We start from the raw sequence: 72,089 nt of genomic DNA on the forward strand, positions 1-72,089 counted from the left end.
AAGATTTATGAGAATTAGATACTAGTTATGAAACTTGAATTGGCCAATGTGATTTTCAGTTTAGAGCTTTGCTGTCAACCCATTAGGATCATTGATCCCTTAGGATTCACAAGTAAACAGAGCTGTACCTGATTTAAATTAGCTTTCTCTTTTATTTGAGAATAACAAAAACACGAATTCAGTGCTCAAATAAAATTGACCCCATGGAACTCTCATAACGTTTATCAGGAAATATTTTTAGCCACTTTCAACAGTTGAATACTGCCCCTTTTACAGGTCCTTTTATATAATAATCAATATATGCATAGAGAATTGATACCAATTCACTTATTTCAAACCAGCCAGAAAAACAGATCAATAAATTATGAACTTTTCTTTGCCTCTTCTCTCAACTTTAACAAAACAATTATTCTAACAACTAAGTCAGCAGCCAATACTGTGATAAAGCTGTGTCTGAGGTCAGAATGTTCTGAAATTGAGAGAGACCCCAGACTCCATGTATTTATTTCCAAGTACGAAGTGAGGAAAATATTATAACTGATATTTTAACACTCTCTCCTAACAATGAATATCAGGAGATGATGCATTTTTCCATCAAGAAACATTATGGTAATTAGCAGGGGAAAATAAGGTATTTGTATCGCTCATTTCTTCTTTCAAAGAGACTATGATAGCAATAGAATTCTTATTAGCTCTATGGGTCTGAAGATGAATACTAATAGAATCTGAAATAATAAAAATAAAATTGCCGTTCATATGAGTATTGTGTAGTGCAAAACATTCATTTTTTATGTAGTATCCAGGCCACTTGGGGACATGGCCTGAGTTAGAACACAACACACTTATTGAACTCATACTAATAAAGGACCTGCTTTTTCAACTCCCCTCTACACGTTTCATGGAACACATTTAACTGAAGTGAGAATAACTTTACTTCTCTAATTTATTTTTCAAAAATATTATTCTTTTATTGTTCCAGTGTAGTTACCTGGTGTCATTAGAGAAGAAAAAAGAAAGGAAGGTTCTATTATTCTCCAAGTCAATATATCATCCCAGTACTTTCCCTGACTCAAAGTAATATAATGGGATTTCTCTGGTGGCGCAGTGGTTGAGAGTCCGCCTGCCGATGCAGGGAACACGAGTTCGTGCCCCGATCCGGGAAGATCCCACATGCCGCGGAGCGGCTGGGCCGGTGAGCCATGGCCGCTGAGCCTGCGCGTCCAGAGCCTGTGCTCCGCAACGGGAGAGGCCACAACAGTGAGAGGCCCGCGTATCGCAAAAAAAAAAAAAAAAAAAAAAGGTAATATAATGACCCCAAGCACCTAGTAGGCAATATTGAGAAGATTTTTACTTAAATACTCATAGAAAAGCTTTGGGTGATATTTCCATTTTAGGATTGGAATTCCAGAGGATATTTATTTCTCTCTGCTTCTGCTTCAATATTTTCCTTGTGATAAAAATATGCCAAATTATTTGCTTAAGTTCCCAATTGTGAGAAAAAGTTATGTATATGAATATGTGACCTATTTATAGTTGGAAGTAGTCTCTTACGGTTTAGTCTCTCTTACAATCACTGACATAATGAAACAAGTCCTTACAGGAAATGTTGTGATGCTGACCCACCTTTCAAAAATAATCTATCAAATAACAGCCCTGGTTTTTTTGTATGGCAATCATGTTGATAAAATCTATTTTGGTCAAAAGATGTAAGTCAGTTTTTGTGTGTCTGTGTGCATTTATTTAATTATTTTTGATGTTTTGCATATGAAAACAGCCATGGTAGTTTTTATTTCTCTGATTTTAGTTTTCTTGCTAACTTCACATTAAGCAAATAAATTAGTTAAGTTTAAAGTAATATTATTAGAGGAACTGTTCCAAAAATGTCTGTGAAATTGCATTTCAATACCCATTAGACATGGTTCTTTTCACTAAAAACCTCTCGCCATCATTGAAAATGCTATTCTGTAGCGTTAAACAAAAGGCATAATCATTAGGTCCCATTTGTTTATTTTTGTTTTTATTTCCATTTCTCTAGGAGGTGGGTCAGAAAGGATCTTGCTGTGATTTATGTCATAGAGTGTTTGCATATGTTTTCCTCTAAGAGTTTGATAGTTTCTGGCCTTACATTTAGATCTTTAATGCATTTTGAGCTTATTTTTGTGTATGGTGTTAGGTAGAGTTCTAATCTCATACTTTTACATGTACCTGTCCGGTTTTCCCAGCACCACTTACTGAAGAGGCTGTCTTTTCTCCATTGTATATTCTTGCCTCCTTTATCAAAGATAAGGTGACCATAACTTAAAACCTTTTGCATAGCAAAGGAAACCATAAACAAGACCAAAAGACAACCCTCAGAATGGGAGAAAATATTTGCAAATGCAACTGACAAAGGATTAATCTCCAAAATTTACAAGCAGCTCATGCAGCTCAATAACAAATAACCAAAGAAGCCAATCCAAAAATGGGCAGAAGACCTAAATAGACATTTCTCCAAAGAAGATATATAGGTTGCCAAGAAACACATGTAAGAATGCTCAACATCATTAATCATTAGAGAAATGTAAATCAAAACTACAATGAGATATCATCTCACACTAGTCAGAATGACCATCATCAAAAAATCTAGAAACAATAAATGCTGGAGAGGGTGTGGAGAAAAGGGAACACTCTTGCTCTGTTGGAGGGAATGTAAATTGATACAGCCACTATGGAGAACAGTATGGAGGTTCCTTAAAAAACTACAAATAGAACTACCATATGACCCAGCAATCCCACTACTGGGCATATACCCTGAGAAAACCATAATTCAGAAAGAGTCATGTACCACAATGTTCATTGCAGCTCTATTTACAATAGCCAGGAGATGGAAGCAACCTAAGTGTCCATCATTGGATGAATGGATAAAGAAGATGTGGCACATATATACAATGGAATATTACTCAGCCATAAAAAGAAATGAAACTGAGTTATTTGTAGTGAGGTGGATGAACCTAGATTATGTCATACAGAGTGAAGTAAGTCAGAAAGAGAAAGACAAATACCATATGCTAACACATATATTTGGAATCTAAGAGAAAAAAAAATGTCATGAAGAACCTAGGAGTAAGAAGGGAATAAAGACACAGACCTACTAGAGAATGGACTTGAGGATACGGGGAGGGGGGAATGGTAAGCTGTGACAAAGTGAGAGAGTGGCATGGACATATACACACTACCAAACGTAAAATAAATAGCTAGTGGGAAGCAGCCACATAGCACAGGGAGATCAGGTCGGTGCTTTGTGACCACCTAGAGGGGTGGGATAGGGAGGGTGTGAGGGAGGGAGATGCAAGAGGGAAGAGATATGGGAACATATGTATATGTATAACTGATTCACTTTGTTATGCAGCAGAAACTAACACACCATTGTAAAGCAATTATACTCCAATAAAGATGTTAAAAAAAAAGGCATAATCAAAATAAAGCTTGGTTTTCAATCACTGAGTTACAGCTACCTCAAATAAACATCAGAACACAGTTAAAAAGAATTGAATTCTTCAGCTTGACCCACTGACGATTTCAGTTCTTTTCTTCGCATTTCAAAAGTTTCATTAGGGAACACAAGACTTAAGTTGACTCTGATTTCAGGAATCTGTATGGAAGTGGCTTACTAGAAAATGTTAGGGAGATGAGAAGGATTGACCTCTGGGAGATAGAAGGGGTGGAGAGAATGGTTACTAGGGAAATCGTTTCCTGATGTCCACATCTGTGGAACAGAAGTAAAAATGGGGAAGGCTATGGAAGGTAGCCTGGTACAGAGTCATCACCCCAACAGCCCAGTAGGGAGGTACCTTGCCTCAGAGACCCTGGTATGGGCCCAGCTCCAAAGGCTCTACTATTCACAGAAAGAGCTCTGATGCTGTTAAGGAAGCATAATTTTTCTGGAAGCAGATAGCTCCAAAGAGGTTCCAGGAAGGACTTACTGCCTAAATCCTTTTAGCTGTTTTATTTGAATGAGTATACTCAGAAGCAGGTGGTGCAACCCGCTGCAATCCAGACCTAAGAATATATGGGTTTTTATCTCCAGGAAATAATGAGTTTTTCATTATCTGCTACTATAGTTGTATATGCAGGCTACATATTTATATAGGCAGAGCAGAGGAGAGAACCCTTATATTCTATAATTATAAACATTCATGCTTATTAGGATGGTCTTCCCATGGCTCAGTTCTCTCTGCTCCAAAAGAGGACCCTTCCTATGACAGTCAATTTGCCAGCTGAATTGAGAAGTGTGAGATAAAGTCAGACAAAATTTATCAAAAATATATTCCTAGTGGCATAGAAGTTCTGGAGGGGAGAAATATTCTATATAGCACCCAGGGATTGAGACTCACCAATTTTATATGATATGTCTACAACTGGATAAGTTGTAATAATTTCTTTGGGAAATGTTCTTTGGCATTAAACATGGAGTTAGTACCTACTTACAGAAAGCAGCTTATAAATAAATAAATTTTAAAAATTCACAAGAACAGAAACAAAAACCTTGGGCCTGGAGAGGTCTTTCTCAGATTTGAAGGGACACCTATGACAGACTTGGTTTGGTAGTTAAAATGTTTTATCCATGAGCCCAGATCTCTACATGAAATACCCAAAAGTAACAGTAAATTTTTCAGGAGAGACAATTGTATAATTTCTAAAGCTCATGCTAGATATGATGTAGTATCAAAAACTACAAATATTTTCAGAAGTTTAGGTGCCCATCTAAGGACTTTAAAATGGGATTGAACAAAATTATAGGATTCTTTTAGAATAGTCCATCTCCATGAGAGAGTTTAAGGAGAACATTGAAAACACTGCCTGCAAGGGTATACAAGGCTTGTATCAATATCTCAGTGTGTGACTATGTGTTTACAAGCAATTTGGCAAACATTTGGTAACATAGATCTGCATATTAAATTACTGAACATCCACCAGGAAGCAGGAGAAACATTCAAGATGTGCATGTTGTTGCTGGAAATGTTACTGAGTCCAAGCTCGTACTGCTGGCAGCATGACAGGTCATTAATTGAGAGATGAGTTGTTGGGGCAAAGGATAGGGACTTTATTTGGAAAGCCAGCAGACTGAGAAGATGGTGGAATAATATCCCAAAGAACTATCTTCTCCACGTTATAATTCAGGCTTCTTTAACACTGAAAGGGAAGAGGGTAAAGTCCTGGTTCTGGTCAGACTCTGGAAAGGATGTGTTAATTTCTTCCTTCCTGCTGTTATTCACAGGTGGGTTTGATCATGATGTTTCATGTGAGCTAAAGAAAGGTATTTTAGCTTAGCTCATTACATAGGAGGCAGGGTTCCCAGAGATGGGCCATTATGTATAATTTAAACTTACAGGCAACAACTCTTTAGTGACTAACTTGTAGCAAAAGCAATAGAATACAAAGGTTAAAGTAAAATAAAAAAGATCAATATGGAGTCAGAGTTGTTCTTCCCTATTACAGAAACATTGAAACTGCAAGTAGGAGAGAGAACGGGACTACCACCAAGACCAGCATATCAGATCCCCGCCTCCCTCCTACCCCACTCCTGGGGAAAATGTCAACAGGAGTTGTCTCTTGCTTGATGCAATGGGAAAAGTGTGGGCTTCCAATGATAATAGTCCTGGGCACCAATCCTATGAGAGGGTGGGCAGAAGGTAGGAGCTCCATTCTTAGGCTACACTTCTCCAATAGACAGTTACATGAGGAGGGGTCGACAAAAGCCAATGGATACTATTGCTCTACTTTGGGAGGAGTAAGTGAGTCAGATGAGGATCTTTAAACCGAAGGGAGACAGAGCTAGAAAAAAGTTAACTGGGCAAGGAAAACAACCTAGAATGTCCGCTCCTATGTGTGACTTGGTTTTATGATCTGCCTGGTTGTGATTCACAGATAAGTGGGTTCTTTGTCAGGATTTTAAGGTCCAGGGCCAGAAGGACAATTTTCAACCTGAAAATTCTTTGATCCTAACCCCAAATTTTAATATTACTGAAATTTTCAATGATCACATCAAAGTGCATTGTTCAATTTAATAATACATCTATTTATAACATGAATAATTCAGGGACATATATATGGTATACATACCAGCAGTCTCACCTGCTTTCTAGTTGCTCTGAAGTTATTCTAGCTGCCCTTGATTTAGGTAGATGCCTAGTATGCAAATAATTTAAGCATTATGGTCCTGTTGCCTTATGATAATAAAAAACCTTATAAAGTCTGTACTTCTGATTGTTGGCTTTACTACTAGAGTTGGATTTTGACAATCATACTTCTACCTTCAAAACACACAGCCTATTGTCTCAGGTGACACAGTTCCTACTGGAGCCCAGGGAAACACCACCCACCAGACAAGATCCTTGGATCTCAGAAAGTATAAGCATTGTTAAGGGACTCCTTATCACCCAGAGGAGCAGTGAATAATTTGAAGGCATATGCCATTTCTGAATAAAGAATATAGCCCTGCACATTAGTTAGATCAGTGCTATTTGTGGTCACAAACAAAGCCCCAAATGTCAATAGTGTAAAACAAATGAAACTCATTTATTTTCTTAAGAAGTCCAAAATTGATAGTTATGTATCTAGTAACAGTTCATACCAGATCACAAGAGTCAACTAGTAAATTTTCTGAAATTGTATGAGCCAATTTTTAATCAGCCACTATTAAATAATAGATTATACACTTACAATTAAATAAACAAGTATATTAAAAACAAAGGTAATTAATAATCAAACTCATCTCATACTAATCATTTTACTACATTTTACTCCTATCTATGTTCTGAAGGTTATTAACTTCTGTTATATCAATATGGTATAAATTCTATCAAATGGTTGGGTACACACATTTCAGCCTGACTCTTCCTAACTCTTCATTCAGTGCTGAGACCTACAGGTTCAACCTGCATGTGGTCTGATGTAAAAGTTATTGAAGGACACACATTTACCAAATATTTTGCCACCACATAATATGATCCTTAATCTTTCCATCCTCCAACTCCTATATAATCTGCACCCCAACGATTAGGTCAATATTATAATTTAGTTTTCTGTTAGCAATACCACATTCTTTCTGATCTCCATATTAATTAGAATAACACCAGCTATAGTAATAGTAAACCCTGAAACATCAGTGACTTAATAAATTAGAACTTTAGTTCTTGCTCACATAAATTCATAAGTGAGTATTGATAATAAACAAGGTGTTCACTTCCAAATGACTCCTTTCATCTTGGGGCTCAACCATTTTTGATACTTGGTTTCCATATTTTCCCCAGGGATCATTTTCCATTATATTCATCCAGAGTGGAAAAAAACAAAGGGGATTACATGCAAAGGATCTATGGTCCTGGCCTAATATCCTGGCATGCATCACTTTTGCTATCTTTCTGTTGACTAGAACTCAGTTACATATCAGATCTGCTTCAAGGGATGCTGGGAAATAGAGATTATTCCTGTGTATAGTTGGAATAGAATACAGTTCTGATGAAGAACTAGAAAATTCTTACATCTTTAGGTGTGTTAAGTGTAGAGTCACACATGTTTAGTCTGTTAGCTTCAATCTTTTGACCAATATCTCATCTGATACCCAGCAAGCCAACTCAGATAGACGTGGCATAAAAACTGAAGAAATGGATCCTAGAGAGGTGAAGCGACTAGCAACAATCAAAGTTTAACTAACAGAAGCATAAGTGCCTTGACTGTGTTCAAGAACATATTTGGTTGAAGCATTATCTACTCTGTCTCAGTTTAGCCCCTCCCTCCTCACCTAAAGTGATAGGGTTAATCTTAGCCTAACCCTAGACTTTAACAGCTATGCTGGAATAATGGTCATTCTGTATTGTCTCAGGTTAAGTAAGTGTAACTCTTCTTCCAAGTCATAAATTTTAAAAGTTTTGAAAATGGTTATCTTTTTGTAATCTATATTTTACACTAAGCCATTATAGCCCTTTACCTGTCCCTTATGACATCAGTTCCAAAGCCTTTACTTTCCTCAATACCTTCTGAAAATATGGTATTTAGAAGGTAATTTAATTTCCCAAGCTTGCTCTGAATAATAGATTAAGAATGCTCTCCATCCTGAGATATGAAAGCTCCTTTATTTCTTTTTTTTTCCACTGTGGTTGCCTATGAAAAGCCATTGCTCTTTTTCTTCATGTGATTATTATTACTATTTCAACATTAAACCTCCTTTCCCATTATATATTTTGCCACTAAAATTTTCTCCTTAACACTATCTCTGCACCATCATTCACAGTAATGAGTTCTTTTCTAACTCACATAGGTAAGTCAGCTTCTGCTCTCTCTAGGTTTGTATTTGAATCACTGATTCTCTATCATAATTATTTCAAGTAAGTAACCCTAGTTGCCCACAGAAATGAATATACATTTAATATTTCATTAGTTTTTACCACTATTAGTTAACCCTAATTTTAACTAACCAGTACCCCCTTACTTATAAAACGCAAGAAAAGAATTTTTTCTTAATCTTTAGTAATATCAACATAAGCATATTTGATTATGAATAACAATATATTTAAAGATAGAGATGACTTCCTGATTTAATGCTTGATTCAATTTCCTCTCTAGACCCAGGAGGGAGTTATTTAAGAGATCCCAATTAGGAATGATTTGAATTAATTGGAGCAACATAATGTACACACTGCAATGCATTCCCAATTAAGTTGGAAAGAGATAGAAGATATTCTGCTGACAGCATGTCTTTATTGGGCTAATAGTCATTATTTACGTATCATCAATTCTTTATCTAATATCAAGTATTTTGCTGCTTCTGAACACAAACATGCATTATTAAGAAACAAAAATACCAATGAATAATAGATTGGTTTAGTAAATAGGAATAAGATTTGAACATATAGCATGAATTGATGAATTCACAAATACCCAGAGTTTCACCCCGTATGTGTATATGAATTGAATGTCAGCACTGTGTATGAATTGGATGACCCTCTGGAGACCACTCTGACCTAGGATAAAACCAAATATTATTTTATCTTAATTGCTCTCTGTTTGACACTGAAGTTAAAATGTACCACGGAGCATGTAGAGATTCTCACTGTGTTTAGAATATTCATAAAATACAATTATGCTCAAGGGTAAAATGCTTTAATACTGACATTTTAGAATGGTGAGTATTCTGTTAGCAATATTATCACTTATTGTTCTGAATTTTAGAAGTATTTGCTTCAAACTTATAATATTTTAATAAGATTTTTTATTGTGTTTAGGATCATGTTTGCTATATAATTATTTTTTTCTGATATTTTATGTCCTACAAACAAATAAACATATGATTTGAGTTCACAACACCCAGACCTAATTGTTTTGAACCCCAGACCTGCTAACTATACCTGTGTGACAGTGCATAGGTTATTTAGCATGTGTGATTCTCATTTTACTTATGTAAAGTTAATATCTCTCTCTTCAAGTGGTAGTTGAATGAGAGAGCCAGAGACAGAGGGAGAAAGAGAGAAGGGTTATTGTTTTATTTTAGATCAAAATAAGTATATCCATGGGATGTTCTTTGGACAAAAGCAAATCCCCATATGTAAGTTGTAGAACAATTTAAAAAGATACTGTGGTTCTATGGGACAATTTTAATCAAATAATTTAATTTTGGTAATATGTACATAGAATTAGACTAATCCCTCTTCCACATGACCTCTCTGATTGAACTCAATTCCAAATTCTAGCTGATAACCTACAAAATGTTAATTCAATGAATTGAAAAACTCATTTTAAAAGAAATCAATTAATGTTTTTTTCAAAAATATATCTTGAGAGCCAAATTATTGATACCCCACATCAGTTCACCAGTTGACCAGTTGTGTGTCAGTTATGCAGACCCAGACTTAATTGAAGCTGAGTACAAAGTCTTATTTTCTAAGAGGAGATGAAGCCTTCCTGTAACCCAGAAGCTATTATAGTTTCATTACAAGTAGTTTTGTGAGGCAAGTACCCAGACTAATGAAGTCTAATTTCTTATGGATTTAAAAAAAAAAAAAAAAAAGAAGAAGAGGCAATAAAATATCGCTGATGTTAGGTAAATAAATTCTGAATATAGCACATTTATTCTGTTAACTTACTCGTGAACACATGAGGACATGGTTGGGGGCCATAAGAGCCAATGGCATTTTCCTATGGGAGCTGTGAGGTGTAGGGATTCAAGAGCCCATTCTATATAGCCTTAAAGCCTTTTCAGTAAAAACTCTGTGGGTGATCTTATTTCAAGATAAAGTTAAACTAATATCACAGGTCAAAACTTGCCAGCCAAGACATCTAAGAAAAGTATATAATTATGACTAATAGAAATCCACACAATATTTTTAACCAGGAAAGGAGAATGCTATTTATAGCTTTGTCAACATTGCCTCCACTTTGAACAATGAACAATATATGTGTATAATATAGTTGCGTATATTCTAAACCAAAAAAATATCACATCTGCAAATTTATAGCTTCAGGAAGTATCAGAAGAAAATCAATTGTCGATTTACTAGAAATATCAGTTGTTTCAGAGACTGTCCTATGTTATAATCAGTTTTAAAAAGCACATTATTTCTATCATAAACCATTAAAGGTGGTTTATAACCAGGGGAAAAAAAGTCCTTTAAAATCCCTCACTGCTACATTTCACAAGCCATTGCTACAATTCACAACTCGATTGTTAGAGTCTTAACGGCCCTCGGCTTTGCCTTGGGCCATTAACTAACAAACCAATCATTAACTGTTAGTAATGACCATTTTTCCCAGGGATTATTGCTTAATTGAACTCTTGTGCGGGACCCATTATTTTCTGAGATGTCAAAATAACTATGCATTACTACATATTTCTGTAATATAAGCATCTCCCAAAATAAACAATAGGAGAGTCAGAGAATTAAATTGTTCAATGTACACACTATTTAAAATACATTACTTTAATGAACGATTTTAATGTTTCAGAGGAACTTTCTCAGTTTTTCATCCTCCTGTGCATATCCATCATGTAACTTAGATGTAGAATTAATGTGTATTTCTCTTCAGTAATATACACAATGTTGAGACATTTATATTAGTAAACTGTTATATATTCATCTGGGTAAAGCACATTTGGTTATTAGCATTCTGCTCCTGAGAAACAAGGCACAGTTGCTTGTCTGTTGCCATGGAAATAAATTAGGAAGGATAACCTGCCTACTTATCAATTTTTATTAATGCAATCAGCCCACCTGCTTAACCCATAAGTAACAACAGCACATTTAAACTAAGCCAATAAAGCAGTAACTCTAGGGGTGCCAGTTAAAGTAAATAGAATAGAAAATTGCTGAAATAAAAAGTCTGAGTTATGTGTCATAGTTCTGATGTGCCCCATTAATATTACAGGATAAAGAATGTTGCCATTTGAGAGGTCTTTAATGATGGAATTACCATCATCTAATATTTACTGAGAGAAGGAGAGGCATCTAAGACAAGAAGTCAAGAGGGATATTATAAAACACAATTGCCCTCCTACTGTGTTGAAACAGTTTATAGACATGTGTTAAAATTTGAACTAAGGAATTCCAATCCAGTGCTAGCCAAACAAAGGTGAACAATACAAAGTATAATTGATTGAGGACTAATATGTAAATTCCAGAAATTCAGAAATTGTGATTATTTAACCTGTGCTGGAATGTTCACCTTTCTATGAACTAAGAAGAAAAAAATAAAAGTTTAACTAAGCCAATCGATAACAACTTACAAGGTCAAAAAGATAGTTAACCTGAAATATATGACACTAACTTTTAAGGACTCCAGACCCATGTCTACTCATTTCAGTGGTTCCGACTAGGCTTAGAAATAATTGGTATTTTCTCTCTGTAATTCAGACTGACTTAATCCTCAATGCCTATAAATTACTGATATTTTACAAAATGCATTGTTATCGAGGCAATCAATAGCAAATGTACATACATTTATCTTCCATAAGGAAAAAAAATCACTTAAGTCTGTGTGTCTAGTATCTTTAGAGGTTAAGGAAACATTTTCCTCATAACAGAAACAAAATCTGATATTTGAAAAATAATGTTTAAACTTTAGGTGATAAGTATATAATAAGAAAAAATTAACACTTAGCCTTAATTGTTTTAAAATTTTATTTTATTGTGGTAAGAACAATTAACATGAAATCGACCCTCTTAAATTTTTAAGTGTACCCCACATTATGGTTGACTATAGATATAATGTGGTGCAGCAGATCTCTCCAACTTCCTCATCTTGTTTAACTGAAACTTTATGCTCACTGATTTGTAACTCCCCATGACCACCTCCCCTCAGCCCTTGGTAACCACCACATTTTTAACTTTTTATCTTCAAATATATTTAGTTGCTCAGAGTTTGATATTCAGAAAAAGCTAAATGTAATGACTAACTATTATGGTGTTCATATTAGCTACAGATTAATACTAAAAAGTTAGAATTAAACAGTCACTTATTCTTTTTTTATAAATGAAATTGATTTTAGTAATATAAATAATATGTTTTTTTGGCCATGCCCTGTGACATGTGGTATCTTAGTTCCCCAACCAGGGTTCGAACCCGTGCCCCCTGCAGTGGAAGTTGGAAGTGCAGAGTCTTAACCACTGGACCACCAGGGAAGTCGCAGGTCATTTATTCTAACTTGGCAAAAAAAAAAAAAACCCTCAAGTTTCTGTTATAGTTCATAGTTAATTGCATTATAACATCTCATGGATGATTGATAAAGAATAAAAAGAAAGAAGTCATCTTGTCTTTACACTGGAAAGGAGGTTATCAAATACAGGATCATCCCTTCTATCTATCCATATCTACCCAGTCAGATCTGTGCATAAAGATGGCTGCAACATCCCTGATATTGAAAGGATTACATGGGTAGACAGTTACTAAGTGTTTATAATGTGCCAAGTCCAAGATGAAGCCTTAGACATATATTATTTCATTCATCACCACAATAAAACAATGAAGTAAGATATTTATATTAATTTTGTAGATAGGAAACCATGTCTTAGAAAAGATAAATGACATATCAAAGTCAAAATATAGTAAATGGCAAAAATAGAACTAAAATCCAAGCTGGAATTACTATGTTGGATATTTGAAGATGTATATCCCTTTTCCTAAGTACTTTCCTAAAAATATGCAATAATACTGGTGCCAGATATTTGTTGAAGAAATTTATGCAGAGATTATGCTTGACAGAGTATAAGAGCTGGGGATAGAAAATATATCATAAACAGGGTTTCTATCATAAGAAAAATAATAAAGGTATAATGCAAAAACATATAACTGTGGTTATAGCCCTGTAAATGAGTCTACCAAGAAAGTTAATATAGTTTTTGCTTTGTTTTCTAAAAAGTATATTGAGATACAATTCACATGCCATGAAATTTATCCTTTTAAAGTAGAGCACAATTCAATGTTTTTTTAGTATTTCACAGATATGTGCAACCATCACCACAGTCAGTTATTGAACATTTTCATCACCTCAGAAAAAAGTCTCAAACCTTTAGTGTCATTGGCCTATCCCTCCAAACCTAAGCAACCACTAGTATGAAGTATGTCTCTATAGCTTTGCATATTGTGGATGTTTCATATGAATGGACTCACATAATGTAGAATCACACATGATATGATTCATATATATCATATATGACGTGGAATCATATAAATGGAATCTCTTTCGAGACTGGCTTCTTTCAGTTGGTATAATATTTTTATTACGTAACATGTATCATTACACTCTTTTCTATGGATGAATATTATTCCATCATATAGATATACCACTTTTTGTTAATTCATTAGTTAATGGATATTTGAGTTGTTTCCTTCTTTTGGCTATTATGAATAATGCTGCTCTAAACAATCATGTACAATTTTTTGTGTGGACATGTGTTTTCACTTCCTCTGTATTGATACAACCCTAGTGGATGGACAGTGCCATCCCATTATAGTTTTGATTTGCATTTCCCTGTTTACTAATGATATCAAGATTCCTTCATGAACTCATTGGCCTTTTGTAAATCTTCCCTGAGTAATGCCTATTCCAAATAATTTCTCATATTTTTGGATTGTTGGACTTCATATTATTGAGTTATAAGTGCTTAAGGTATTCCAGATAAATTCTGTTATCAGATATGTGATTTGAAAATATTTCATCCCTTTCTGTTGGTTGTCTTTCAAGTGTCTGTTGAAGTGCAAAATAATTTTTTTAAAATTTGAAGTCTGCTTTATCTATTTTTTTCCTTTGGTTGCTCATCTAAGAATCCACTACCAAATCCAAGGTCATAAAGACTCTCCGTTTAGTATTCTTCTAAGAATTTTATGTTTTTTGCTATTGTATTTAGGTCATAGACCCATTTGCAGTTAATTTTTGTATGAGGGAAGGGTTCAAATTCACTTTTTTGCATGTGGCTATCCAGTTATCTCAGCATCACTTGTCGAAAGATTATTCTTTCCCCATCGAACGATCTTGGCACTCTTAGAAAATCTATGTGTCTATTCTTTTGACATTAATGAGACTATCTTGATTTCTGTTGCTTTGTATTAAGTTTTAAAATCAGGAAGTGTGAGTTCTCCTACTTTGTTCTTCTTAAATATATAGTTTTTGGTTATTCTAAGTCCCTTGCAATTCCATATAAATTTTAGAAACAACTTGTCAATTTGTACAAATAAGTCATCTGGGATTCTGGCAGAGACTGGGTTGAATCTGCAGAACAGTGAAGAATACTGGCATCTTAACAATAAATCTTCTGATCCATCAACCTCAGATGTTTCCCCATTTGTTTAGATCTTCTTTAGTTTCTTGAATGATGTTTTGTAGCATTTTGAGTATAAGTTTTGTACTTCTGTTTATTTCTAAATATTTTATCATTTCTGATGCTATTGTGAATGGAATTGTTTCCTTAAATTTCATCTTTGGATTGTTCATTGCAAGTGTGCAGAAATACAGTTGAATTTTGTATGTTGAGCCTGTGTCCTGCAACTTTGCTGAACTCATCTATTAGTGCTCCTGGCTTTCTTGGTGGATTCCTTGGTATTTTCTATGTAAAAGGTCATATTATCTGTGAAGAGAGATAGTTTTACACCAATCTAAATGAATTATTTCCTTCCTAATTTCCCTCGCTAGAACCTCTAGTACAAAGTTAAAGAGAAGTGATGAGAACAAACATCCTTGTCTTTTTCATGATTTTCTAGGGAAAGTTTCCAATCTTTCACCATTAAGAATGTTAGCTGTGGGGTTTTCATAGATGCCTTTTATCAGATTAAGAAAGTTCCCTTCAGTTCCTAGTTGGCTCAGTATTTTTATTATGCAAGAGTGTTGGATTTGGTCAAATGCTTTTTCTATATTGATATAATCTCATTTTATTTACAAAATTTGTATGATATAATATATTACATTAATTATTGTTTGATGTTAAACTAGTCTTGTATGCCTGGGATAAATCTCACTTGGTCATAATGTATAATTCTTTTTGTGTATTGCTGGATTCAGTTTGTTAGTATTTTGTTGAGGATTTTTGTGCCTATATTTTGTGCCTATCTCTAAAGAGACATTGGTGTGTAACTTTCTTGTGATGTTTGTCTTGTTTGGGCATGAGGGTAATACTAGACTCTGAATGAGTTGGGAAGTGTTACCTACTTTTCTACTTTTTAGAAGAGTGTGTGAATATTTGGTATTATCAATATTTCTCAATATTTCTATCTTAAAATGTTTGGTTGAATTCAGTTGTGCAGCCATCTGGATCTGGGCTTTCTTTGTGGATACTGTTTTGATAATTAATTAAATGCCTTCACTTAATATATTTTAATTAGATTGTCTAGTTCCTAAGTCAATTTTTGTAGTTTGCCTCTTCCTAAGTTTTTTTTTTTCATTTCAGCCAAGCTGTCTAATTCATTGATATACAATTTTTATAGAATTCTTTTAAAATACATTTTATTTCTCTAAGGTGAGTAGTAATGCCTTGTCTTTTATTTCTGCTATGATTCTAGTGATTTGAGTTCTCTGTCTCTGTCTCTGCCTCTGCCTCTGTCTCTCTGGTCAATTGAGCTAAAGATTTGTCTATTTTGTTGATATTTTCAAATAATCAGCTTTTACTTTCATTGAACTTCTCTATTGCTTTTCTACCCTCTATTTCATTAATTTCTGTTCTAATCTTTATTATTTCCTTCCTCTGCTTGCTTTCTCCTTTGCCTTAAGGTAGAAGGTTAGGTTATTGATTTGATATCTTTCTTCTTTCTTAGTATAGGTATTTACAGCTTTTTAAATTTATCACTAAGCTCTGCTTTGTCTACACCTCATAAGTTTTGCTAATTTGTCTCTCATTTTCATTCATTGCAAAGTACTTTCTGATTTCCTATTTGGTTTCTTCTTTGATTCATTGGTTATTTAGGTTATAAACAACACATTTATATGTGTTGTTTAATTTGCACGTATATGCAAGCATTCTAAATATCTTTCTGATACTGATTTTTAATTTCATTCCATGTTGTTTGGAGAACATATTTTGTATTATTTATAACTTTTTACTTTTATTGAAGATTTTTTTATGGTCTAATATATGGTCTATCATGGAGAATGTTCTATGTGCTCTTGAGAAGAATATATATTTTGCTATTGTTTAGTGGGTGCTCCTTATAGATATCTGCTAGGTCTAGTTGGTTTACAGTGTAGTTCAAGTCTATGTCCTTGTTGTTTTCCTGCCTTATTCTATCTATTACTGAAAATTAGATTTTTGAATTTTCCAAGTATTATTTTTGAATTTATGTATGTCTCATTTCATTTCTGACAGCTTCTTTTTCATGTATTTTGGTGCTCTGTTATTAGGCATATATGTTTATAACTGTTCTACCTTTCCAAAGGATTGGAACAATTATCATGCTAAAATGTCCTCTTTATAATTAGCAACACTTTTTTTTGAAAATGTATTTGTCTTATAATATCATAGCCACTCCAGCTTTCTTATAGTTGTTGTCTGTATATCTATGTCTCTGAATCTAAACTATTTTTAAGAGCAAATAGTTGGACTTCCTTGCCCCACCCCAGTCTCTGCCTTTAAAAGCCTTCCATTTTGTACAGCCCCTTGGAGCTCCTCTCTACTTGCTAGATGGGGTGCTGCCTGATTTATAAATTGTTGAAGGAAGCCAATTAGATCGTCAATAAAAAAGCAAATAGTTGGATCTTTTTTTTCATTCAGTCTAACTTTGGATGGTTAAGTTGACTCGCATTTAAAATTATATTGATTTAGTCAATATGACTGCCATTTTACTGTTTATTTTCTATATGTCTTGTGCCTTCTTCCCCTCTATTCCTTCTTTACTATTTTCTATTGCATTAACTGAATAAGTGAATATTTTTTAATGTATCATATACATTTCTCTTATAATTTTTCCACTAAATACCTTCAGTTATTTCTTTAGTGGTTCCTCTAGGGCTTTCCATATATACTTTACCATATCAATATCAGTTTTAGATTTATACTAACTTAATTCCAGTTAGATATAGAAATGTTACTCCTCTATTCTCTTTCCTCCTTTTTTGTGAACTTTTGTTCTACATATAACATCTATAAATATTACAAACCCAACAATACATTGTTATAATTACTACATTCTATAATTTGATATCTTATAAAGAAGCTACGAGGAGAAAGGGGAGCAAGTAAATATTTACAGCTTTTGTTTTATTAACCTTCTGATTTACCACTTCTGTTTCTCTTCATTTGTTCTTATGTATTTGAGTACCATCTGGAGTCATTTCCTTAGCCCAATGCAGATTTGCTCCCACCTGTCTCTTTAGTGTCTTTTTTGGCAAATATATTACATTTCTATACGTTATAAGTTCAACAGTGCAAAAATATATATATATATATATATATATATATATATATTTTTTTTTTTTTTTTGTATAACTGTTTTTTAAATCGGGGCTTCCCTGGTGGCGCAGTGGTTGGGAGTCCGCCTGCCAGTGCAGGGGACACGGGTTCATGCCCTGGTCCGGGAAGATCCCGCATGCCACAGAGCGGCTGGGCCGGTGAGCCATGGCCGCTGCGCCTGCACGTCCAGAGCCTGTGCTCCGCAACGGGAGAGGCCACGGCAGTGAGAGGCCCACGTACCGCAGGAAAAAAATATCAATTTAGAGAAAACAGGAAAAGAAATATGCATTTATACCATCTTTTATAATTATTACATAATGACATTTACTGGGGTAATTCTTTTTGTGTGTATGTGTGGATTTAAATTACTATCTGGATTAACTTGATTTCAGCCTGAAGAACTTCCCTTAGTATTTCTTGTAAGGTAGGTCTCCTAGCAACAAATTTACTCAGGTTTTGATTATCTGGTAATGTTTTTATTTCACTTTAATTTTGAAAGATAGCTTTGTTGTAAATAGGACTCTTGGTTTACTGTTTCTGTGAACACTTTGAATATGATATGTTATTATTACATTGCCTTCAGGCCTCCATTGTTTCTGATGAGAACTCAGCTGATAATGTTACTGGAGTTTAAGAGTAAGTGATGAGTTGTTATCCTCTTGCTTCTTTTAGGATTTTCTCCTTGTTTTTTATTTCAGAATTTTTACTGTGATGTTTGTGGATCTCTTTGCTTTTATCCTGCTTGAAGTTTATTGAACTTTAAGGATGTGTAGATTATTGTTTCTCAATGAATTTGGGAAGTTGTCAACCAGCTAGTCTTTGAATATTTTTTCTGCTCATTTCTCTTTCTTTTCTCCTTGTAGTACTCCCATTATTCTTACATTGGTATACTTAATAATGCTCACATTTTTAAGAGATTTTATTTATTTTTCTTCATTCATTTTTCTCTCTATTCTTCAGATTGCATAACCTCTCTCACTCTAAATTTGCTAATTATTTCTTCTGCCAGTTCAAATCTACTGTGGAGCCCCTCTACTGAGTTTTCCATTTTAATTATGCTATTCTATTCCATAAGTTCCACTTAGTTGTTTTCTGTAATATCTCTTTATTGATATTTTCTATTTAATAAGACATTGTCCTCATATCTTCCTTTACTTCTTTAATCATGGTTTTCTTTTATTCTTTGAACATAATTACAGTAGTATTTTGAAGTCTTTTTCCATTAAATCCTATACCTGTTCACTTTTTTTTTTTTTTTTTTTTGCGGTACGCGGGCCTCTCACTGTCGTGGCCTGTCCCGTTGTGGAACACAGGCTCCAGACGCGCAGGCTCAGCGTCCATGGCTCACGGGCCCAGCCGCTCCGCGGCATGTGGGATCTTTCCGGACCGGGGCACGAACCCGTGTCCCCTGCATTGGCAGGCGGACTCTCAACCACTGTGCCACCAGGGAAGCCCTACCTGTTCACTTTTACAGGCAGTTTTTGTTGCCTGCTTTTTTTTTTTTTGTTTTCATGTCTCATTTTTTGTTGTTGAAAAGTAGAAATTTTACATAATGTATTATAGCAACTCTGGGTACTCTCCCTCTTTGTATTTTCTTGTTTCTTATTTGTTTAGTGACTAGCTGAATTATTTTAGTGGAAACTATTCCCCCCCCTGAAAATTTTGAACCTCTAATGTTGCTTCTTATGAGTGCTGTTATGGATTGAATTTTTTCCCTCAAAAATTCATACGCTGGAGTCCTAATCACCAGTACCCCAGAATGTGATTTTATTTGAAAGTAGGGTCATTGCAGATATAATTGGTTAGGTTAGGATGAGGGTATATGGAGTACAGTGGGCCTCCAATCCAGTATGACTGGTGTCCTTAGAAAAAGAAGAAATTTGGACACAGACTTGCACACAAGAAGAGCACTGTGAGGAGATGAAGGATGTTTGTACGAGACAGGGAGCATCAAAGACTGCCAGCAAATCAGTAGAAACTAGGTGAGAGTCATGGAACAGATTCTCTGTCATAGCCCTCAGAAGGAATCAACCCAGCCAACAGTTTGATTCTGGACTTCTAGCTTCCAGAACTGTAAGACAATACATTTCTGTTGTTTAAGCCCCCCAGTTTGTGGTACTTTGTTACAGCAGCCCTAGCTGACTAATATATAGCACAGGCTTGGGTTTGCCCTTAACCGCTCTGATATGACAACGGTTTTGACAGGGTTATCTTAGCCTCTTTCCCTGACCTCATCCAGCTGTTATGTTCCACTAATTGCCAACTTATTGCCCTATAATGTTTAACAATGTGCTGGGGCATAAATTGATCCATTGATGAAGCCAATCAAATTTGAGCTCCTTTGAACAGATAATTCCTGAGATCAGTGTTTGTGATTTTTTTTTTTCTGACCCTAGGTGAATCCTCACAATAGTTTCTTTCTCTTGTTCTCTCAGAAAAAGTAATTAACATACAGTTAACTTATATGTCCAGTGAACTTATTAACCTCCCCCCAAATTCCCTTTCACCACAATTTTTACTGTTGTTGTTGCTGTTTTAGGCTCAAAATTCTCCACTATTTCAAGTTCAGTTCCTTTGGAAAGAGATTAGGAGCTATCATTTTTATGACTTGCTTTCCCATGTCCCCGGACCACAGACAAAGTCTCTGAACCACATCTCTGAGATTGGATATGGGGGCAATGGTGTGCTTCTCTCTGAGTGACACAGCTGCTTTAGGAACTGAGTATTCCGTGTTTAGAAGAAGGAAGGGGAAGTAGCCTTAGATGTTCTTGCATGACTCTCCCAGTGTGGAATCACCACCTTAAGAGCTGGGCAAGTATCAATACAATCAGGGCTCTAGTATTATCAGAGGTACTATATCCCAAGGTAGAGTTTCCAACCACAGTTTGGTCAGGAGTGGAAGAAGATGAAGAAGGGAACCCCCACTTCTCAACAATATTCACCCGTATCTTAACCTCAGCAACATGTAGCTGGTTTCAGAATGAAAAGTGCTCAAGTCCTGTCCCTCCTGGGAAGATATCACTCTGGCTGGAGTTTGGGGAAGAGGTAGCCCAGGATTCTTGGTTGCAGTTATCTGGAGCGGAGTTTCTATCTTGCCGAATATGGAGGGGCGAGGGGGGGAGCAAATCTCAGTTCAAATACCACAGATTCTCACTCTTCTTACAGTATGTTTTCTTGAATCATTGTTTCTTTGTTGTCTCTATGTCCCTGACACTATTTCCTGAGACTTTATGTGGTTGGTTTTAAATAATTATTACCAGTTTTGCTGGACAGAAGGTTCAGGGAGCTCCTCATTCTATCATTCTGTACGTGCCTTTTAATATCATAGTGAATGTATTAAAAATAGAGATTACTATGAGATTCTATGGTATTGTGCTTTACCTTTTAAAAAGTTAGTCAGAAATACTCAAAGGAAAAGTTACACTGGAAAGAAAATATAGCCTTTAAGTCTGGCAACTACTCTGACTTTTTCCTCTGAGATTTTCTTTCAAGATAAAGCCAGGATTTCTTAATTCATGATAACTTATGCTTACAAGTTCAGAGTTCTACAGCTGGTCTTCTAACTTCCCATTTCCAAAATGTGTTATGTTTTAGTAAATAAATTAAATAATTAAGTTTTGAATAATTGAGTGGTCCATTTAAGATACAATTAAGTTTCGTTGTCTTACTCTTTTAATTTGCTTACTTATTCTTTTTTTAATTCAGGGAAAGTAAAAGAAAAACAAGTATGACACTTTATTTCCTTGTGAACAGAACTTAATTGGAAAAAGCTAATAGTGTTATGAAAGTTGGGGTTGGAGGAATGTGTTATATTTAATAACATATGTAGGAAATTAGAAGACTGGATGCTACATTTCTTTTTTAAGTCTTTTGCACCACTGCTTTTAATAAATGAGTCATTGGATTTGTTTTCATACAACTTATAATTTCAAAGTTTTTGAACAAATTTGAGACTATCAATTGTCTTTTTCCAAGTTCTAGAAATCTTGGTAAATTTATTTACACTTAAAGAACAACATAGCTATATCATGGTGTGGATTCTTAGCTTCAACTCTTCTTATGATGTTAAATTTCCAGAAAAAAATGTAATTGTTATTTTTGAGATTCACAGTAAGGATTTGGGGAAATAAGGTGGAAAATAAAATGAAGAATAGTAGCATAGATATCATAATGCCTAGATTTTATTAAGCTTTGAAAAGTACTAGGCTAGGGACAGCAAGTATATCACTGGCGGAAAGCAAATCAGTGTTAATGACTTATGCCAATAGAGTTGATTTGGGGCTCTTACCATATCTGTGCGTGTGAATTTCCCCCCAATAATTGGATATAATGACATTGCAATTACTTTTGAAATCGTTGACATTGTCTCAAGAAAGATTTTCTGGAAAAGACCGTTTATGACTACTATTTGATAGTAAGGGAACAGAATGCCTGAGTTCGAGGCTTTGAGTGTGCATACAATTACTATTTACACAGTGTTTTAATCCCCCTTGAAGACACAAGTACAGTATATCACAAAAAATAAACAAAGAACCCATGTAGCATCTTTCAGCCAATATAGAGACAACAGAAGAACGCATGTATGTGTGTGTAATTAATACTCTATTACATAAATAACATTCTAATTTATAGCACATCACACTGTTGTGTTGCCTCATTTTTTTAGGCCTGGTTATTTTTAAAATCATATTTTAATATACTTGATCTCTTTTCATGAACTTGAGGAAAATTTTAAGTGCCTCACAATAACATGAGATATGTTATGGAACATAATTCAATTTTATATAATAATTAGCTTTCGGTTTCTTAGCAAATTAAACACTTCTTTCTCCTGAAATATATTCAGATTTTAAAATTAGATAAAATTATTAATATATGTTGTATTAATAGGTAACATATAATAAAAACAGGTAAAATATAGTTTATCATACATGAGTAAATTTACACATTAAAAAGATTAATTAATAATTAAAAAGTAAGGTGACACACCAAAAAAGTGGACAGCAGAAGCCCTGTAAGCTAGATAGTTTTATTGTTAGTAATTGAAAAAGTAATATGTGAAAGCAAGGATGGTAATGAATAAAACCATAAAAGAAAAGAAAACACAAAATTATTTCTTCTTTATTCTCTAAATATGTTGTAATGTTAAAACAAATAATAATTATGTAATCCATAATTAACTGATGAAGTTCAATAAGAAAACTTGTCAATAACAAAAGTCCAAAAGAAGCAAATTAAAGAATTTCAAATGTCCTAGAAATTTTAGATATTTTAGCTTTAGGCTCATGAACTGATATGTTAATTTCTAGATAATCTTAGAAGTTATATGCTTCATAGCAGACAAACACACACATAAATACTATAAAGTATAATGGATTTTATATATGATATATATTATTTATATATATATATATATCACAAATTCTTTGGTCAAATACTGACAACTAAATACATGTCTTGCCATTACTCACTAATTAATAATGTGTCATGATAATGTGTCCTCATAGAAAATCTATTATCCCTATTTCATAAAATCGTATCTCGAACAGAGAAACAAATTGGCATATACAAGATAGAGGGTACAAACAAATATTCATATTCATTGAAAATAGCATTCCAGTTATCACAATAGATATACATCTTACAGAGTCACCAAATCAGATGTGTTGATGAAAATACATGCTTGTAGTTTCTAGCTTTCATAGAAAGCCTTTGGATATATTTCGAGAAATGTAAGTTTTATCTATTCTAAATGTATTTGTTTTAGCAATTCCTTTTTATTATAGAGTATCTCTGAGGTTCTTGAACTTGAGCACATGAGAGTTTGATATTTCTCTGCAGATATTGATTTTGTTTACAAAGATCTTCTTCCAGGAAGGAGCATAGTGTTTGAATTTATCTTGCCATCCTTGCTTTGTCACTTGCCAGTCAACTTGCAGACATATATAACAAACTAGACATAAAAATGTCTTAAAAATCTAGCTGTATAAATGATCATATTCATAGGTTTGGGTTCCTGTTTTTATTTGTTTCATTAAAAATAGATGCAAAGCGTAAAATCTTGTGGGAACTGAAATGAATGTATATGGCATCATAGTGACCTCTAATTCTCTTTGCAATACACAAATTTTACTCTGTTGCTCTGTGAAATGTTAATTTTCCTCTCAAAGGTTATTAGCAAGTCTAATGAACTAGAGTATGGCAATATGTTTAGTGACCAAAAATCAAGCTGGAAGCCAAGAATATCTTTGATTTCTGAAACTTCCTCCACCACTTTGTCAATGCTCACCAAGAGGAGATTGAAGGAGCCACCTTTTCAATTCCTATGGTGAACACAAAACAAGATATTGATGGATGAAATGGTTGCATACAAAACAAATTTCAAGTCAAAGCACTCACTTTAGGCTGAATAGAGTCTGACTGATCCACAAATAATCAATGTCTTAAGGTAAAGATTGTGTTATTGTTGACTTGTTGCTAAATATAATCCATAACAAGTGTAACAGTCACTAATATTCTAAATGTTCTTGTGATATAGTAAACTTTTATTAACTTATTTGAAATATAAAAGTATTTTTAAACTATATAGTTATTATAAGATTTTTATAAAATTATCATGTCAGAAATGGTATTGTCAGATTTATCACTTGGCATTATCTTCCTGTGTTTCTAATAATTTTTTTTGATGCAACGTTTTTAAGAAGTTCCCAATAGTGATTACTTTTGGAAATCTCTGTAAGTGTAGCCTATCATTTCATATCTTGTTATCTTTGAATTTTAAATATATAGTTGCTATAGTTGCTTGTTTTTTCACACGTAGTGTGTGAGTATAACAGCTGCACCATGGTACTCAATTTTATTCCATTCACTTATTAATGAACTACATTTGTGCTTGGGAAGGTATTTTTAGAAATGCACTCACTGAAAATGATCTCTCATCTATAATTTCTACCATAAGGCAGCTAAAATTCCCTCTTGAGTAAGATACATGTGCAAATTTAGTATTTTAATGAGAAAGTTTAAATTTATTTTCAAGAACACTTCACTTAGCCTGGGTTATTTTGAATGTGTATAAATACAAGCACTCAATGCTTCAAACAGGGACCACTAGTTCATTATAGTTCTAGGATGTAAGTAGTCAGTTTGGGCACAATATAATCTTCCCTGAAGATCCCTTTACTATGATTTCTTCCACAGAATGTTCTATTTACTTACCTTTGAATGAATTTTACTCACCTCTGAATGACCTCTGTTTAGATTGTGCACAATATCTTTCTGTCCCTGGAGCTAAGCTGATAAATACCCGAGGAAGACCATCCAATCCTCCAAGCCCTCTCCTGAGGGTCTCTCCAGAGAGATGTCTCAATCCCAGGGGCAGGGATACAATACTTGAGCTAAGCACTGTACAGGTGGTAGAGTAACTGAAATCTATAAGATTTGGAAGTTGGGCTCACCACTCACTGACAGAATCCACATGAAATAGCACTGGGGAGATTTCTTTCTCTCCCATTTATGCTAATGTTTGAATACAGTTTTCTATATCCAACAATTGCATGTTTATAAAGAGTGTATAAGATGAAGATAAAAAGATGTATTTAAACATATAAAATAATAACATCTTTTATTGGGGAAAGTGTGAGTTAAGTCTGAGTTATTGTCACAAACCAAAAAGAGATATATAGAAGTTGACAGATGATTATACTTAAGTTGCAAAGACAAACTATCTCCAGCTTGGAATGAAAGTGATGACTTCTATATGCCAACTGTCTACTTGGATCAAAATAACATTGAATGGACCAATTAATAAAAGAGAAAAGACATAAACAGATGAAACTAGAAGAATATAAAGACAAAATTTCCATATAAAATATAGTGCTGGGTTATAAAATTATATTTCTTTAAAGCATATTCCCACACAGACACAGAATTGTGTGTGTATATATATATATATATATATATATATATATGCAGATTTATATGTATAATGTATATATTATGTATGAAATTATTTTCTTTTTCAAAAAGGTTTATGTTCTGAATTTGAGATATTGATTCCCTATAGACATTGAATCCTAGATGAGAAAAACACAGGAGACATTTATCATAAAAATTACCTTCCAGGAACAGATGAACTCCCCTTCCAATTAGCACTAGGTCAAAAACTGTATTTTTGCATGTAGAATTTTTTTTTTTGCATTCATTTTCTATCTCTAATCAAAAGGGAAAATAGATCCAAGTAAGATCAAATTTCTTTTAGGGTATCAGCATATCTTTACAACAATGAATGTATATATAATATTTGTAACAATGAAAGTTAATATTTTCTATGAGGATAATGTACATTTTAGAGGGTTACCCATCATTATATTTTATTATTTTTCATATATATATATATATAAGTAGAGAGACTAATATTGTAAAATACTGTCATGCATGGTCACTTAGCTTTAACAATTATCATCTTATGGCTAATTTATTTTTACTCTCCCACTTCTCCTTCAAAACTTTTGGGGGCAAATCCCAGGTGTAATATTATTTAGTCCATAAATATTTCAGCATACATCTGTTAAACATAGAAACTTTTAAAAAAATACAACACAATATCAATATAATACATAAGAATTACAACCTCTGTATATTACCAAACACATATTCAATGTGAAAATTTTCATAATTAACTCAAACAGTTTTATTTTTGTTTTCATATGTGAATCAGATATCCAAATAAGTTCCATATGTTCAAACTAGTTGATATGCCCATTATGTAAGTTTTTGTCCATAGGTTGTCTTTCATCTCTCTATTTTCTTTGCTTGCTATTTAGGAAAGAACAGAGTTGATTGTCTTTATAGTTTCCCACAGTTATCGTTATTCTATCTCTACTATAGTTCCTGTAAATTACAGCCATGTTTAGAGGATTTATCATATCAAAGGTTTTTTTTTTAAATTTTGGTAAGAATTCTGCATAGATCCTGTTGCATTATTCCATCAGGAGGTAAATAACATATAGTTACTTGGTTATCAGCAATTGATAGTCATTGCATAGATACGTCAGTACACTAAGCTTTTGAAAACACTTTTATAAAATTGGATTACTTCTTTTTCACTTATTAGCAGAATATTTTTCTGATGTAAAACTTTCATCATTAACTATTTGGTTACACTGAAGTATAGTTTGTATAGAAAATGTGGTATGTATCCTTGATTCTTTTCCTTTTATAACTTTATTTTTTTCAAGTGTTGGTTCCCTAACATCTTCCTAATGTGACTGTTCCAGGTATCCACTGTCGTAGAATAAAACACAGTAAATCTTAGTGGCTTAAAATAGTGACTGTCATATTTCTGTGGATTGTGAATTAGGGAGGGGCTCAGCTAAGCAATTCTGGTGCTTGAGATCTCTAATATCGGCGTCAAAGAGTGGCTGTAACTGGAACAGTAAATGATTAGATAATTGGGGCCTGGCCAGGCACCTGCCTCTGTGTGTGAATGTGACGTTTCCATGTGGACTAGTTTGAATTTCATGTCAGCTTAAGGGTAGTCACTATAGACTGAATGTTTGTGTCTTCCCAAATTTATATGTTGGAACTTAATCCCCAATGTGGTGGTTTTTGGAGTTGGAACCTTTGAGAAGTGATTAGGTGATAAGGGTAGAACCCTCATGAATAAGATTAGTGCCCTGATAAAAGAGACCCCAGAGAATTCACTCATTCCTTCCACCAAGTAAGAATACAGCAAAAAGACGACTATCTGTGAACCCAGAAATATGTGTTCATCAGACACTGAATTTGCTCATGCCTTGATCTTGGACTTTCTAGCCTCCAGACTGTGAGAAATAAATTTCTGTTGTTTATAAGCCACCCAGTATATGGTAACAGTCAAAATGCTTACTTGGTGACTGACTACCTCCAGAACAAGTATTCAAAGAGAAAAAGAGGGTCCTGTGTGGAATTTTGAGGATAGCCCTGAAAGTCAGTCACATAGCATCACATTGGTCCTATTCAATGGATAGAGGTAGTCAGAAAGGGCCACCTAGTTTCAACAGAAGGAAACATAGACTCCACTTCCTAAAAGAATGTTATATTGTAAGAAAAGCATGTGGAATGAGAGATTGTTGTAGATACATTTCAAAGTAACTTAAAAACCATATATTATTATGAACTCATGGATTTAAGTATATTTGATGTGGTCTAATCTGTTACAGTTATAATTCATATTGATGTTCAAATTATTCCGTGTTTGGCTGATGAAAGGAGATTATTCAAGCTCTATACAGATCTCTATAACATGACTTAGTTCTCCCTGATAACTTTGTATTTTCCTTGATTTCTATAATGACAAGTTGTCTTATGTATATCTTGTGTACTTACCTTCCAATCATTGCTCACTACTACTAGGTTGGTCATTTCTGAACATTTTTTATGGCCATACCTAGAAAATATTTTCCTTCTTATTTTTAAAGAGAAAATACATTTGGTGTTCATACTTCTTCACTCAGCACAAATTAAAAATGACAGAGATTTTACCCAAGTCATCAATCTTATATCTCTATAACCTTTCTCTCATTCATAAATTCTAGTTCTTAATGAGACAAGTATAATTACTTATTTGCTTTCACATAATGCATACTCAATCTCTTTATTCTCAGGATGAAAACACAGATACATCAACTACGATTATAGAGAACAGATAAAAATATTCTGCATTTTTGTTTGTCCTATAAGTAAATTTTACTCAGAATATCTAATCAAATTATTATGTTTTTAAGTCATCTGGGACACTTCTCTGTGTGCTACCAATTTGATATGTTTGTTCATTTGTTTTATTCTGCTTTCAATTTTAAATTTAAATCTTGTTTTTATAACTGTAAAACATTTGTATATCCCCAAAATATAATGTATAAAAATATATTATACATATGGCTAAACTCTATCTCTATCACCTCTCTTCCACCTATAGATAATTGTTCTTAAAATGTTGTGATTTATTCTGCCATATTTATCATTTAGGCAAACACACACACACATGAATATTCACATTGCCCTTATATACAGCTTGGACAATACTTTATGGAGAACCAATAAATGGTAGTACATAAACACATTCATCATTTTTTTTAAAATTTCAACTGCATTGGGTTTCACTCTTTAGATATTATTTAGTTTATTTAATGAGTCCTCAATTAATGGTCATCCAGTTATTTCTGGTCTTTTGGTAAGGAAAATTGTGTTACAATATATAGAAATCTCTCATATTAGATTTAGAATGCATAGATTTTTATATTATGTTTTCCCTAAAACTAATCTTATATTGATAATCCTCAAAGACATTATAGCTAAATTTTCAACTCTAAATATTTTGACAAGAAAAACAGTTTAAATTATTTATAGTAAACTTAATAATTCAGTACCTACTCATATATCTATTTTTAGGCAAAAGTATAGGCAGAAAAATTTAGATTTTGTGCTGGTGAGAAGTGTACTGAAAAGTGTAATTGACATCCAGTCCCAAGGTGGACATATCTAAGAGAAACACTTCCAGATAGAGGTGACACTAGGCCTTTTCTTGTGTGAGGTGTCACATGTTACAAATTCATTTCTACTATGATGTCTATCTACATCAAAGAGTTTGACAGCTTTCCTGTATTTAACAGGTGCCTGCATTCTTTTGAATTGCCCTAGTTTTTCATCAAAGAGATATGCTAAATGCAAACAGAGCAATAGCCTGTTAAAATAAACTTAATAGCATTAAGTGTCTTCTAACAATACTCAGTATGTCCAGGTATAGAAAATCATTTGTCATACAAAGCACCAGGAAGATCATAACTTGAATGAAAAAATAAAATTAACTCATGACAATATCAACAGAATCAGTTGTTCAAGATATTTGACACAGGTTTTAAAGCAGCCAACATAATACTGCTTCAATAATACTTATGAATTGCCTTGAAACAAATGAAAAAATTAAAAAGTCTTAGCAAGGAAATAAAAGTCATAAAGAAAAGAAGAGAAATTATAAAACTGAAAAATACGATAACACAAAAAGGAAAAGGAAAAAACAAACCTTGCTGGTTAAGCATTGCAATAGAGTGGAGATTACAGAAGACAGAATCAGTGAATTTGAGAACAGATCAATAGAATTCACTTAATCTGAACAACAGAGAGAAAATAGTCTTAAAAGTAATGAACAAAGTCTTAGGGTCCCCTGGAACAATAATAACAAATTTAACATTTATATCATCAGAGTCCCAATGTAAAGGAGAAAGAATGTGCTGCTAGAAAAGTATTAAATAATGGCTGAAAATTCCACAAATTTGACAGAAGACATATACCTACAGATTCAAGAAGCTGAGTAAACTCTAAATATTGCTACACCAAAAGAAATCCAAGCCAATGCATCCTAATTAAACTTCTGAAAACTAAAGACAAAATAGAAATCTTATAAGTAACCACAAAGCAGTTTCATATAGAGAAACACTAATTTAAATAACAATGGATTTCTCATATGAAACAACTGAGTCCAACTTTTCAATCATGTATTTAAAATTTTTTCCTCACTTTTTAAGAGTTCCTTATAAACTATATATGCCATTCCTTTATCTGTGGTTTATGTTGCAAATATTTTCTCCAACTTATTTGTCTTTTGATTATCTTTATGGTATTTTGATTTATATGTAATCTTAATTATATATTTAAATGTATCAATCTTTTATTGTGCCTGGTTTTAAGTCACAATTAAGCTTTTCTTTTTTAATATCCTATTTATAGAGGAATTCATCCTGTTTTTTTCTAAAACTTGTATGGTTACATTCTAGATCTCTGATCGATTTCAGTATTGTGTAATGTATGTACAAATTTTATCTTGTTTCTCAAATGATCTTCCAGCTTTCCTAGCACTATTCATTTTTAAATTCTGTTTTAACTCCAAAGATTGTGATTCCTTTTAAAATTTTCTAATGAACTTCTATTATCTGCTTGTCAGCATGCCAGTATCACTTTAATTATAGAAGCTTTATGTAATATTTAAATATCTGTCAGTGTTAATATTCCTAGCTTTTCTTCTTCAAAGTTCTCTTTGCTGTTTTCGAGAATTTATTTTTCTAAGCTTATTTTATTTCTATAACTCCATAAAGCCTTGTTGGTATTTTTATTGAGATTATGTTGAATGTGTAAATCTACTTAGGGGTAACAGATATCTTTGTGATGTTGAGTGATCCCCACTCAGGAACAAAGGAGTCTTTTAATTTGTTCCAATCTATTTTGTACCTTTCAGGAGTGTTTATAGCCATATTTAAGTAGATTTTGCACATCTTGTTAAATTTATTTCTAAATATTTTAGTTCTTTTGTACTACTTCATATGAGGAACTCTCTACATTATATTCTCTATCTCACTTTTATGTATATGAAGGGCTATTGATTTTTAAATGTTTCTTTTATATCATTCCACCTTACTAAAATATTTTATTTTTAGAATTACGTTAAGCCATTCATTCTCTGGGACTTTCTAGGTATACGATCACACATCTGTGTAGTGGATACTTTGGCATGCCTCTCAGATTTACCCCTTCAGGATTCGTACTCCAGTTGCTGGAGTATTGGAAGATGCTGGCTCCCAGTGAGTCCTACTCCATGAATTCTTTCATCTAAAGGGAGAAGCCTTATCCTAAGTCACACTCTCTTTGGTGATACCCCATATCCAAAGACTACTGCATGTTGGTATATGAAGCCTCAGTACGCTTTGCATATAGGTCATCTCTGAAGCACCACCCCAGCTCTAAGACTCCCTGTAGAAATGGAATCAGCTGAGGACTATGTTGCTTCACAGTTCTACACTTCCCTCTAAACAGTCCTACATGTTTTGCTCCTTGACAGGTATTAATTGCAAAGACACTCCCTCTAAAACATCCTAAATGCAAATCTCCTCATCTATGTTTACTTCCTGAAAAACACAGTCTAGGACAACCTTCAAAAAGAGATATTTTCAGATCTTCTTTTCCTATTCTTAAGACTCTAATTGACTTGATTCATTAGCTAAAATCTGTAGTGCAATGTTGAAAAGTAACGGCAATAGTGGACATCTTGCTCTTTTCCTGATTTTTGTGGCCATGCCTCTAAAATTCCCTATAAGTGAGGTGATAGCTTTATGACTAGGATATATATTCAGAAAAAGAATATCCATAAATTCTTATTTTATTGAGTATTTTAAAAATTATCAATGAATGTTGAATTTTGCTCAACATTTTTCAGTATCTATGGATTTTTTTTTTGCCCTTAGATCTACTAAAGTGGTGTATGATGTTACTAGATATTCTAACATTCAATCAGCTTGCATTCTAGGAATAAATCCACTTTGGATGGCACATATTTTTTAAATGTGTGTTAAATTATTTTGCTTATATTTATAGTATATTTTTGTATAAATTTTTACAAATGATACTGATCTGTGATTTTGTTTTTGTGCTATCTATATCATGTTTCAGTATTACCTTTTCTGCTGAAATTAATTTTAAATTTTTAGTGTTTTCTCTCCATTAGCTATGCTGAAGGTGTAGAATGTGTGTTGTTTCTTTTGCTCTTTTAGTTGATTTGTATAGTTTGTGGATATTACATGGAAAGATTTGTTTTTAGGCCGTTAGCTGAACTATCTGAAAGTCCAAATGTTTTATTTCATAATCTATGATGGTAATACCAAGAATTCACTTGGTTAAAATTCATGGAAGTGTGGACTTACAATATTTGCCCTTTATTTGAAGTATGTGTATTATAGTTAAATTGAGATAGTTTATGTGTACCAATAGTATTCCCATTTTACAAGGGAGGAAGCTGGCTCCAAACATTTAAATGACTTGCCCCCAGTCACACAGGTAGCAGAGCTAAAATTCAAACCCAGAGATTCTCTGTACCTGCAACTGTTTGGTAAAAGCTACCTGCTATGAACTGGATGCTTATGTCTCTCCAAAATTTATATGCTGAAGCCCTATTTCAAAATGTGATGATACTTGGGGTGGGGCCTTTTTAAGGTAATTTAGGTTCAGATGAAGTCATGAGGATGGAGCCCTCATGATTAGATTAGTGTCCTTATAGGAAAGGAAAGCCTAACAGCTCTCTCTCTCTCTTTCCACCATGTAAGGATACAGCAAGGAGGCAACCATTTACAAGCCAGAAAGAGGGCTCTTACCAGAACCCGACCATGCTGGTACCCTGATTGCAGAATTCCCAGCTTCCGGAATTGTGAAAATAAATATCTGTTGCTTAAGCCAATAAATGAATGAATAGATAAATAAATAAATACATGTTTACCATGAAAGGAAAATAAAAAAGAATGGGTTGTATTGTGGGAGTTAAGTCAAGAGTCTAATCAGGGAGATGAGTTAAATGACTGTTGTAACAGTAAAGTCAGTTGATTGTACCAAAAACTATAATGTTGTAACTAGAGTTACAGAGAAGTAGATGGATTCATGTCATACTATGCATACAGAGTGTGAATTTGGAAATAGATTAGATGTGGATAATAAGGAAAATGACAAAAAGTAATGATTACTCAGAATTTTTATTCCATGGACTGTGTTTTTTTAAACTACTGGTGGTGGGATAGTTATTATGAGCACTAAGGACATGGGTGAAGATGTGGAAAGTGGATAATAAATCACAAAGTAAATAGAACAGTGAGCAAAGTATTGGAATTCAGTTAATATTGAACATTTACTAGGCACCTATCATGTTTTGAAGAGAACAAATGTCTAATATATAAGAAAATTTTTTCAGAAGAAATTAAGTTTTATACCAAGTAAGCAACCAAGAAAATCTGGGCATTATGCATTTTAGGGTTTCCATTAGGAAGTTCACCTTTCAGTTAAGATAGAAACACTCACATTCATCATTAATTCAACAGATGTACTTTTTGTGTGTGCTAGAGATGCACAAGCAATGAATGGGGCACATTTTGAACTTCTCCTATGTTATACCCCTCACTGGTTATATGGATATACTGGGATCTAAGAGATTTCTCAGTTCCACATGTCTTATATTATAAGACTCTTACTGAACCCAAATATCTCAGCCCTCACCTTCCTTGTGTCTTATGTCTTTGAAGTTTTTGAGAGAAGCAAAAGGATCTCTTTTTCATACTGTGAAGTGAGGTGGTGGAAGGTTGAGACAATAGAAAATATGTCACTGAAAGGATATGTGAGTTACAGAGCGTACAACATCTTTAATGTAGCTGGCAAAGGAGGCTACTTCATTGAGGGGCGTGAAGGAATCAGTGTCAATAACTAGACAACGAACAGGCAGGAGACATGTGGCTCTTCATTGCCACTCAGTCTGAAGCAACACACACGGATCTAACAGGCTTGGCTATAGACCCTGGAAGGACTCTCACATCTCTGTTATGAGGTTTTAAGCTGTGGGATTAAGGAATACTACCCTCCCTCAGCATCATGGATGCTAGGATCCCAAAGCAGTATAATATAGCAGAATCCCAGCCTGCAGCCTTATTCTTTCACTTCAGCATTCATGGTTAACGGATATCTGTATATTCCCCGGTTTGATCCAGCTGTGACGTCCAAGACCCATAACTGTAACTTTCCGACGTACTATACCTTTGGTGTTGGATCCTGACCTTCCATTTCTTTCGAGCTCCATGGGGCTCTTCAAAAGGACAACTGTCTCTCTGGAAGGCTAGTTTACAAGGAATCAATCTTGAACAAATTAACACATTTTTAAGCAAGTGTGCAATGTGGTGGATCAGTAGGTATGGTTCTTGCAGTGAGGTAATAATTTCATTTTTAGCTCCAAAAAGACATGGAGAAAGTGGGTCAAGCAATAGGAAAGTGGCAAATGACATGGGATAGTCACTCACTGATAGCTCAGAAATTTAAGAGTAAGCCTGAATCTGCAGGACAAGGCATGAATCTGCAGAATACAGAAGCAGTAGAAATAAAGCAAGAGATGACAATTTTGGCAAATGTGCCAAGCTTTCACTATTTTCAAAACTTAAAAAAAAATAAATTAAAAAAGCTAATGGGGCTTCCCTGGTGTCGCAGTGGTTGAGAGTCCACCTGCCGATGCAGGGGACACGGGTTCGTGCCCCGGTCTGGGAAGATCCCACATGCCGCAGAGCGCTGGGCCCGTGAGCCACGGCCGCTGAGCCTGCGCGTCCGGAGCCTATGCTTCACAACGGGAGAGGCCACAACAGTGAGAGGCCCGCGTACCGCAAATAAATAAATAAATAAATAATAAATAAATAAATAAATAAATAAATAAGCTAATGACCAAAGTTCCCTATGTGGATGGAAGAAAATGATTTTAATGTTATTCTTGGTCCACACAGTGTACTTTCCAATTCTAATTTGTATATTTTAATTGTTCTTTTCACAGCATTCATTTTATATTGTCATCATCTTGTTAGTTTCCTAGCTTAATACTACTAATGTCCCTTAACTATTTTTCTAACTCTTTTTTGTTGTCTTGGATATATATTCTATTGCTTTGAATTCAAAAAGACCCTTTTAATGTTTTTAATTTATATAATTTCTTTTGAGATAACATCAGGTGCACAGGCAAAGAGCCAGATGTGCAATTTCTGCAGAGCTCTGAAATCGTGTGAAAACAGGGAAGGGATAGATTTGTTGGCCTTGCTCTAAAATCATGAGAAGACAAGGACCTTCTGCAAAGGAAATTCATGTTTTAAATAGCAATGTTCTGAGGAAATTTTATTTCAGTACTATTTTAAGAAATTACAAAATAAAACTGTATTGTTTGATATGAGAGATATTGTGGAAAAGAGAGAAATGACTGAGTTTTAAATTGACAACGGTAATGGAAATTTTGCATTTTGACTCATGATATAATGTTGTTAATATTTATGTAGAAAGGAGACATTTTGAGACTAAATAAAACCTGTTTCTCATCATGTTGCAACCCTTTTAAGGTATGTGTTTCTTTCATAATCATGTATACTTTGATTTTCCTCTTCCCCTCCCACTTGTCTTTTCCTATGCAGTAGTTTTGTATGTGCGAAGGAACAGACACTCCATGTCTGGACATACTCCTTTTCTGAGGCACCAGAAAAGCCATTATTGCTTCAGAATAATCCCTCATCCATCATACTACTGATGCCACTGTTAAAGGTCTATTCCATCAACTTCATGAAATGCAAATCTCCCTGGGAAGGATAACACAAAAAGTTTAAATGAGTCTTTCAGAACATAGTATAAATTAAATTGGGGTATTTTTTTTCTAAGAGCAGAGGTTACTAGGTAAAGTAGGGAAGGAAAAGATTATAAAATCACCAGGTATCCAAGGAAGAACAGTGAAGAGGCCAGGGCCATCAAGGACTAATTCCCCCTACTTTCAATTTTGGACAAGGCTAAAGAGTATGGAAGGACTAAATCATTATTTTTTTGGAGGCTGATAACTATCAGGCATAAATTTTAGTAACTAAGTCTACTCAGTTGAGAGCAAAACACTCCCATTTTTTAATGCTTTGCCATAGGAATATTGCAAAATGAAAATACAAAGCTGGCAACCAGGGGAATGTTGACCATTTAAATAAAGTCAGACTTTACCATTCTGCAGAGATGCAGATTTGAAGGAATTCTAACTGGGCACTGATTCTTTTTACCCCACTATTACACTGCACACAGATCAAAGTCAAGAGAGCTAGTTCTTTTTACTGGGGGAACACTGGATCACCTTAATTTTCCTATCCAAAATGATTGACTTATCTGCGGTATCTGAAATAGACAAACTATGGAAGCAGATAATTCCAGTTTAAGGGTTATTGCATCAAACTTCTATACAAAGTTCAACACACCATGCAATTTCAACCCTAAAAAGGATCATCTTGCATAGACACTGCAGTTGTGTTGTAATAATATTGCTTTCATCACACATTAAGTAAATATGCTTTAAAGCCTGCTTTAAAAAAGAGACTAATGGATGAGGGGATTATCTTCTTATTTTCTTGACGTTGAAGACATTTGGACAAAACTTCCAAAGGTATTCTAAAGTTTTATTGAAGTGCATAGACTTCTTCCTAGACATGCAAAAATTGTCTGGCTTTGAGTGTGAGCCACCAAACTCAGCCCACTAATGAGAGTAGGGTAACTAAGGGAAAAATGGCAGCTTGGGCTTGGTGATTAGAGATAACCAACTCCGTACCGATGCTACTGATGATCTCCCATGTATTCTTGGGTTTCCTTTTCACATCACACGTCCCTAAGGTGCCTCCAGATCAACTTAGTTCCTCGCTTTTATCTTAACTTTTAACCATTTCCATGCGAAGCATGGCCTTTAACTCACATTTCTTCAGGCACATGGCAGGGTTTTTATCACCAAATTTGTACTTAGGGGACCTGCGTCATGGAGTCTATTCATAAATAGGTTGATTATCTGCATTCTAAGTCCTATGTGATGAACCTGAGCTGACATTTAATGGTAAGGATGGCTTATGGCAATGGATGCTGAATGCTGTATATTAAAAACCCTCAGTTATTTTAGAGGTATCTTCACCTTTCTAAAACTGGAGTAATATCATTTGCTGACTTGATTTTTCTAGGATTTTTGCTTTGGGACCAAAAATCTACATAAAACACAAGTGTTTGAGGGTTTTTCTAAGCCAATTATAATCTTATCTTAGTTTCAATGCTTATAAACAAATATGAAAGGGCTATGTAGATTAAAGTACAATAACTTACAAGTTGTAGTTACTATATTTATTGTTTATACACCACTCAAATTGAGTGAGATTTGTAATATTTAATGTAGAACTATATCATCCAATTGTCAAATAGCTCTAATCATCTCAGGACTTGACAGATATTGATAGAACATTTATAAAATAAGTATTGAAAAATATAGTTTTCTAAAATACGTACATAACATTTAGTTAATGAATTGCTATTAAAGAAAAAAAGTTACTTAAAATAATACTGTGAATCTAAATTAAAAATTCCAGTGCCTAGGCTGGTATACAAATAGGCTTTAGTAAAAACATTTCATCTGTGATTAAAAATCAACACTCTAATAACAGAGATATCAAACTCCTATTTACTTGAAATATTGATAGAAAATTATAATGGAATATGAGCAGGCTAAAAAGGCATAACATACAAATCAATACAATTTTCAATTGAATAACTAAAGAATGAAAAATATCTAGACTATATAATTTTTAAATACAAGAGATGTGTAATAGTGGTATTTGTTAACATTATGATGATTTGTCTCACATATTTCTGTATGAATTCAAATATGCTATTTTCTTTTATAATTTTTGTTTCATGCCATAATGCTATATATTCTTCCATATCTCCCAGTTTCAGTAATTTGTTGAAATAAAAACTATTTGAAATAGAAATTTAGAGGATAGTATAAAATGCACTCATCTCACCACTGAGATGTATGAAATGTAAACATTTTGCCATTTTTACTTTATAACTTTGTTTTGAGAAATTTTTGTTGAAGTCCACTTTGTACCCTTTCTAGATTTCATTCACCTTCACACCTCACTATTTAAGATTTAGTGTGTTTTCTCCCTTTTCATTCTTTTGTTTACCAGCTGGCAAGAGCTTTGGGAGCAGAGGCATCATGTCCTCCATCTCTGAACTGCAGCCATGCCTGTTGCCCTAAGATAACCATCAGAACACAATGGATTCTGCTTCTATTCTATCTTCCAGATCTAGCTCCATCCCTTCTTTTCTCAACTATAAACTAGAAATACATTAGAAGGGAGATTCTAGGAATTGTACTTCTAACCTAGTTGACAGTTCAAAACCACATGAGTATGACAAGTCACCTTCCTCTTTTGTTCTCTTCCTGCTTCCCTTTTTCTCTTTATTTGTCCCCACAAATTTTGTTGAAAAAATGTGTTTCCGTGAAAGTCTCTGAGATTACAATGGAAATTGCCTCAAAGTTTTAAACATATCTCCATTTATTTGCACCCTTCATTAAAATTTTAACATGTTCTTTCTTGACTTCTGATTGCATTAATCAAAACAGTTTAGTACTTTGTATTTTACTAGTATTGTAAATAAGGTCTTTATTTAAAAAGCATATCTTAGAAATAGTCTAAGCTTGTGTACAACACTCTTGATTTTATTGCTCATTTAAGTTTTATCCTGCCACATTGCTGAATTTTCTAATAAGGTCTATTGGACCTATAGATACATTGGGTTTTCTGTGTAGATGGTTACATTGCTTATAAGAGCCAATATTTTGTTTCTTCCTTTCCCATAACTATCTTCTTTAAACCTTTATTTAGTGCAATCTTTATTAGTGTGTGTAGTAGCAGTATCTTTGTATTACTTCTGAATATAAAACCATGATGCTCATATTCTACTCTTAAGTATATCTCTTTTATGTAGGTTTTGATGACAGCCCATTACTGGGACGTGGTCACTTTCTGCTTTTAGTTTGCTGAGAGGTTTCTACTGCTTAATTTTTGGTATTGGTGTGTGCATGTTATGAGTGTGTGTATATGTAACAGTAAATGAGTGTTGAAATTAAATGTTTTCTCTATATATTGAGGTATTTTAAATATTTTGGTATTTTAAGAAGTTAATGTGGCAAATATCATAATATATTTTCAATATAAAAGTGTTCTTGCATTCTTAAGATGCACCATACCTATTCATCATTTGGTTGTTTCCTGTCTGTTGCTGGTTTTGTTAGCTGGTATTTTATTTTGGATATCTGTATCTGTGTTCACAGTTTTCCTTCCTCATGATATCTTTATTTTTTTCTGGTTTGTAATAAGAGTTTATGAGACTCATTAAAAGTGTTGGGGAAATGTTCTAACTTCTAAAGCATTGAATATGAGGGAACAGCTTTCTGATCCTTGACCATTTAATAAAATGAACTATCAAGCCATGTGTACTTGATATTGTTGAGATTTTAGATATGTTAATTTGTTCTGTGGTTAGCTTTTGTGTGTATTTTTTTTCTTCTCTTTTAATTGTTTTAATTACAGGCTTTGTTAGGTATTCTTTCTCTTGAAGCAGTTATAAGTAGGTTTTCCAATACAATGACTTAATTAAATTAATTTTTCTTGCATTTATTGATCTCAAGCTCTTTATTGTGTCCTTATATAATGTTTAAATGTGTGTTCACATCCATATCCCATTTTACTTTCTTAATATCATGTGTATATGTCTTCTCTCTTTTTTTCTTGATAAATCTTACCGTCTTTGACCAACGGTATTTTTGGAGTCTGCTTTCGGTTTTGTTATTCCACTCTGCTTTTGCTTTGCTTTCTGTTTCATTTGTTAAATTTATTGACGTTTCTTTATTTTACTTCCTTTGGTTCTGTTCTGTGTCTTTTTGAAGTTATCGATTTGAGTGGCCAAATGGCCAACTTAACAATATTTCATTCTTTCTCATTTGTTAATATAGGCATTTAAGGCTCAAATAGTATTCTAGCTTCATTCCACAGAGTCCTCATTATTGTTCAGTCCTACTTAAGTGTAATTTCCATTTTGTTTATACTTTTTCTTATTAAGACAGATTTTTTTAAATGAACCTACCAAATTTTGTGAGGCCTTATTATTTTCTCTAAATTAATTGTGTCATAGCATGTAAACAAGGTGCTTTTCTTAGTGATTTTTTGCCCTTGTTGAGACTGCCTTTGCAGATTAACACATAGTAATTTTCTTTGACAATTCTGTGTGGGCTTGAAGAAATATAAAAAGATGTCCCTTATATATTTGGTGCCAGTGCTCTATGTTCCTTTGATAAAGTTTGTTAACTGAGTATTTCAAATCTTATGTACTCAAAACTCTTTGTCTCCCTGCTTCATTAATTTTTAAGAGAGTTATAAAAATCTACTTTTATAATTGATGAGTTATGAATTTTTCTTAATTCTGAAAATTTTTATTTTATTCATGACACTATAATCATTTTGTCTGCATTTGGTATTAACATATTTTCTTCATGGATTTCTACATATATCATCAACCACCTTCTTTATATTTAATAGTATTTTGGCTTCAAAAGCACTTCATCTAAAATTTTTAAAGCTAGACCTGTTTTTGTTTTGTCTTTTATTTTAAATTGGAACATTATATATACATATATGTTTTATATATTTTATATATAGTTTTTCAACTTGCATAGATAATCCCAAATTGTTTCACAAGGTGATTGTATACCACGAGTGTGTCAGTTTCCAGTTGCTCAACATTCTTGTCAACACTTGATACCGTCAGCATTTTTTGATGTGTATTTCCCTGATCATTAATAAAGCAGAGCTTTTAAATGTGACCATTGGATCCCCTCTCTGCTGATATTCTTGTTCAACTCTGTTGACATTTTTCTATTGGTTTGTGTATTTTTGTATTTATAGAACTTTACTGTGAAAACTGGATACGAATTCCACAAATATCTTTTCCACTATGTGAATTGCCTTTTCACTTTCATACTCTTAATTGTATGTATTTGTGTGCGTGTGTGATGAGAAGTCTTAATGATTTACTCTTTTACCAACTTTCATATATAACATACACCAGTGTTAATTATGTTTATCATGTTATACATTACATCCTATTATTTATTTATCTTATAGCTGGAAATTTGTACATTTTGAATGCCTTCATCCAATCTCTCCCCCTCACATTTCTGATAGCCACAAATCTGATCTCTTTTTCTATTAGTTTGTATGTTTGGTTTTGAAGTATAATTGCCCAGCAAAATTATGTTAGTTCCTCTTACACAACATAGTGATATTTTGGCGGTGCATTTCAAAATGATCATCACAATAAGTCTAGTTATGATATGTCACCATACGAAGATATTACTTAGTTCTTGGTATATATCCCACACTGTACATTCCATACACATGACTCACTTCCTTTGCAACTGGAATTTTGTACCTCTTAATCTCCCTCACCTATTTCTTTCCACCGCCTACTCCCCTCTCCATTGGTAACCACCTGTTTGTTCTGTTTCTATAGCTCTGTTTCTGTTTTGTTATGTTTGTTCATTTGTTTTGTTTTTTAGATTCCACATATAAGTGAAATCATGCAGTATTTGTCCTTCTCTGTCTGACTAATTTCACTTAGCATAATACCCTCTGCGTAATCCATCCTGTGACAAATGGAAAGATTTAGTTCTTTTTTATGGTTGAGTAATATTCCATTGTGTCTGTATACCACAACTTCTTTATCCACTCATCTATTAATGGACACAGTACCATTTATTGAAACTACTATTCTTTCCCCACCCCTTTATATTATCATTTGTTTGGTAAATAAACTAATCATACATGCATGATTCTATTTCTAACCTATTCTGTTCCATTGGTCCACTTATACATAAAAAGACAACAAAAGAATTGAAACTATGGAGAAATGTTCTTGAGTCAATGCCATGTTGTTTAATTTAATATAGATTTATAATGAACATTTATATCCAGGAAAGCAAGATCTTCCACCATAGTTCTCTTCAAGCATGAACTATTTTTTTTATCATATTTTCTTAATCACCTTGAGAAGTTCCAAAAAACAATGAAAAATGTTGAATTTTTGATTGGGATTACATTTAATTCACACTTAATTTGGGGGACATTTGACATCTTTGAATTTTCCAACTCATGGACACCTAGTTCATATTATATTTTTACAATATTGAAAATCTGCAAGATCTATAGTAAAGAATTATTTTTTTTATTCCTGATGTTGTTTTTTTGGGCTTTCTCTCATTTCTTGATAGCTCTCTTCAGATCAAATTTCAGAGGACTATAATTTAACTTTTGGTTCTGTCTGTTGTACATTGGTTTTCTGTTTTATTAATTTCTACTCTTATTTTTCCCTTCTTATATTTTTTGGGGTTTAATTTTCCAAATTTTTCTAACCTCTTGAGATGCACAGTTAGCTCAATGAGTTTCAACTTTTCTTCTTTTCTGAAATATGAATTAAAGCCATAAATTTTCTTCTAAATACAGCTTATCTGTATCTCATAATTTTTAATGTATAATAATTCATTATGATTAATCTATACTATTATTATACCAATTTTGAATTTATTTTGATCTATGGCTTATTTAGTAGTACATTTCTTAGTTTCCAAATTATGATTTTGTTAGCAATCTTTCTGTTTTTGATTTATAGCTTAATTTCATTGTAGCCATAAAACATACTCTATAATTTTACTTTTTTGTAATTATTTGAGACCTGCTTTGTGGTGAAGCATACACTCAGGGTTTTTTTTGGTTTTTTTTAAGTTCCAAGTACAATTTAACCATTGAGTATCTTGCTTTTAAGTGTGTACAATGTTTCATATATATCAGTCAAATTTGCGAGTTATATATTGAAATTTTCTATATTCTTGATTTTTTTTGATCCACTTACTCTGTTACTGAGAGAAGTATATTAAAATCTCTTACTATAACTGTAGATTTGCCTTTCAGTTTTATAAGTAGTGTTTTGTATCTATTTGAGGATATGTTAGTAGGTTTTTAAAATATATAATTTCCATGTTCTTGGTAAAATTAACATTTCATCATTATGGTGTGTTTCTTTTTATTATATGTGTCTGTGTATATGTGTTTATGTGTGTGCTTTGTGTGTATACTCTAATAGCCATTGTCTTTTAATCTGCACATTAGCTGAGTTAAAATTAATGCAGTCATTCATATGTTTGAGTTTAAACCTACCATCTTACTTTTTGCTTCTAATTTGTCCCACCTGTCCTCTATTTCTTTTTTCTTTCTTTCCATCTGTAAGAGAATTATTTTTTATGTGTATTTAATTATATTTCCTCCTCTATTCACTCAGAAATGTTACTCTTTCATTATTGTTTAATGCTTAGCCAAGAGATTACGACATATGTCCTTCAATGACTTATGTCTAATATTCATGTTTACTCTGTTCCTATTCCTGGGCAATGTAAGCACCTTAGAAGAATTTAAATCAGTCATTTTCTCCCAAATTACATACCATTGCAGTCATATGCAAGTTAGTCCTGTTCAGTTTTAAATGAAACAAGATATTATTATTGCTTATGTAGTCAATATTTATTTATTTATCCCTATTTTCCAATAGGGATATTTTTTATGCTTGAATAATATTTTTTAGTCCTTTCATAGAGATCTGTTTAAGCTGAGTTCTCATAACTTTTATTTGTCTAAAATATCTTTACTCACTTTGATTTTTCTCATCAATTTGCTGAGGAATAATTTATGTACAGTGAGTTATATCCATTTAAAGTACACGACTTTTTGAATTTTGACAGATGTAGAACCCCAGACAATACCACCAAAATCAAGGTACAGAACTATTACATCACCCCCAAAAGATTTATCATGCCTCTCTGTCCCTCTCTGTGCGCCTGGGCCTAACCAAACTGCTAAGCTTTGCATCAGTTTATGTTGGTTTGCATATTACACAAATTATAACTTGTGCTTTGTATTGTCTGGCTGTAAATCCTTCTTCCGCCTCTTATGTAGTGGACCCAATAAGCAAAAGCTACTTTTTAATATGAAATTTAATTTTCTTTAAGGGAAATGTCCTTTTAGAATTGATATTCATCCATATTATCTTTAAACATTTCTCTGTAGTTTCAATTCTTTTGTTATCTTATTTAATATTCTTATCTACTCCGATATCCAACAACTTATCTCACAATTATTTACATACATTCAGAGTACATACAAAATTGATGTGAGATCTATGAATTATTTAAGGACTTCAAATGATCTAAAAGGAAATCTGTATTTTAAAAACAGAACAAATTTATATTACATACACTTTAAGATCAGTATCTGACAAATAAATTTCCTGACAAGAAAGCTACTTATTATCTCGACAGAAATACTAGAGTATCATAAATCTGTAATAGTATTCATAACTTTCCACATAGATTCAGTGCATCTAAAATTGATGTTATTTGAAATTTTGTTTTATTGATATAATAAAAAGGCTAAAGACAGATAGCATATGAATTTATTTACCAACATTTATATATAAAAATTTTCATCTCAGAACCTCAGTAAGTATTCTTTTATTCATTCAACAAATATTTTCAAACACCTTCTTTGTTCCAGAAACTGTCCTTTGTGTTACGTACAGTTTAATGAACAAAACAGACAAAAGTCCTTGCCTTCATGAAGCTTATATTCTCAGGAGGGGAAATAGACCATATGCATAATGATAAACAAATTTTTTAATATTTATGGAGGAATAAGTGCTGGGGAAAATAGAGCAATAAGGAAAATGAAGAGAACAGACAGGAGAATTGCAATTTAATTAGAATACTTTGTCATCATTGAAAAAGTAGCATTTTCAAAGCAAAATGATTTATTTGCATTATAAACTTGTAATTGCCAAGAAATCAGACTAGGAGCACATGTGTTAGAGTCATTCCATCTGAATGGAAACTGGACGTGTGGCTGTTACAGCCATGGCCCAGACTTCCACGGCTGGAAGTGTGATTCCACTTCCAGAATCACAAAAACAACAAAAATGAATGCACTTAGACTTGGAGTAGGACTACAGCTGATCTTACTACTTTAACATGCAGTTAATAAAATCCATGATTTTGATTATAGGATGAGAGCAAACTGTGGGAATGTTTTGGTCATTAACTTGCCTCATGGTAACCTTACAGTCTTGTTCAGATTTTCTAACAATTTATGGGAAATTATATATGTGGCCATTGATTTAAAAACAAAACTGTGTTGTTTGATAAAATATGAATCAGAAAAAGTTGTTTCTACATCATCGCACTAAGGACTAATATTTTATTTAAAACATTCTATGAATATTTAATTTTCATCATTGACATGTGTTCATTTCTTAACAAGTTTGAAGGCAAAATTATATATTTTCTTTTAAAAGAAAAGAGAATTGCCCTCATTTTACCTTATTACAAACTCTGAACCCTTTTGTGGCAAGTCCCTCATATATAATCACTCCAGCTGACACCTTTTCCATAAGAAATATTCACTGAGTTCTGTTTGAATACCATATATCAAGCGAACATGTAAGTGTCCTCATTATTCATGAATCAGACAGCACCCCAAGTGTACCTAGCATTAAATTGCTTTTGAACCATCTATAATCTCTAGAAATGTCTGCTTCCAAAATACATTTTGCAGAGCAACTCAATTTGAATTCTGCATCTACTGTAGCAACACACAAAAGTCTAAAGATAGGTTTGAAGGTCACTTTGACTTTGTTCCTTTAAGTAAAACTTTGCTCTATTTATGGAACAAAACCCAGGAATGTTCTGCATGTCACAGCATAAGATTATAAGATGCTTGCATGGTCTTTTCTGAATAAAAAGTAGTAAACTCACCCTTTTGTTAAAAATAGTTGCTTGTTCTTTCTAAAACAGAAACAACACACAGCTTTGAAGGAGACAAGCTGAAAGCCATGAAATGAGTCATCAGCTGTGTTCGGTTACAGTGGGTTTATCTGTGACTGTGTGTGAAAAACCACTCACAAGAAGTCAGCAAAAGTGCAGCCAGTTGCTGCGAGCTAATCATGCTGGGTTATTCTTGGAGGAGGCTGGTGTTTGGAGGGAGCACTGACAGTTACCAATTATTACCTCTACTTGGCAAAATGGATGGGTCTGAACAGTTATCTTGAAGGTGTTCTCAGCAAGAACTATATTTAAACTGCTGACACCAATAATTGTGTTTCACTCACTGAATCCTGAGTTTGATCTTAAGTGTTTTACAGTAGGCAGTCAAATGCGCTTACCTTGGGCTTTCAGTGTCCCCAGAGTGGGTCTGATAAACAGCTTGCACTAAAGTGCATGTTTTACAATGTTCTTTTATCTACTTTCTGTTGAGTATCATAGGAATGAAAGGAATGTTTTTACTGTGGTTGCTACTGAAATACTCCAGTATAAATTTCTATCATCAAACCATTTCTAATCCTCATAAAATGGTACCCTAGTGCATAATAATATCTATATGTGGTTTTAAACTGATAATTTATAACTGTTGAGATACAATAATAAATTTGCCTTGGGAAATATAGTCAGTGAAAGGGGTGAATTTATTTCTGTTGATTACCTTGAAGGTACACAACATAAAGGGAAACATTACTGGTGTCTTTGTCATTATAGAAGAAAACCTCTCCTTCCTTGTTTGAGGTGGTTGTAGTGATTATTGCAATCAACAATGTGTCCATCATCGGATGAATGGATAAAGAAAATGTGGCACATATATACAATGGAATATTACTCAGCCATAAAAAGAGACGAAATTGAGCTATTTGTAATGAGGTGGATAGACCTAGAGTCCGTCATACAGAGTGAAGTAAGTCAGAAAGAGAGAGACAAATACCGTATGCTAACACATATATATGGAATTTAAGAAAAAAAAAATGTCATGAAAAACCTAGGGGTGAAACAGGAATAAAGACACAGACTTACTAGAGAATGGACTTGAGGCTATGGGGAGGGGGAAGGGTAAACGGTGACAAAGCGATAAAGAGGCATGGACATATATACACTACCAAACATAAGGTAGATAGCTAGTGGGAAGCAGCCGCATAGCACAGGGAGATCAGCTCGGTGCTTTGTGACCACCTGGAGGGGTGGGATAGGGAGGGTGGGAGGGAGGGAGATGCAAGCGGGAAGAGATATGGGAATATATGTATATATATAACTGATTCATTTTGTTGTGAAGCTGAAACTAACATACCATTGTAAAGCAATTATACTCCAATAAAGATGTTAAAAAAAAAACAAAAAAACAAAAAAAACAATGTGTCAAAGAAGCTTATTACTTTTTGTTGAAACTTTCTACTTCTGATTTTCCCAAGATACAAGTAAAATTTAAAGAGAAGAAAAAATAAATTATAGGCATAACATGACTGCAAAAAGAAACATTATTTTTAAAATGCAGTATGAAAAAAATAATGAATTAGGACACAAAATCAGAGGAGTAGAGAGCAAACAACCACCCTCATGCTGACCTGAAGGAAAAGCAGATCAAGGCACGTCTACAAGCCAGTGGTGCTGGCCCATCTCCATTCATGTCTCGCCTCTATGATCAGTGAGATCATATGTCATTTTCTTCATTTTTTTTCTCTCCTTCTTATTGGTTATTTTAAGCTTACTATATTTTTCCACTGACTCGCAAACCCTCTATTATCATTTCATAGGAGAAAATCCACAGGTATGGATAGTTGTTTATTTTGAGGAAAAGTACTTACATTTTCTGTTCATTTTGTTTTTAGCTGGCAAAGTGAGGTAAACTTAGGAAAATACAGAGAGTTATAAAGAGGAAATTTAAAAATAAATGGTTTCCATAAAAGGATGATTTCCTTGCTTGAAATATTTTAAGTACACAAACAAGTAAATAATTACACTCTTCGATTCCATTAACTATCATAAATGCTGCTCAACTGTAAAGAACAGTATTGACTAGTTTAACATTATTTGGTTGGATATCTCATTCTTCTTCAATTCTTTTTGTCTATTGTTTTGTAATTAACTAAGTAGAAGAAGTGAAAATTATATTAACATATTTGCTGGTTTGTTTTTGGCATTGATTTAGGAAAAAATTAGTTTTGTACCTTAAAATGGCACCCTTGAAAATGAATGCAGCAGACTATTGCTGCCATGAGGATGTTCCCAGGGATTGTCTTTATTCACTGTGAAGATAATACAAGATGTGTTACACTTGGGTTCTTTAAATAGGACCTATTTTAAAGCAACTCCTACTTGCCTGCAGGGATTGTGTGACATTCCAAATCTTCTAATGCTTCTCCCACCAGATTGAGTCTCCCTGCCCCCATAGTGTTAATGAATGACCATATTTACAAGAATTTCTGAAGACAATAGAATTTTGGTTTATTTAGGGTGAATTTACACAATAACATATGTTGTTTATTTTGAACAGAAACAAGAATATGGCCTGATTAATACAGAAAGTAATGTGTAAATTTCCAAGCAGGCAAATCTCATGCCAACTGAGCCACTCAATCATTTGAGGAAACAAAATTTTGCATAAGTGTGAATCATATGCTTCCTTCTTTCTCAGTATTAGCTTTCAGTTGAGCAATTTTTCCCCAGTTGTATTCTATGACCAACTCTCCTTTGTCCAAGAAGTCAGAGAAGAAATTGTTTTATATTTTACATTTCTTAAAATACCACCCATCTGCAACAGCATCTGCACTGCATCTCTCATACGTTTCTACTAGGGATGTAAAATGTTACAGTCCCTCCAGAAAACAGTTCGGCAACTTTGTTAATAGTTAAACATACGCTTAACCTACGACCCAACAATCACACTCCTGAGTATTTATCATAGAAAAATAAAAGCTTATGGATATGAAAATCTTTATATGATGTTCATAGCCACTTTATTTGCAATATCCCAAACTGGAAATCACCCAAACATCCTTCCACAGGTGGATGTGGATGGACTAAAAAAGCCATGATACATCCATGCAAAGGAAAACTACTCAACAATGAAGGGAGCAAATTATTGATGTACAAAACAACTTAGATCAACTCAAGGGCATTATGCTTAGTGACAAAAGCCAATATCAAAAAATTACATACTGTATTTTGATTCCATTTGTGTCACATTCTCAAAGTGACAAAAGTGTAATGATGGAGAATAGATCAGACAGAAATTGCCTAGGTTGAGGATTAGGGTAAAGCTGTGACTTAAATTGTTGATATAAGGAAGTTTCTCTGTAGTGATAGATTAGTCTTTATCCTGATTGTGGTGGTGGTATTGAGTCTGTGCACATAATAAAATTTCATATTATTACACATCACAACACACATGTACACACACGCACACATACACACACACACACACACACACCCCACATATATTTGAGTGCATGTAACAACTGGTAGGAATTCTGAAAAGATCCATAATTTACTTAATAGTTTTGTACCAATGTCAGTTTCCTTGTTAAAGTGTACTATGGCTAAGGAAACTGTTATCAGTGTGAAAAAATGAGTACCGGGTCCTAGGGGATTCTCTGTACTGTTATTGCCACTTCTTGTGATTCTTAAATGTTTTAAAAGTACACTACCTATTTAATCTCTATATAGCCATGATGGGGTGAAAGTTTGCAATTGCCTACTAAGTCACAGGCATTGTGTTAGGTATTTTATCTCTCTGAAAAAGGACAGTTTTCTCTACATTTTATGATAGAAGAACCTAAAACTCACCAGTTATATTTTCCCAAAATCACACCTATAAACTGGGCCCACCATCCAAGCCTGGGATTTTTTTTTTTCCTCAAAATTTATCCTGTTTTTGGTCTTTCCATTCTATTCTCTTGTCTCTTTTTTTTCACTAAATATTTGCAAGATCCTTGAAACTTCGTTTCCCACTCCATACCTCTTCAGTTTTTTAATGCTTTCTTTCCTTGTTCTCGAGGAGAACTCAAATATAACATGTTCAGAGTTCTTTCTCAAACTTGGCACAGGGCTCAAGCACTCTGGAGGTACTTTCCTGTAAGTTATTGCCCAGAAGATTTATAAAATCAGGAACCATTGTGAGTTCACAGAAATGTGTCATCAAAACTAGATCTGAAAATGTGCCCTGGTCTCCTGAGAACCATTCAGGACACTCTCACTATGTAATAAGAGATGTTCTGTAAAGCACATTTGATTGGATAGGCCTAATCTCAACAACATTACTTTCTATGTATAATTCCATGACTTAACAAAAGTGAAACTTCCCATTGCTCAAAAACCTTAAAAAGAAGTCAGTTCTGTTAATAATTCTGCTGAAATTATTTTGAGAAGAATAGAGATAAAGGAACCTAAGAGCTGTAAGCTTGAAAAAATGTCCTTTTTGAAATATTGATTCAATTTTCAAACCTTAAATATAGTTTTAGAGTTTATATTTTACTCTGAAGGCAATTGCATACATTTTTCTTATTATAATACATATTTGAAATGAATTTTAAAGGAAATACAAATTTTGTGGAATCAAGAGCTAGTGAAAAACATATATTGCAAACCCAGGAGAGTAGCATATTGGATAACACCATTTTTGATCCAGACTAATATGGGCTCAAACCTTTGTGCTGCCATTTACTAGTGTTGTTTTCTTTAAAAAATCTTAGAAATCTTTTATTTCTTAATCCCATTAAGACCCTACAATACTAAGAGAATGCACATTTTACATGTACTAGATGTTAGTCACATTGTGATAAATAAGCTCAGTATCAAAGAGCATTATCACAAATTGGTGAGAAAATTGATTCTCCAAAAAAAAAAAAAGAAAGCCAAGTCATTCTTCAAAACAGTTGTTGAGTCATAGTGTTCTATATTAGTAATTCAAACAAGGCATTGGAAAAATATTAACTTATGTATGGCATAAAGGGAGCAGATAAGCCATTTTTGTCCCATAAAATATTGGAGAATATAAAAATTGTAATACTGTGGGATATTGAGTATATTTTGTACATCATATTTAATCTAAATGCTAATGTTGAGAAGAAAAAACTGAATTATTCTAAAAATGTGTTGTAAGCTTTAAGAGTAATGTTTCTAAAAAGGTGTGGGACATTTACATGTGGAAACCTTAGTTTTTAATAGAATTTTGTATTCGTCTTCTGATAGAATTATTAAAAGGAAATGTTACTAAAACAGTTAGCTAGGTTCAAATTAAAAACAAAATTATATAGATTTATAAAATCAGAACCTACTAAACATAAATTATACTTAATGGTGCAACATTAAAGAAAATTTTAATGTTATTTAACTTTAAATACAATTTAACTATGGGTGAATGAGTGTTATGCATGCTCACTATTCATTTAGCTTTTAATCAAGCCAAGTGTTTGTTCAAACCTACTAGTAAAGATTATTAAAAGAGTTTTCACTAGTTTTAATTAATCATCAATTGCTTTAGAGAAACTTGAATTTTGTTACCAGTGGGTTAATCTACCTTTTGTCTGTGGCATTATCTTTCCAGAGTTCGCCAGGTGTGTGTAGGTACTTTTAGAGCCCTGTTTGATTCCCTCATGCCAGAGAATCAATTAACAAAAGACAAGGAAATAGAATAGATTTATCAAATTAAGAAAACTGTATGCCCATATTTGGCCTAAATGAATATGGAGCCCTTGCAACAGAGTCCTGAAACTGAAATGAAGCCACTTCTGATCAATCTTCTCATTGACAGAAAAGAATCAGAAACCTTTAAAAGGAAACATCACATAATGAATTAATAACCACAAGTTGTGTGGTGGAAAGTTAGTGTGACATACAAAAACTATAATTATAAAGCTTTAGGTGAATAAAGGAAACCAAATAGGTCATCAGAGTCTCTGTTCTCAATGGATTATGGATGCTCTTCCTCCTCCAACTTTTTCCTTTCTTATTGCTCTTTAATCAGTCATTTTTTTGGTTGCATGTTTTATGTTTCATCTTTTATTACATCTTATTTGACAAAAGTACTGTTTTCTTTAATATTTGTTGCAAGATTTTTGGTTTAGATTACATACCCTAGTATTGGTATTGTCAGGGCAGTAAAATATAAGCACACTTTCTTTCCTCTATATTGCTGAGAACCCGGGTTTCACAATCAAAATGACCTAGTCTAGGCTCTCATCTCTGTGTAATGCTAGCTGGTTACTCTGGACCATTTACATAAATACCTCTCAGACTTAGTTGCCTCATCTGCAAAAAGAAGACAATAATACAAACTATATTACAATAATACAAACTAGGGAAGACATAAATAAATGCCACAGACTGGGTGACCTAAACAGCAGAAGTTTATTTTCTCACAGTTCTGGAGGCTGGGAAGTCCAAGATCAAGGTGTTGGCAGATGGCGGCCTTCTGGCTGTGTCCTCACGTGGCTTTTTCTTTGTGTTTGCATATTCCTGTTGTCTCTTACTTTTCTTACAAGAACATCAGTCTTATTGGATCAGGGATCCATGCATATGACCTTATGTAACCTCAATTACCTCCTGAAAAGCCCTATCTCTAAATAAAGTCACACTGGGGGTTAAGGATGCAACATATGGATTTTGGGGGACACAGTTCAGTCCTTAACACAAACCTTGAAAGGTTTTTTAAAAGTATATAATTTTTAGCAATACATTTGGTATACATAAGTGATCAACAAATATCAGCTAATGTAATTTATATTTTACTTTGGTGAATTAGGATGCAATGGTAAGTAAGTTGTAGAAGAGAAAAATCAGTAGGTTTATTAGTTAGCCTTTGGTGCATGAAAAACAATCCAAAACTTAGTGGTCTGAAACAACTGTTTAGTGCATGATTTTGTGGGTCGACTATTTGAGCCTGATGGCTCATCAAATCTAATCAAGCTTAGCTGATCTCAGCTAGATTTATTTTGAATTTTCAAAGAGCTGGTGGTTTTTTGAAGCTGGGAAGTTTATGATGGTTTTGTCTGGGATGGATGGGATGAGTGTGGTCTCTCTCCAGCTGGTATCCATATAGTCCTTCAGCAGATGAGACCAGGCTTCTCCACGTGGCTATCAAAGTGTTCTAAGAATAGCAAGAAAACCAGCCCATGCAAGTGCATTTCAGTATCTCCTTGTGTCACATTTGCTAATGTTATATTAGTCTAAGTATCATGAAAAACCCAGAATCAAGGGGTGGAGAAATAGAATCTATATCATGGGAGGATCTGCAATGTCCCAAAGTATGAAGACAGTATGTGAAGACAGGAAGGGGAAGATTTGATGAAAATGGGCAGAAGAGCTAAATAGATATTTTTCCAATGAAGATATACAGATTGCCAACAAACACATGAAAGGATGTTCAACATCACTAATCATTAGAGAAATGCAAATGAAAACTACAATGAGGTAGCACCTCACACCAGTCAGAATGGCCATCATCAAAAAAATCTACAAACAATAAATGCTGGAGAGGGTGTGGAGAAAAGGGAACCCTCTTGCACTGTTGGTGGGAATGTAAATTGATACAGCCACTATGGAGAACAGTATGGAGGTTCCTTAAAAAACTAAAAATAGAACTACCATATGACCCAGCAATCCCACTACTGGGCAAATACCCTGAGAAAACCATAATTCAAAAAGAGTCATGTACCACAATGTTCATTGCAACTCTATTTACAATAACCAGGACATGGAAGCAACCTAAATGTACATTGACAGATGAATAGATAAAAAAGATGTGACACATTTATGCAATGAAGTATTACTCAGCCATAAAAAGAAACAAAACTGAGTAATTTGTAGTGAGGTGGATGGACCTAGGTGTCTGTCATACAGAGTGAAGTAAGTCAGGAAGAGAAAAATAAATACTGTATGCTTACACATATATATGGAATCTTTAAAAAAAAAAAAAAGGTTCTGAAGAACCTAGTGGAAGGACAGGAATAAAGATGCAGATGTAGAGAATGGACTTGAGGCTACAGGGAGGGGGAAGGGTAAGCTGGGACAAAGTGAGAGAGTGGCATGGACATATATACACTACCAAATGTAAAATCAACAGCTAGTGGGAAGAAGCCACATAGCACAGGGAGATCAGCTCAGTGTTTTGTTACCACCTAGAGGGGTGGGATAGGGAGGGTGGGAGGGATACACAAGAGGGAGGAGAGATATGGAGATATATGTATATGTATGGCTGATTCACTTTGTTATAAAGTAGAAACTAAAACACCATTGTAGAGCAATTATACTCCAATAAAGATGTTAAAAAAAAGTCTATTACAGACAAGACCTTCCAAATGGCTTAGGAGTAAGACATAGAGATCACCTTTCTCCCCATAAATACATCAGATATATATCTACATGTGGAACAACTCCTACAGAACACCTACTGAACGCTGGCAGAAGACCTCAGACTTCCCAAAAGGCAAAAAACTTCCCTCATACCTGGAGCAATGTGGCTGACAGCGTCTTGATGTTCCGGCCGGGTGTCAGGCCTTTGCCTCTGAGGTGGGAGAGCCGAATTCAGGACATTGGTCCACCAGAGATCTCCCATCACCACGTAATATCAAATGACAAAAGCTCTCCCAGAGATCTCCATCTCAACGATAAGACCCAGCTCCAGTCAACAACCAGCAAGCAACAGTTCTGGACACCCTATGCCAAACAACTAGCAAGACAGGAACACAACCCCACCCATTAGCAGAGAGGCTGCCTAAAATCATAATAAAGTCACAGACACCCCAGAACACACCACCGGACGTGGTCCTGACCACCAGAAAAACAAGATCCAGCCTCATCCACCAGAATACAGGCATAGTCTGCTCCACCAGGAAGCCTACACCACCCACTGAACCAACCTTAGCCACTGGGGGCAGACACCAAAAACAACTGGAACAACGTAACCTGCAGCCTGCAAAAAGGGACCCCAAACACAGTAAGTGAAGCAAAATGGGAAGACAGAAATACGCACAGCAGGTGAAGGAGCAAGGTAAAAACCCACCAGACCAAACAAATGAAGAGGAAATAGGCAGCCTACCTGAAAAAGAATTAAGAAGAAGGGTAGTAAAGATGATCTAAAATCCTGGAAATAGAATGGAGAAAATACAATAAGCATTTAACAAGGACCTAGAAGAACTAAAGAGCAAACAAATAATGATACAACATAATAAATGAAATAAAAAATTCTCTAGAAGGAGTCAATAGCAGAATACTGAGGCAGAAGAACGGATAATTAACCTGGAATATAAAATAGTGCAAATAAATACTGCAGAGCAGAATAAAGGGAAAAAAATGAAAAGAATTGAGGATAGTCGTAGAGATCTCTGGGACAACATTAAACGTACCAACATTTGAATTATAGGGGTCCAGAAGAAGAAGAGAAAAAGAAAGGGACTGAGAAAATATTTTAAGATTTTATAGTTGAAAACATCCCTAATATGGAAAGGAAATAGTCAATCAAGTCCAGGAACTGCAGAGTCCCATCAAGATAAATCCAAGGAGAAACACACCAAGACACATATTAGTCAAACTATCAAAAATTAAATACAAAGAAAAAATATTACAAGCAGCAAGGGAAAAACAACAAATAACACACAAGGGAATCCTCATAAGGTTAACAGCTGATGTTTCAGCAGAAACGCTGCAAGCCAGAAGGGAGTGGCAAGACATACTTAAAGTGATGAAAGGGAAAAACCTACAACCAAGATTACTCTACCTAGCAAGGATCTCATTCAGATTTGACAGAGAAACTAAAACCTTTACAGGCAAGCAAAAAGTAAGAGAATTCAGCATCACCAAACTAGCTTTACAACAAATGGTAAAGGAACTTCTCTAGGCAGGAAAATCAAGAGAAGGAAAAGACCTACAATAACAAACACAAAACAACTAAGAAAATGGTAATAGGAACATACATATCAATAATTACTTTAAATGTAAATGGATTAAATGCTGCCACCAAAAGACATATACTGGCTGAAGGGATACAAAAACAAGACCCATATATATGCTGTCTACAAGAGACCCACTTCAGACCTAGGGACACATACAGACTGAAAGTGAGAGGATGGAAGAAGTTACTCCATGCAAAGGGAAAGCAAAAGAAAGCTGGCATAGCAATTCTCATATCAGACAAAATAGACTTTAAAACAAAGACTATTACAAGAGGCAAAGAAGGACACTACCTAATGATCAAGGGATCAATCCAAGAAGAAGCTATAACAGTTGTAAATATTTATGCACCCGACATAGGAGCACCTAAATACATGAGGCAAATGCTAACAGCCATAAAAGGGGAATTTGACAGAAACACAATAACAGTATAGGGGACTTTAACACCCCATTTTCACCAATGGACAGATCATCCAACATGAAAATAAATAAGGAAACACAAGCTTTAAATGATACATTAAACAAGATGGACTTAATTGATATTGATAGGACATTCCATCCAAAAACAACAGAATACACTTTCTTCTCAAGTGCTCATGGAACATTCTCCAGGACAGATCACATCCTGGGTAAAAAATCAAGCCTTGGTAAATTTAAGAAAACTGCAATCATATCAAGGATCTTTTCCGACCACAAGATATGAAAGTAGCTATCAATTAGAGGAAAAAAACTGTAATTGTAACAAACACATGGAGGCTAAACAATACGCTACTAAATAACCAAGAGATCACTGAAGAAAGCAAAGAGGAAATCAAAAAATACTCAGACAAATGACAATAAACAAGGCGACCCAAAACCTATGGGATGCAGCAAAAGCATTTCTAAGAGGGTAGTTTATAGCAATATAATCCTACCTCAAGAAACAAGAAACATCTCAAATAAACAACCTAACCTTATACCTAAAGCAATTAGAGAAAGAAGAACAAAAAATCCCCCAAAGTTATCAGAAGGAAAGAAATCATAAAGATCAGATCAGAAATAAATTAAAAAGAAATGAAGGAAACAATTGCAAAGATCAATAAAAGTAAAAGTTGGTTCTTTGATAAGATAAACAAAATTGATAAACCATTAGCGAGACTCATCAAGAAAAAAACCGAGGAGACTCAAATCAACAGAATTAGATATGAAAAAGGAGAAATAACAGCTGACACTGCAGAAATACAAAGGATCACAAGCGATTACTACAAGTAAGTATAAGCCAATAAAATGGACAACCTGGAAGAAATGGACAAATTCTTCGAAAAGCACAACCTTCCAAGACTGAACAAGAAAGAAATAGAAAATATAAACAGACCAATCACAAGCACTGAAATTGAAACTGTGATTAAAAATCTTCCAACAAACAAAAGCCCAGGACTGGATGGCTTCACAGGCAAATTCTATCAATAATTTAGAGAAGAGCTAACACCTATCCTTCTCAAAGCCTTCCAAGATATAGCAGAGGTAGGAACACTCCCATTCTACGAGGCCACCACTACCCTGATACCAACCAGACAAAAATGTCACAAAGAAAGAAAACTATAGGCCAATATCACTGATGACCATAGATGCAAACATCCTCAACAAAATACTAGTAAACAGAATCCAACAGCATATTAAAAGGATCATACACCATGATCAAGTGGGGTTTATCCCAGGAATGTCAGGATTCTTCAATACATGGAAATTAATCAATGTGATACACCATATTAACAAATTGAAGGATAAAAACCATATGACAATCTCAATAGATGCAGAAAAAGCTTTTGACAAAATTCAACACCGATTTTTGATAAAAACCCTCCAGAAAGAAGGCACAGAGGGAACTTACCTCTACATATTAAAAGCCATAGATGACAAACCCACAGCCAACATCGTTCTCAATGGTGAAAAACTGAAACCATTTCCTCTAAGATCAGGAACAAGACAAGGTTGTACACTCTCACCACTATTATTCAACATAGTTTTCAAAGTTTTAGCCACAGCAATCAGAGAAGAAAAAGAAATAAAAGGAATCCAAATTGGAAAAGAAGAAGTAAAGCTGTCACTGTTTGCAGGTGACATGATACTATACGTAGAGAATCATGAAGATGCTACCAGAAAACTACTAGAGTTAATCAATGAATTTGGTAAAGTAGCAGGATATGAAATTAATGCACAGATATCTCTTGCAATTCTATACACTAATGAAAAATCTGAAAGTGAAATTAAGGAAACCCTCCCATTTACCATTGCAACAAAAAGAATAAAATACCAAGGAATAAACCTACCTAGGGAGACAAAAGACCTATATGCAGAAAACTATAAGACACTGATGAAAGAAATTAGAGATGATACAAACAGTTGGAGAGATGTATCATGTTCTTGGATTGGAAGAATCAACATTGTGAAAATGACTATACTACCCAAAGCAATCTACAGATTCAATGATTTAAGTCAGAAAGAGGAAAATAAATACCATACACTAACACATATATATGAAATTCAAAAAAAAATGGCTCTGAAGAACCTTGGGGCAGGGCAGGAATAAAGACGCAGACATAGAGAATGGACTTGAAGACATGGGGAGGGGAAAGGTAAGCTGGGAGGAAGTGAGAGAGTGGCATGGGCTTATATATACTACCAAATGTAAAATAGATAGCTAGTGGGAAGCAGCCACATAGCACAGGGAGGTCATCTCGGTGCTTTGTGATCACCTAGAGGGGTGGGATATGTATGGATGGCAGGAGGGAGACACAAAAGAGAGGAGATATGGGGTATATATGTATATGCACAGCTGATTCACTTTGTTATTAAGCAGAAACTAAGACACCATTGTAAAGCAATTATGCTCCAATATAGATGTTAAAAAAAAGAATCTATTACAAAGACCCCGACCAATATTCATGGTGCTATTTACATAATGCCTGTGATCATCAGTCAAGATGCCTGATCAAACTGTGCTGTGATAAGATCATAGATTTTACATCAATGCCACTATGTTCTTCAGTTGTTCAGAATAGAGCGAATGATGTGCTGTTGCTTAGGAGTGTTTTCTGAAGGTTTTACAAAGAAAGACACTATTTCTCTTCTTAACTTCTGACTTCCTGCCTTCCCATTGCCAGGATAATAATAGGCACAGAAAAGAGACGGGAAAATACAATGGTTTTGAAATCATCGATTGTAGTCATGTTAAATCGTTAAGAACCTAACCCTAGGAAACAAACATCTATATATAAAGCTCTACTAATTTAAGGATACAGTTTTTTCAGTCTTCTATTTGTGGCTGAGATCACCACATTTTTTTTTTTAATTCCCAATTCCTTTCATAGTCCTTTCACATGTTGCCTCAGAGGAGAGTCAAATTCTGGAATGAAAGAAAGAGTTACATCTTGACTTTTTAGTTTAAAAATATTTCCTGTGGTTAGCACTCAAAGGATATAGAAAAATGTGATGAGCCAGAGCAGATTCTGTCTTCCCCTTAGATTAGAAATAGATCTCCAGATTCTGGAAGCTTTCAGTAGAACCTTCATTTGAGCTGAGAATCTGAAAACAGAAGACATCTATGTCAAGATACCCTCAGGTCAAGTCTGGGTCATAGATTAAGTACCAGGGTCCTTCTATGCCCTGTGTATAGGTACCAGAATACATTTTCATGTTCAGTGTGTAGGCAAATGGAACACCTCTTCGGAGTTTCAATATGCATCTGACAAAGGATTACACTCAGATGAGGCATTGGCTTAGTTAAGGAAGATAAAAGGATGGGAGAGGCTGTGTGGTTGTTACTGAGCTGCAATAAAACATCAGCCTGCAGTCATTGAAGCTCAAGGTCCAGAGAGGGGAAAAACCTGTATGTGGATGCAGCTTGGGGGGATGAAAACTAAGGAGCAGAAGCCCCCATCAGAATTGTGAAGCTAAGAACATAAATACCCTAGTCTTAAATGAGAAGTTATACTGCTTATACCGTAGGCATTTTTGAATGCTAATTACCAAAGTGAAATTCACATGCCTTAAAATTTACCGTTTTAACATGAACAATTCAGTGGCAATTAGATCATTCACACTGTACAACCACCATTTATATCCAGTTTCAAAATATTTCCATCACTGCAAAGTAGTACCTTATACCCATCAATCAGTTTCTCCCCATTCCCTCTCCCTGCCCCATCACTCTGCCTCTGGCAACCACCGATCCATATTCTGTCTCAATGAATTTGTCTATTCTGGATATTTCATGTAAGTGGAATCATAAAATATTTGATCTTTTGTGCTTGGCTTTTGTCACTTAGCTGTTTTGGAGGTTCATCCATGTCGTCACCTGTATCAGTACTTCATTCCATTTTATGGCTGAATATTATTTCATTGTATGTATATATAACAATGTGTTTATCCATTCATCTATTGATGAACATTTGAGATTTTTCTGCCTTTGACTATTGTGAATAGTGCTGCTACGAACATGTGTTTGGGTACCTGTTTTTAATTCTTTTGTGTGTATATCTAGAGGTAAAATTTCAGTGTTATGCAGTAACCTTAACTTTTTGAAGAACCACCAAAACTTTTTTCTTTTCTTCTGACAGATGAAAGACTATAAGAAAATTATTAAAAGATTTGGGTGAACCAAATGTAAAAGAGTATGAAAAACTAATAATAAATGAAGTTAATGATCATTATCTCAAATATGACTCATAGAATATAGATTTAAGTTGCACAATTTAAACACACCCAAATTATGTCTATCAGTCTATCTATCATCTATCATCCATTTTTCTGTCTACCCACACACACTATTTTTAAAGCTATAATAATGAGAAATCTGCTTAATACATAAAATAAAATCTACATTACTAAAAACCTGTGTCATAATAATACAGATAAAATATATAGAATTGACTAAAAGGGAGGCATATTAAGTGGATAATACTTTTCTTTGTCAAATCTTCTAGGCAAATTGGTAGAAAATGCTCTTTTAATATTAAGAAAGTTTCGTGAACAGCTCAGATGCCATGGTAACACTCCATATAATTTTTTTAAGAATTCTAAGAAATCGAGATTTATGCTGCATCTGCATAAATGTCATCATTTAGTCTAGATACAAGGTGTTCCTAACAATATTGTACCAACAGTTCACTTTTTACTTTAAAAAATAGTTTTTAGTAAACTATGAGGTGCAACTTTTAAAAGAAGCATTGATAAGTACATTTTTCCTAAAGTATATACAGACGGATAATGAAATTTATTTCTTACTCATAATCTGATGTCTACTCATTTTTTTCTTTAATTTAAATGGCATTATAAAATGTTTTCCAAATATAAGACTGTTTACTGAGCTAATAAAGTAATTAGTCTGATTAAACTGATGGTCAACTCAGGCAAACAAATTCTGTCAACATAATCTGTGTGTTAACACAGAAGATATTTATCATTTAAAACAAATGTGTTCAAATAAAGTAATTTATGTAGATATAGCTCTGGCCAACAACAGAGAGCTAAACAACTTTTTGAAACATGCTTAAAAACCAATTAAAAGATAAATTTGACAAAGATTAAAGAAAATTAATCACGTATAAATATCAGATTCATGTATAATAATTTCTTTTACAAAAGGTGTGCAGTTGACCTGAATCTGAAGACATAAATGACAAAGGAAACACATGTGTTAGGCAGATTAATGGTCCACCCAAGTTGTCCACATCCTAACCCCCCACTTTGAACCTGTGAATATGTTACCTTACATGACAAAATGTGCAGATGTGACCAGTTTAAGGATCTTAATTAACCTGGAATATCCAGATGGACCCAATCTAATTACCAGGAGTCCTTGATGGTTGAAAATGGAGGGAGAAGAAGAGAGTCTGAATGATCCAATGTGAGAAAAACTTGACCGAGCATTGCTGGCTTTGAAGATAGAGAAGGGGCCACAAGTCAAGGACTGTGAGTGCCCTCCAGAAGCTGTCAAAGTCAAAGAAAAAGAGACTCCCCTAGAAGTTCCAGAAAGGAATAGAGCAATGCTGATACCTTGATTTTAGCCTAGTGAAACCCATGTCAAACTTATGACCTACAGAATGGTAAGATAAAACATCTGTATTGTTTTAGCCCCTAAATTTGTAGTAATTTAGTAGCAATAGAAAACTAATAGAAATTAGTTGTTACAGTAGCAATAGAAAACTAATACACCAGAAATGGGTGACAGTGACTCATGAGTGTAAAGTCTAAGTTATGAGTGTAAAATCTAAGTTATGAGTTAAAAGTCTAAGTTATGCCTTCTTTGAGGCATTGTTTTCATTACTCAGCTGTTTATTTTCATTCTGACACCAACACAAAAATAATGGCATTCATGCAACTAGGTTAAATGCTTTTTAAAAATTAGCAAAATAGATAAACCACAGAAACGTCTATTGTAAACAAAAATGACATAGTACAATAATATGTGCAAAATGGTATCTACAATTTATTTATGCTAAAGTTGGAAACATCAATGAAATGAATGATTGTAGATACTACACAGAGAAGTCAATGAATCAATAACTAAGAATAACATTGAAGAACTCATAAAAGCATTTATTAATTGTCAGTGATGAATTATTTAATTTCTCACAGAACAAATTAATTGATATTTTATAAATTGTTCCTGGTCATAAGAGATAAGAAGCTCTATAAATCATAATTTGGAAAAAAAATGTGCAGTGCAGAATAATTAGCACAGAAATAGAAGTGTGGTTTAACAATTATTAGTAATTTTCAAAAAGAGGTGTAAAGACATTCAATATTAAGGAACTACTAAGATCATTTACTATGTGAGTAAGTCAGATAAAAACATTTTATCCTCAAGCAGTTTGACCAACTTTATTTGACAAAGTCAACACAAATTCTTATCCAAAAGTATTGAGAAAAACTAACAATAAGTTTACTTTAACAATAAGTTTACTTTAACAATAAATTTACTTTTCCTTTTAACAATAATTCTTACAGTAAATAATTTAAAGTAAATAATAATTTACTTTCAGCAAAGAAAATTATAGTAAATGATGAAATATCAGTAGAATACCTATTAAAATTAGGAAACCTAACAGGATATCTATTATAAGCATCATTTTAAGAGTATTTTTGAAACTTATGCTTCATGCATTTAGAATGAAACAGAACTAAGAGGTCTATAATCTTTTAATCTTTCTAAGATTAAAAGGCCATTATTTTATACAATGCGTGTACACACAAAAATCCCAAGGAAATACATTGAAAAACTTTTCATAAAAAAATTCAGTACAGTATCTTACAATAGGGTACCTACACAAAAATCAATAGGTTTGCTGAGGTAGAAAATAAGTTGTTAATATTCCACACTAACAAGAACAACAATCACAATAATAAACCTTTTTGTTATTTATAGGAAAAGGAATATATATTACTTATAAGCACAAAATTTAAAAATTAAGGAGCTATGTCATGATTTTTTCTAAAAAGTTAAAATATTTTAAGATTCAATTAAGTTATTTGAATTCATAGATTAATTCAGTCCTAATAATTAGCCTATGGAGAATTTCTTGCTACTCAACAATATGGTTTTTAATATTTAATCATTATTTTTGACAAGAGCAACAGAGAGATATCAAAAATAATGAGATTGTTTCATGGAATATTATAAAATGAACCTCATTTGCATTCTCACTATATTGAAGGATATAAGACATTCTCCCTGTTTTTGGTTAAAACTCAAATATTAAGCCTTCTAATTTAAACTGGATGTTTGGCAAGCTACATGTTGTAGACTGAATGTTGGGATACCCTAAAATTCATATGTTGAAATTTTAACCCTCACTGAAGTGGAGTTTGGGGTTGGGACCTTTGGAAGTTAATTAAGTTTAGTTGAACTCATGAGGGTGTGGCCCTCAATAGGAGAGTAGTACCCTTATAAGAAGAAAAAGAGATGAGTGCCCTCTCTCTTTCCATGAGTCCACATCAAGAAAAGGCCAAGTGAGCACTCAACTAGAAGGCAGCTGTCTACAAGTCAGGATGGGAGCCCTCATTAGACACCGAATCTGCCATCACCTTGATCTTGGACTTCCCAGCCTCCAGACCTAAGAGAAATAAGTTTGTTGTTTAAGTCACTCGGTCTTCAGTATTTTGATATAGCAGTCTGAGCAGAATAAGACACTACAGTTTGTAAAGTCTCCTTCTCAGAACCTCACTTGGAAGATATGTTCCTAGCTTCTTCCAAGCTCAGAAGTCATCAGCTTTCTTTGTTAGTAACTTTTTTTACCAGTTTGTTAAAATTTTCTTAAACAATAGAATATGGCAAGAATATGACCTCCACAGCATACTCCCTGCTGATACCAGGACTCTTCCTATCTCTAGCCCAGATTGTATCATGTTTTATTTTGGATGCTAGATTATACTACCATGAGGTCCTCTTAGATCATTTTAGTAGATCATAGGAATTTTAGTTGTCCAAATCTTTTTGTAAGAAAAAAGAAAAATTCTCTGCCACTGCAAAAAAGCACAATTCACCTAATACAGTATGAGTAGCCCAGTTTTCTGACTGAAAGAGACCCAAAGCTTCAGAGTTAATAAAAATTAGAAAGGTAAATAACTTCTTTTCATCTCTCAGATTATCAGGCAATATCATAGACTAAGTGTCAGACCCCAATCTCTACTAGAAATCATATTTGCATTTTAGCCAAATCTCTCTGATGGGAGGGTGAAAAAAATTTACAGGTTTCAACTAATAAAATGTTACTGTTTTCAATAATATTCCATCATAATTGAAACTCATTTAATACTTGAAAAAATAAATCTTACAGTAAATAATTTAAAGTAAATACTAACAAAAGTTTGTTTTGCAAAGGTTTTCATATTTGGAACATTCTTTAAACCAGGGTGGCAAACTAGTGCCCTCAGGACAAATCTATTCCACTGCCTGTTTTTTAAATAAAGTTTTATTGGGATGCAACCTCACAAATTTTGTTCTGTACTGTTGTCTATGGGAGCTATCACATTGCAACAGCAGAATTGCCTAATTGCTATAGGGACCACCTGGCTGGCTAAGCCAAAAATATTTACTGTCAGGCCCTTTGTAGAAAAAAGTATTCTGACTCCCGATCTGAACAATATCTGATATTGAATTCAATGATTTTAGAAAAGGCAATGTAATTCCTTTCACATATTTACTTAAAATGAAATACAATAGAGCAGATGAACACTCCATATGCTTGTCAAATGATATTTGGTAAAACTATCTTATGTTTGTACTGTTTTTGGTTATAATTAAACTTGTGGCATCAAGAAACTGCATCACCAGCTTGTTGCCACTTAGTTATTGTATTTCAGACATGTATTAGGTGACAGAATAACTTTACATAATTATCATGTTTCTTTTCTAAATTAATTGGAAAGAAAAAATTTTAGTGTTCAAGTAATCTTTCAAGTACGAATAAAAAATATTGATGTTTAAGACCCCTAAATCTTTATAATATCTTTACATTATAAATGAGATGAATGAGGACAAATGCTGCTTTAAAAAGAGTGCTTTTGGGTCCACTAATGAAGCCAAGTTTCAATACAACCTTTATAGAGTAGTTGAATTGTCCTAGAAGATTTTAGCTAAAAGCCCACAATAAGGACAGGATATCTTTTTCATACTTATTGTTCTTTTAAGTTATTGCTTAGAATATTTGCATAAAATTAGCTCATCTGCTTCTACTAAAGTCATATTGGTATGATTATGATACCCCATTTAGTTACTGTGGAAATTATAATGATATTAGAAACTGATCATGACTTCTGAATGAGACAAGCTGCAGGATGAGGCTAAATATATAAACCATGAAAAGAATGTGTTTTCATGCAAAGTCTTGAGTGTCATTAAAGAACAAAGGAAAAAGGAACAAGGAAATGGGAAGATACAAATAAAAATAATGAGCAATTATATTCTGCTTACCAAAATTCCCCCTGCAGTTTCAATCAATGTCTCTGCTTCTGCTTTCTGTTCTAAATAATTGTGCTAGTTCTGGTAAATATATTCGGCATGATCCAAAACAGCTGTGACTGCTTTCCTGTGATTAATTAATTAATTCTTACTCTTTTTTGTTTGTTTACTATTACATTAGCTTTTATTTCTGGTCCAACCTTGCAAGGCACGAATGACTTAAAGAGATAATTCTGACTCCAGGAGGGGAGGAGCTATGTGTGGAGGATATGCACAAAAGAAGCTCTGCACTTAAGTAATCATAGGCAGGTTTCTAGACCTCAGTACTACTCAGTACAAAAAGGGCATACAAATGTCACCTACCCCATGGAATTCTTGGGTGGTTAAATGAGATAATACATGTACAAAGTGGTAAGGTCCATGCCCAGCATGTGGGGAGTGCTCAGCAAATGTTAGTTATTTTAGTACTAAACTTCGAAGCTCTATGCTTCATCAAACAATGAGTAATCACTAACATACTTGAGTAACTTCTTCTCTAGATTACTTAAACAAATAGAAAATGCTATCCACTTACAATTTATTGTTTAAAAAGCACCAAAGAGTATTATGTTCCTTGAATCTCCACTTTTCTCTGCAGTATTGATGCTGAGTTACTATTGACTATTGCCTGAAATTGAATCCATGTTGGAAGAAAACTGCTAGCTATAAAACCAGAATCTTCACAGTGGACCCTCTTTTGTGACAGTGGTGAGGCAACACCTGCAAATAAAGAGGACTCAGTGAGTGGCCCAGAGAGGTGCTGAAAAGAGAAATGGTCATCAGTTGATGTCATGTGCCCAGGAGGCTCCCAGTTATAAATGGGTGAGCCTCTGAGAGAAGACCTTGTGTTATGTAGGTCTCCACTGAAAGGAGCCACTGGAAAATGATTTATAAAAACTAATCTCATCCTATTTTCATGCCCAAACTGATCAATCCCAGATAATATGAAATACATTGATAAAATATTCCTAACTAAAACTGATCTGCATTAAACTTGCACCAACTATGAATGGAATACTGGCATGACCCCTTAATTAGTATACCTACCTTCAACGTTACAACCCTCAGACTCAGAGACCCTGCAGCTACCAGCTCTTATATGAAAACAAAACATAGCTAGGCCATGTCCAAACTCAGAATCTTTGTTGTTTTCACATATAGAATAAAGCTCTGGCTTCTTAGCATCCTCGCCCTGTCTTCTTCCTCTCCAGCCTCATTTTTCACACCTCCCCCTGTACGTCCATGCTAAAAGGCTCTTCCTCAGAGAATCCTACAGCATGAAACACTGAACTGAATTTATCTGGTATGTCCTGGGTTGTGTCAGCTTTATTTTTGTTTCAAAGCAGACAGTTTGCCTCCTATTAGATTACAGTCAATAAATATTTATTCAATAAATGCGTTTTGGTTTTCTTATTATTCTCATAGTCAGGTTGTATTTCCTAATGATTTGTCTGAATTTTTCTTTTAAAAATTCAAATGCTTTTCTTGCAACCTCCCCCTTAAGGAAATGAAGATTAAATCAAGAATCATTGCATACATACTTCCGTATACTTGAGGGTTGTTGCAGAGCAAGAACGTTTTTCTTAAACCATTCATAGTGTCTATCTTAGAAATTTGCATATTAATAGTTGTTCAATAAATGTTTGAATAGCGAGGGTGGGTGGAGATTCCCTTTAGACAATTTTTCTGGAATAATATAAACAAGACTTAGAGACTGAGAATCGTATCTTTTAAAAAAATGGATAATAATCATCACTTTGTAAGAAAATGAGAAAACTATGAAATAAATTTTAAAAATATTCATATATATCCCAGTGTGTCAAAACATGACTGCTATATGCAAATGTGGAAAGCTTGATAAATATTACAATTTATTCTCTTAAGAGTGTGGGCATCCTTGAGTTATTATTTTTCCTGAGAGCAGTAGTAAAATGGGCAGCTGCTACTCACACAGGAGATACACATAACAGCTTTCCCACAACTATGATACAAATTCTGACATAATTGGATTTTTGGATGAGGTGACAATTACTTCCAAGTTTTCTGTCAGGTATTCTCTAAGGTGTTATTTAAAATACTGCATATAACAACTGGTACAATAAGTGCCAACCAATCAGAGCACACACCTACCCGTTCAGAACAGACACCAGCCGTAAACAGCCAACACAGCAATGTGGATTGAATAAGGCTTCAAAATATACCTCTCTAAACATAAAGGAAAGAAAATTCACCCTAGAGTTTCTTCTCTTACTTTGTTTTTTCTTCAAGCACAATAATTTGTGAAGAACTATTCTCATTTGTGGATATTATGAGACGGATATTGAACTGAGACTGGAAAAGTTGCTAGGCATGCTACTTTTTGAGCATGTAAAATTTTAATAGTGCATGTAAAAATAGTACATGTAAAATTTTTCTACAGAATACAGTCACGTGGCTAGTAAACTTCAGTTAAAGAAAAATAATGCCTTTGGGGAGAAACTTCATCTTGATGCTATTGTAATGTCCCTCTTATACCTCCACCTATAAGTTGAAATAACGCATGTGAAGATTTTCATACAATTTTTAAAAAAAACATAGTAAGTATTCTAAAAATTCCACTACTGCTATTATTATTGTTGTTTGTGTTTTTGTTATTGACACCAAAGGGCAAGCTCAGCGTGAAATTGTGCAGTAGAGAAATGGATTTCATGACACTTGTTATTCTCCCTTCCCTGGCCTGTGTACTTCTCCACACCCTCATCACCATCATGGACCACATCTTGGTAAAAGTTCTCATTCCTGATACCACCCTTTCCTCTCTTCTCCATGCAATGATCATATGTATTTTCTTTTTTTCCCAAGTTCTGATTGCAATTGAAAAGAAAATCATTTGAAATTATTTTAATGGACAGTAATGATTAACAGTATTCCTGTTCTCCTTTGCCCCAACATGCTCATATTTCCACAAGGATCTTATAGAAACATATTGGGAACGTTATTCCAAAGAAACCTTGGCAATTTCAGAGAGGGTGGCTGTAAGAGGAAGAAATATTCAGACATCCACTCACCTCCATGGTACAGAAGGGCCACTTATGCCTTTTTTTTTTCTGTAAAGAGGAAACAGAGTTCTAGTTTATTATACCTTCATATGCATATGGTATTTATTCAGTTGAAACTCCTATTAATGGTGACATGAAACCTCAGGTCAGGAACAAGCTAGTTTATTTTGAATCTTTCCATTGTGTTTTCATAGGAGGTTTCTAAGAATAACTGAAGGTTATAATCTATGGGAACAGCCTTTCTCAATTTAGTTGAACATTTCCAGTTTTATTCATAAAGGGCTTCTTTTTTCTCTTTTTTTGGTTCAGAATAAGAACTGTAGGGTTGGATCCATTAAGTTTATTTTATCACTTTTAATGCAAAGATTATTACTGTAATTTACATATCTGAGTAAGAGCCAAAAGCTTCCTGCTGTGGCTTTTTCCACCAATGTGCTACAAATTAACAATCCAGCTACATTAAAGCAAATGAAAAAAAGTTAATTCTTTTCAATATAAAGAAAATTATCTGCCCACAAGACTATATAATTCCCTCAATAAGATTCCCAGAAACAAGAAAACAAAATTTTTGTGTAAACTACTTTAAAGTTTTAGTCCCATGTGAGACAGTAACATATATCTTAAGAAAATGTAGTAAAATCATAGTGATCACCAAAAATGAAAGCATTAACTTTGAAGCTGTGAACTATGCTTAAAGTCATAAGAGAAAAATGTGCATCAATAATATTTTCGAGAATCACTGAGTCAAGATTAAGAATCACTTAATCGTGTAGAAATTATTGAAGTATGAGTTTTCTTATTTCTCATTGGTATCAAAGCATCAACTTTTGGTAAACAACTAGTCTAATACTTCAACAATGAGTTCCCACAAAGAAACAGCCCATCTAGAAATCAGGTTAATATGTCATTACTCAAAATATACCAGTGGAGTAATGGACACTTTCTATGCCTTACGTCTTGATGGAAATCCCTAGACCACCTAAGTGTCCCATCTCCCACTGTCACTCACAGGCTTTCTCAAGATAAGGGAAAAATAACTTCAAGAGTCTGTCAACAGGGACCAGTCTTCCAATGACCTGAATTTGCTCCTCCCCAAATTCATATGTTGCAGCTCTAACCCTCAATCTGATGGTATTTAGAAGTGTGGCCTGTGAGAGGTAATTAGGCTTAGATGAAGTCATGAGGGTGGTCCCAGTGATGGGATTAGTGGCCATGCATGAAGAAGAAGCAGACCAGAGATTTCTCTCTGCCATGTGATGATTCAAGGAGAATGCAGCCATCTACAAATCAAGAGGGCTCTTGCCAGGAACAGAATCTGCCAGCACATTGATGTTTGGACTTTCCAGCCTTCCAGACTGTGATAAATAAATGTCTGTTGATTAAGCCATCCAGTCTATGATATTTGTATACCTTAGGCAGCCTGAGCTAAGACATTTACTAAGGACTTATAGTATGCTAGGCAGACACAAATTAATAACATTTTTCTTATCTCCTTTAATGTTTAAAACAACCAAATATTGTGTTGCCACTATTCTTGTCATTTTACAGATGAAGCAACTGAAACAGGGAGATTAAATAATTTGCCCAAGTTTATACATATAGTCAGTGGCAGAAAAATCTTCTGACCTCATACTATTATATTAATCATAACATGCTGCTATCCCATAAATTTGTGTTATGTAGCTTTTCAATTAAAATCAGAGGCCATTTCTAATAAATGACCTCCAAAATTCAGAGTTATATATCTCAACAGCATGTAATCGAGAATATGTAAGGTGGATTTTATTGCTGAATAAATAGCCTTATTTTAGATAGCAAGAAACAGCTTTGAGGGTGTTATTGTGGAATTAAAATACTTTATATGTCACATATGCACTATTATAACTGTGTATAGTAAAACAGGCTTATATTCATTCACTATTTTATTCATTCAATTTATGTAAATAAGACCAAATAAGAACCATATATAGTCCTTATATTTAAGAAATTCAATAATTAAACAGGAGACCAAATTATTTATTAAACAATATTCATGGGCTAATAGAGCAAAACAATGATATAGAAAAACAACAAAATAACTAAGTCTGGGAAGACAGAGAAAGTTTCCAATCAGATGTGACATTTAATTGACATTCAACAATGAGTATCATTTTGCAATCAGGTGATGTCAACATGAAAGTTGGAAGACCTATTCAGGTTGCCAGCTGATAGATCGTTAAAAATAATTTTTGCTGACTCTTCACTATATGATTTTTCTAATATAATGCAAAAGGAGGTTATGGCAATGATGGTGCTGTAACATTTATATACATAGTATCAATAGATTTAGTGCTTATGCCCATAAAACTTAAAGAATGTATTATAAATAATGTTGAACCATTCCTTATTTAAACAAAGTAAACTTTGTCAACGAATGCATAGGTGGATTATAACAAAACACAGTCTCATCTATTATTATCAAAAATTGTAATATAACAATGATGTATTGGTCAATTGTATACTAATTATAATTATAATGATAATCAAGAGCAAAATTTTTAAATGTTAGGGACTTATAGTCATAAAAATTAACATCTTTAAGGATTATACTTGAACTGCTACATGCTTGAGTAATCAATTATATTTTTAAGTGAAATGCTGTATTATATTTGCATAAAATCAGGTGGGGGAATTTAAATGGGAAAAGGAAGAAAAAGCAGAATGTAAATATTCTATCCGGTAGTCATGTATGTGTGAAAATGAATGATAGGAGCTAAAAAAACCCTTTGGTATTTAGATTTAATTGGCACCATTTTAAAAAGTAATGTTAACCCTCTTGTTTGAAAAAGGCAATATTTTCAATAAGTTGGAAATTGCACTTTTGCATGTTTAAACTTATAAGGAAAAATTTTAGATAGAAACTAAAAATGCTAAAGGATTATGTA

At 33.8% G+C, this 72,089-nt stretch overlaps 1 long non-coding RNA gene across 1 annotated transcript; it reads left to right on the top strand.

The window, feature by feature from the left end:
* The first annotated feature begins 2,890 nt into the window (after positions 1 to 2,890).
* Positions 2,891 to 47,612, top strand: LOC125960719 (uncharacterized). Its single transcript, XR_007470690.1, has 2 exons — positions 2,891 to 2,980; positions 47,128 to 47,612. It is a non-coding gene; the product is annotated as an uncharacterized LOC125960719 (long non-coding RNA).
* The last annotated feature ends 24,477 nt before the right edge of the window (positions 47,613 to 72,089 follow it).

The sequence above is a fragment of the Orcinus orca genome, chromosome 12 (genome assembly GCF_937001465.1).
Source record: "Orcinus orca chromosome 12, mOrcOrc1.1, whole genome shotgun sequence".
NCBI classification, from domain to species: Eukaryota; Metazoa; Chordata; class Mammalia; order Artiodactyla; family Delphinidae; genus Orcinus; species Orcinus orca.